Raw genomic sequence first — 72089 nt, 5'->3', positions numbered from 1 at the left:
GACGACATTGAATTTGGCGAACACTGTTCGGCGGAGGAGGGCGTGATAGCCGCTGCGAAAAGGTGCAATGTCGAAGATCAAGTCCTTGCTCTGGCAGTTATCTGGAGAGCCGAACACTACCTCAAGAGTTACGGTGCCTGTGCATCGGGCCTCCACTCCCGGAATGACCCCCTTAAAGGTAGTGTTACTGGGTTTGATCCTTGACGGGTCGATCCCCAATTTCCTCATTGTAACTTCGTATATCATACTATGGTTGCTACCTCTGTCCATGAGGACTCTAGTGAGGTGGAATCCATCGATGATAGGGTCGAGCACTAAGGCTGCACACTCTCCATGGAGTAAGCTGGTCGGATGGTCCCTGCGATCGAATGTGATTGGACAGGCTGACCATGGATTGAACTTGAGCGCTACTGGCTCGATGGAGTATATGTCCCATAGTGCTCGCTTCATCTCCTTCTTCGGTATGTGGGTTGCGTAGATCATGTTTACCGTCTTGACCTCGGAAGGGAAGTGTTTCTGGCCTCCAATTTGGCATGTGTGGCTCATCATCGTCCTTGCTTCATGGGCTTTTGCCCGAGTCTTCGGTTGTGAGTTTTCCGGCCTGTTTGATCACCCCACAGTTTCGGTTGGAGTGGTTGGTGGGCTTCTCTGACGTGTCGTGGATCTGACAAGGCGTGTCCAGAATTGTGTCCAGTCTGGACGGGCTATCGCTGTTGCCTTTAGGGGCTTTCCTTCGGGATTCATACTTTTGGTTTTGGAATCCGACATTTACTACCGTATCCTCGCCCTCGCCGCCATTGTGGCGGCGTTTATTCTTTCTGTGTCGGGGCTTTCCGTTTCCCTCTCGAACCTCGGAGGTACCGGGTTTGTCTGGGTTGGTGTTTTTTCGAGCAAGCCAACTTCGCCTGCACAAAAGCGGGTCATGAGGGAAGTAAGGGCTGCCGTAGTTCTTGGTTTGTCCTGGCCAAGCTATTGTATGAGCCATTCGTCCTTGACACTATGCTTGAAGGCGGCCAAGGTTTCGGCATCCGGACAATCGACGATCTGGTTTTTCTTGGTAAGGAATCGGTTCCAAAATTGTCGGGCAGATTCTCCGGGTTGTTGTGTGATGCGATTTAGCTCGTCAGCATCCGGATGCTGGACATAGGTGCTCTGAAAGTTTGCTTAGAAAGCGTCCTCGAGCTCTTCCCAGCAGCCTATAGAGTCTTCGGGAAGGCTGTTCAACCAGTGTCAAGCTGGACCTTTAAGCTTTAGCGGCAAATATTTGATGGCGTGGAGGTCATCTCCTCGCGCCATGTGAATATGGAGGAGGAAATCGTCTACCCATATTGTCGGATTACGGGTTCCGCAAACCCTTGAGTGGTTCGAACTCTGGGGTGCGCACGAAGAACACTCTCTCCCCACCTCGCTCACTCAACGATTCCACGTCCTAGCTAGACAAACCCAAAGAATAGGAGATGCAGGGGTTTATACTGGTTCGAGCCACCTTGCGGTGTAATACCCTACTCCAGTGTGTGGTGGATTGCCTCGAGGGGCTGAGGATGAACTAGTACAGTGGATGAACAGCCTCAGGAGGTGAGGTGTTCTTGAGCTCGACGAGCTGGTGGGTGCGAGTATGGTCTGAATGATCCGTCCTCTGCAACAGTGGTGGCTAGGTCCTATTTATAGTGGCCTTGGTCCTCTTCCCAAATGTTTAGGACGGAAGGGATCCCACAACGGCCATGTTTGAAGGGGGACAACTAGTACAAGCTATCCTGACAAAAGTAGTCTTCGCCTGCCAAAGGCTCTGGTAGTGACGCTGCTGTGGTCTCCGCGATGACCTTCGTCCTACCGTCTTGCTGGTCTTGGTCTTGTTGCACCGATATGGAAACCTTTGCCTGATGCCTCGGGACCCCGCTCCTGCGCTTGCGTCCTTAGCACCAAAGAGGAAACTGGTACACTGCGCTCACTGGCGCCCGCCTGGCCTTTGTCGTCACGGCTCACGTCTCGCAAACCTCGCGAGGTGCCCCTTGCATAGATATCTCTGCTCCTCGGGAGCCAGCCTAGTGAGACTGCCCCCAAGGAGGTCTTGGTGTCGTCCGCCCCACGTGGCTTGGCCCCTCGCAAGGGTCTTGAGTTCTTGCTGCTGAAGCTGGGCCGTACCTAGCCGTTGATGGAGCCAAGCCACGGGACGCAGGCAGGCAAGTCTGGGCACCCCCGGTCCCAGAACGCCGACAGTAGCCCCCGGGCCAAAGGCGCGCTCGAGCTTGGCTTCGAGGTGAAGCCAAAGGGCAAGTGCGGAGCGCCGCGGGTCCCAACCTCCTGCGGCCTTGATTAACGCGTGTCGATTGATGAGATGTGGGCACCTCCGCTTCCCCATGCTGCCTCGGCAACCGTTCTCGCCTCACAAAAGGCTGGCGCATGCTACAGAGCCTTCAGTGCCTCCCTTTGTCTTGCTCCAGATCCCGTTTTCTCGCCCCAAGAGATTCTAGATCCGCCAGAACTCCTCCCCAAGCTTGCAGCCAATGGCGTCCGACAAGGCAAAGGCCGCGCACTCGCCCTCCTGTTACGAGCCTGCCTTGAGCACGCCCACGGTCTCGGAGAAGAACCTTGCCGCTGCGCTCCTGGTGACGGCGGGCGACAGCAACGAGGGGGAAGAGACTGCGCTTCGGGTTGGCTCCGCCAAGCCGGAGGCCTCGGGGAATACTTTTTATCCCTTCTTCTAGCACAGCGTCTTCGCGAGGCTCGTCCCCCCTTTCTCTGATTTCTTCTATGCTGTCCTCAACCATTATAACCTCCATGCCCTCCATCTTCATCCCAACTCCCTCCTCCTCCTCTCGATCTTTGCCTTTTACTGCGAGGCATTTGTGGGGGTGATGCCGTCTGTGGTGCTGCTTTGCCATTTCTTCTACCTCCGGAACAAGGAGGGCCAGTGCTCCTGGTGCCCCAACTTCGTTGCGGCCAACGGGACCAATGCAATCTCAAGAGCCGGGAAGAAAGTTGAGGGCTTCAGGAACAAGTGGATCCTCATGGATGCCAAGAGCTCCTACCCTCAGCTGGCACTGCCGACGGGGATGCCTTCGCCTCATGAGGGATGGCTTAGCGTGAAGCTCGCTAAACCCCGGGGAAGCAGGTGCTGGAGAAGATGGCGGCCGACCTGAAGCCAGACGACCCGAAGGCAGAGAGGCTGACGGGGGCCATGATCGTCAAGGAGTTCCTGTCGCAGCGCTGGGCTCCGCTCCAGGCGCACCCGCGCCCCTTGTGGAGGCTCATGGAAGAGGGAGGGGACCTCCGCCTGCGCCCAGGCGCCTTGTCCGACGAGGAGCTGGACAAGGCCCTCCATTTCCTGGTCAGGGAGGACCAGGGGTACCCGCCAGATACCCAACTTCCGCTGTACCGCCACCCAGACGGAGCGGAGGTCGCTGCCGCCATGCCCGTCTTCAACAAGCGCGGGTGGGGGCGGGGAAGACTTCTCCTCCATGCGTGGCAGACCTCCTCCGCATCTTCCCTGACGACAACGAGGCCGGCGAGCATCCGGTGAGGGAGTCGCCGAACCCCGCCGAGGTCACGATGAGTCTCAGTGTTCTGGGACTAGGGGTGCCCAGACTTTCCTGCATGCGGCCCAATGTGTGGCTCCACCAACGGCCTGGTACGGCCCAGCTTCAGCAACGACAACCCAAGACCCTCGCGAGGGGCCAAGCCTCGTGAGGCGGATGACACCAAGGCCTCCTCGAGGGCAGTCTCACTAGGCTTGCTCCCGAGGAGCGGAGATCTCCATACAAGGGACACCTCGCGAGGTTCACATGACGTGAGCCGTGATGACCAAGGCCAGGCGGGCGCCAGCGGGCGCGGTGTATCAGTTTCCTTTTTGGTGATAAAGAGGCAAGCGCAGGAGAGGAGTCCCGAGGAATCAGGCAAAGGATTCCATATCGGTGCAACAAGACGACCACAAGCAGGACGGCAGGGTGTAGGCGATCGCGGAGCCCACAACAGCGTCACCACCTGGGCCTTTGGCAGGCGAAGACAACCTTTTGTAAGGATAGCCTGTACTAGTTGTCTTCCTTCAAACTTGGCCGTTGTGGGATCCCTTCCTGCCTAACATTTGGGAACAGGACCAGGGCCTCTATAAATAGGACTAGCCGCCACCATCGGAAAAAGGACCGATCTTGGGGGGATCCATTCCACCCTGACGAGTTCACTAGCTCATCGAGCCCTAGAACACCTCACACCCTAGGGCTGTTCATCCATTGTACTAGTTCATCCTCAGCCCCTCGAGGCAATCCACCACCACACTAGATTAGGGTATTACACCACGCGATGGTCCCAACCAGTATAAACCTCTGTGTCTTTTGTTCTTTGGGTTCATCGAGCTAGGCCGTGGGATCGTGGAGCGAGCTATCTAGGAAGAGAGTGATCTTCGTGCGCACCCTAGAGTTCAAATCTAACAAGGGTTTGCCGGAACCCGTAATCCGACATTTGGCGCACCATGTAGGGGTGCGCTAAAGCCTTTCTTCCGTCAATCGATGCACCACTGCTCCGCCGCATCCTTGGCTAACGCTCGTCGAGCCCGTGCTGAGCGCCGGGCTGCCCTTGCCGCCTCGTCGTCCCACGCTCATCGCGCACCCACGGCCGCGCAGGCCGCGCTGCTCATGGCGCGCGAGCTCCTGCATTCCCGCCCCGTCGATGACCTCTACAAAGACTAGCTGGACCGCATCGCCGAGCTCGTCAGCGCCGCTGGAGGCTCTAACGCACCATCCCTCTCGCTGTGTCAGGACCCCGATTCCAAGTCACATCGATCTAGCCGGTAACACCTCATATCACTTTGTGGCCTCACGCACGGTATTCCACGGGTGTCGCCTTACCATGGCCCGCGACTGTTTGCGCCTTTTGGTTCACGTATATGATAGTGTCGCTAGCATCCATATGACAGAGAACCCGGGCCGACATGGCTAGTCGTGAACCCAAAGCGGCACTAACTTACGGGGACAGGCATACATGAATCAACATCGAGCATATCGGTCAGCAACGTGTGAATCCGGGCTGTAGCACTAGGCTAACAGGACTCCGGGAACCCGGGCTGTAGCAGGCTAGGCAGGACTTCGGATGTCACCGCGTGACATTTCCCCGAAGGGACAGACACAGGAACGAAGTGAATCACATGCCGGCCAGTCAAGTGTTCCGGAGCAGTAGTGCTGGGCTAGCAGGACTCCAGTGAACCGGGCTGTAGCGGACTACTATGGCTCATGGAAGCACAAGACTACATTTCCCCATAAGAGAGGCTACCAAGGATAAACAACTAGGTTGTCGGATCCCACACATACCAAGCATTTCAATCATACACACAATATGCTTGATATGTGCAAATACAACATGGCATCACAACAAGACTCTACGACTCAGAGTATTTATTCATTAGGCTCCGAGGAGCGAGATATTACAAACATGGGTCTCATGACCCAACATTCAGAGCATACAAGTCAAAGCACATGCGGAAGCTTAACATGTCTGAGTACAGACATCTACAAATGGAAAAGACTGAGAAGCCTGACTATCTACAAGACCCCGCCGAGGGCACAAGATCGTAGCTGAGGTATCAAGCTAAACGTCGAAGTCCACACGGAACTACTAGCGAGACTGACGTCTCTCTGCAAAACATAAAATAAGCAAACGTGAGTACAAATGTACCCAACAAGACTTACATCAGAACTATCTACATATGCATCGGTATCAACAAAGGGGGTGGTGGAGTTTAACTGCAGCAAGCCAGCTTTGACAAGCTGGCTATGCTAACTACGACTGCAAGCAACTCTTTTGAGGTGGCGCACACGAGTCCACATATTCACCATATCAATACACCACTATGGATCCGCTCTCGTCTCCCTTCGAGAAGGCCATCCATAGTACTCACGCTTATCTTGCGAGTTTTAGAGTATCCACTTTCACTTGTCTATGAACTGTACAGGCAACCCAGAAGTCCTTTTCCGCGGACACGGCTATTTGAATAGATGATGTTAACCCTGCAGGGGTGTACTTCTTCACACACGCTCTCGCCACTTACCACCATGTACACGTCGTGTATCTCGGCAACCTTCAAGCGGAAGCCTGGCGAGGGAGTCGGCCACGACCTGACTAACCACACAAGTCTCTCGTCCAGGTTTATCGCCTATTCGGGTTCCATCCGCAAGGAGATCCGGCCGGGGTGTCGCTCACGGCCCCAAACGATGTGTAGAGGGTTCCAAGCCCACCAAACGGGCGTCGCTTGGTATACCCGGCCACGGTGCCTAGTCTGTCCCAAGCCCACCTGTACCGGGTTCCACTTGGTAGACTACTACCACTACCTACAAACACCAGAAACTAGTTGCAACTCCTGGACAGAGATCATGTTGATTAATAAGTCAAGAGGGGCACTTAAGCATTCCAATGCGTGGTAGTAGCTGTTCATGGATCACAAACACAAAACTGAGTTCCTGAGGACGGTTTCAATGAGACAACCCACCATGTACTCCTACATGGCCTCTCACCGCTACCTTTACAAGATCGTGTTCACACACTTAGCTCACACACAGTAGGACATGTTCAACACCATTCCAATTCATCCCCGATGAATCAGACCGAACACAACTCTAAGCAATAGCAGGCACGACAACAAGCATGAATGAGTAGGCACATCAGGGCTCAAACAACTCCTACTCATGCTAGTGGGTTTCATCTATTTACTGTGGCGATGACAGGTCATGCAGAGGAAAGGGGTTCAACTACCGCAGCATGTAACAGATGAATTGTTGTTGTCCTAATGCAATAAAAGAGAGCAGGAGCGAGAGAGTGGGATTGTATCAGAATGAACAAGGGGGTTTTCCTTGCCTGGCACTTCTGAAGATAGCATTGAGTCTTCATTAGTGTCAACGATCACAACGCCGGAACAACGTCTACTGAGAGGGGACAAATACCGGCAACAGAGAAGAAATTCAATGAATGCAATGCACAATATGATGCATGATCATGACATGGCAATATGAATGTGTTCTGGGCTAATGCAAGCTAGAACAGATTGAGATGAGTCCATTTGAACCAAAGATTCAAATGCAAACCCATTTTATAAATTCATATAAGTGCATTATCTTGTTTCATCTAAACAGCAAGGTTAGGTTGCTCTAGCATTCATGAAAATGATACAGATGGAAATATTGGATTTTTCTGATCATTTTTCATATATAAATTATTTCATTTGGAGTTACGGTTGAATTACTATGATTTTTTAGAAGTTTAGGCAATTTTCTGGATTTTCTAATTATTTAGAAATAAACTAATTCCAGAAAATGCATTACTGTGTCAGCACTACGTCATGCTGACCTCAGCAGGTCAACAGACCGGGTCCAGGTCAAACCTGACCAGTGGGTCCCACTGGTCAGTCTCATAGTGCTGGCTCGGGTCACAGACAGGTGGGGCCAGTCAACGGTGACGTCAGCGGGTCAACTGACCTGTGGGGTCCACGTTTGTTAGGTTAAAATTTAACAGGGGTTTACCCCGCGGTTAACTAGGGGGGTGGGGCCGGTCTGTCAGTGGCACAGGGCGGGATTAACACACTAATTAGCCTCAAGCTAATGACGCCATGTCATCTCACCGGAGTTGAATGCCGGCGAGCACATCCGACGACGGATGCTCCTCGGGATCGAGCTACAGGCAACCATTTGCCTCGCCGTTTGCTTCTACGGGTTCCTCGGGTTCGCGCGCATCCAAAGGAGCAGGCGAGAGGAAATGGGGTGAGCTGTGGCGTCGGCGGTGGCGAGCGAGGCGGCAGCCGGAGGTCGGTGTTCGTGAGTTTTGCTGCTGCGGCTCGCGGTCGAGCGAACCAGTGCGCTAGGGATGCACTATGCGAGGTTGCGAACGCGTTGCACACCGACGGATGACCAAATGGTCACCGAAGTGACGTCGGCGTCGAGCTCGTGTGGCGGGGCTTTTCGGTCAGCGCGGAATCAACGGCTACAGGTCGCGAACGGCGTCGGGGTAAGAGGGAAACGGCGTAGGAGCTCACATAGAGGCTGTAGGGATGCTTAGCGCACTCGGTGACGGCTCGGAGGTGTCAAATCGGCGGTGGCGATCTCCGGTGCCCGAGGTTGAAGACGAGGGCGAAGGCGGCGTTGTGGGGCGTCCGGCGTCGCGTGGCTCGGTGTGGAGGTCGCGGATGAAGCGGCGGAGCTCTTGGTAAGCTCGAGAGGTCGAGGAGGCGGCAGTGGCTGCGGTGGTGCTCAGCGGCGCACTGCGCTGCGCTCTAGCGCAAGGTGGAGAGGAGCCAGAGGAGAGAAGAGGCGCTGGGAGAGCCAGAGAGGGTTGAGGGGGTGGCGTGGGTTCACCAGGGAGGGCCAGTGCAAAGCGGCAAGCAGGAGGTGGCCGTGCGCGTGCCGGCGGGCGTCGGCCACGCGCGCTCCAGTCCTTCTGGCGTGAGCTGGAAGAAGACAAGGGAGAGAGATGGGCTGGACCAACACAGTGCAGGCCAGGTAAGTGGCTCATGTACTCTCCTTTCTGCCTTTTCTGTTTTGTTTTTTTATTTTGTTCTGTTTGTTTTGATTTAGTTTAGGCACTAAATCATTTTAATAAATTCTGAAAATTATTGTGGATGTTAGATGAACTATTCCAGAGCTCCACAAATAACTTCAGAATATTTGGACCACTTAAAATATATATAGCATTTAAATGGCCCCAACTCAAATACTTTTGTGTTAATTCAAGAATCCAAAAATGACTTAAAAATATATTCATCATTTTTGGCAGAGGTTTTCACCTTAACCAGAAATCATGAACTTTTCTTAGAGCATTTTGGGTTCATTGAAAACGTTTTTATTTGAACCTATTTGAATTCATTTGGTGCTAGGGTTTATCAATCCCCAATTCAACTTTAAATGAAATTTAGACATGATGCAGCAACCAAGCTAGTCCAAGTGCATAGCAAGGCTAGGGACGTGACAACTCACCCCCACTAAACAAAAATCTCGTCCCGAGATTCAAGCGTACGGTAAGATGAAAGGGGAACGCAAACTAACATAATCTTCACGATCCAATTGTTCTTCTCGAAGATGTTGATTCATTGCATCATCTTGATCTTGACATCTTTTCTTTCGAGAGCTTCAACCAACTATGATGATGGAAGAGAGGGAAACTCTACAGGATTGATCTTCTCGAAGATCGAGCTATACAAGATCAACTCGCGGAATGCGATGTTGAAACATCTCGAGTTGAGACACAAAACACATCGAGAGGGATGGAAGAACAAACGATGAGGTTTGATTTGGTGGGCAACAATCCCACGCCTAGATAATATGGTGCATGGGTTCCAAAGCAGCGAGGAGTTAATTGCCATGACTCCATAACGGGGCACCTTAGGAAAGGTGACTCATAGAATTATTCCCTTAAGTGGCAAAAAGAATTACTTTTGATACAAAGATCGTTGAAACTCTTTGTACCAGCCTAAGGCAATCACAAACGATCGTGTGAACGAATTCGAAAGAATGGCATACTCATACCAGAAGGAATGATGTGGACTACCTTGTTGAAGACAACACCATGGATGATTTTGCTTATCATCGGGGATGGATGGGACCCATAGTAGGACCACTTTTGAAGATGATCCTAAACAGTAATTACTGAGGTGCAAGCTGGGAACAAAATGCAAATGCTGGGTATGATTCTGGTAACTAGGGATACCTCAACGAGAGTGATTCACCGTTGAATGGTTCTAGCATAATCGAGGAAACCGAGAGCACAAGGACCCCTGAGGATCATCTTCTAGAATAAGTTGCACTAAATCCTCATGGAGAAGATGGTTAAATAGCTCAATCAAGATACTAGAATGATAGATCTTCCGGCTAGGTGTGTCGGCCAGAACATCAACCTTGTCGGGACCTACATCATAATCTTGGAAAAGTTCCAACCGTCATATCTGCTTGAGATTTGGATCTAGTTGGTAACAGGATATTCCAGAATCATCGAGTCTAGAATAAAATGAAGGTTTGCAACACAAATCGACGAGATGACATTGCGAGATTCTCGGGAGATGAGCTACGGTAGCAAGCTCCAAAGCATGAGCTGGTTCTGCTACATACATGTGAACACACTGTCCCAGACAAGCATGACCACGTAGTAGTCTTATAATAAAACACTACCGAGTTCAGGTGGGGAACCATCAACGAGGATATTGAAGCGTTGTGCATGAACTAGTATTCGCACAGCAACTCCTTTTCCTTGAACAAATCAATCAGTGGCTTGGTGTGCTAGGAACACATATGGAGTGGAGGAGGCCAACCTATCAAACCATAGAGCACTTCGCACGTGCATGACTAACTTGGGATGATTCCAGAGGAGGCAAAAATAAACTTTCTCGAATTCACGGCGGCAACTTGCATCGATTGCACATAAACCAAAGGAAGTCACTTCTTCCATCCAAACATATCCTTCATGAGGTAGCACGAAGAAAATGCTAACACAAGTTCCCAACACTAGCTTAATGTTCAACACGAGTCATGGAGAAGATAAGAATGTTGCCGATGGGCTCAACAACAATCCATCCAAGCTTCCATATAGATGAAATTCCACAATTAAGTGAACATGGTGATAGCATTGGTCAGACCAAAGGATGTAATGGTGTATGCTCGAGGAATCAACCACGAGTAAGACAACATTACGAATATCGTTGGTTCTAACTTGATTTGACGATGGCCCACACTCAAATCAAGGTTTGGGCAAGACGATAGGTTCAACAACTGATCACAAGGACCAATCGATGAAGAAATCATCTTTCTACAACAAACACACAAACACAAGATATCCCTTTGGAATGAACTAAGTTAGGCAAGCTTTTATCTTCCAACTCTCCAAGTTGCTGTTCAGCTTAACCAACTAGCTCAGGGGTATCCAACACAGATTCTTGGAGAAGGGGTGGTTTATAAGAAAACCAACTTGATCACGAGCTCAACATAATAGTCAGGGGATAACCTAGTAACACTTTCGAGAAGATATTCGGAAAATCATGAACCGCCGATACGTTGCTAAGCTCGAGATCAATCTTGCTTTTCAGGGCAAGACGATGTGATCAAGAGAGTAAGGGTTTGACAAAATCCTAACTCATTGATCGAAGAGTGCACCAGAAATAAGGACTAGGTAGCACGATCAATCTCAGGATGATGATTTAATAACCAGCACACTAAGAATGAGAGTGTTGTCCATTAACTACCAAACAACACGGTTGCTAGGAGAATTGATTTCACACATCATGGTTCACTTGTCGGCATTCCGGTTGTGACAACACGGGACCAAGAAATGAATGATGATGGCGAGGAGTATCACTGCATCAGGAATTCATAAGAGTTGGTGCAATTCTCACGACACTCTTGACATAAAGATGGTTACACTCCAAGGTAGAACAGAACAAAAACTGGATTGGCATTTTGATCTGTGGAATACAACTACTTTGACCCAATCCCAAAGATGGACGAGGTACTGGAGTTTGTTTCTCCTAGTCATTCCGGATTAGAATGGCTTGACAGACCACAAGAATAATAGGCATCGATAACACAAATGCACAATTACTCCTGACTATCAATTGATAGACGAGGGCCAGAAAATAACTAAAGAGGGACAACCCAAAGGAACGTATGTTTTTCTGAGTTGTGGATGCATGAATTAGTATGTCGAACAAATTCAACATATTTCTTCCGGATAACCCATGCAGAGGAGTAAGGACTGGCAGAGTCACAATATGAATGGAGTACTCCTCAAGAGCGCCCTGGTTGTGATCTTTTGGTTAAAAGAACTTCTGCCATAATGGTTCATGGTATTGGAAGAATGAGATACCACGGACCTCGAGGACTGTCGCAAGGTTACTAATATCCTAAAGGAACGAGCAAACACTATCAACAGGAGGTAAGTGGAGTGAATCTTGGGCTCAAGAACCCAGAAATAGAATGCCTACTAACTAAATGGCATCACGGGATGCTTTCGAGAATAATGGCCGGAATCATCACACTGGGGATGCAAGCATTGCTAGATTACTAAGTGGTCCTCTAAGACACCTAGGGTCATAATAATAACTCCAACATATATGTCAAGGCAACAGAGTACCTCAACTCAACGATTAGTGTGGTTAATCTAGCCCAAAGGAACATCGAGAACGAAAAGAAGGGATTTGCAAATGCATCAGATTATTTAGAAGCCTGGGATGACTCGGACAGCATAACGGCTGTAAATGCTCAAAGGATTTGAGACATCCTTCAAAAATGGTGGCATAACCACTTAGAAGTACAATATCAAGGTTCCGAGACCAACTATGAACACACGGAAGTAGTAGAAACTGAACTGAGACTTGAAACTACCAATTCTATAAGTCTATGATTAGTAACACGTGATCCTGATAGAAAGAAGTGAAATCCTAGCTCTTAATCCCCGCAGAAAAGAAGAGGGTGACTCAGATCAAAAGGGCATAAGGTATAAGGAGTAAAAAGAGCCTTACGTTCCCATCCACAATCAATTCCCTTATATAACTAAAGCATTTCTAGACTCAACTTCGACCAGTTTGGCTTGGTAATCCTACAGGCAGTCAGGCTCTGATACCAAAGCTGTCAGGACCCCGATTCCAAGTCACATCGATCTAGCCGGTAACACCTCATATCACTTTGTGGCCTCACGCATGGTATTCCCATGGGTGTCGCCTTACCATGGCCCGGGACCGTTTACGCCTTTTGGCTCACGTATATGATAGTGTCGCTAGGATCCATATGACAGAGAACCCGGGCCGACATGGCTAGTCGTGAACCCAAAGCGGCACTAACTTACGGGGACAGGCATACATGAATCAACATCGAGCATGTCGGTCAGCAACGTGTGAATCCGGGCTGTAGCACTGGGCTAACAGGACTCCGGGAACCCAGGCTGTAGCAGGCTAGGCAGGACTTCGGATGTCACCGCGTGACATTTGCCCGAAGGGACAGACACAGGAACGAAGTGAATCACATGCCGGCCAGTCAAGTGTTCTGGAGCAGTAGTGCTGGGCTAGCAGGACTCTGGTGAACCGGGCTGTAGCGGACTACTATGGCTCATGGAAGCACAAGACTACATTTCCCCATAAGAGAGGCTACCAAGGATAAACAACTAGGTTTTCGGATCCCACACATACCAAGCATTTCAATCATACACACAATATGCTCGATATGTGCAAATACAACATGGCATCACAACAAGACTCTACGACTCAGAGTATTTATTCATTAGGCTCCGAGGAGCAAGATATTACAAACATGGGTCTCATGACCCAACATTCAGAGCATACAAGTCGAACCACATGCGGAATCTTAACATGTCTGAGTACAGACATCTACAAATGGAAAAGACTGAGAAGCCTGACTATCTACAAGACCCCGCCGAGGGCACAAGATTGTACCTGAGGTATCAAGCTAAACGTCGAAGTCCACACGGAACTACTAGCGAGACTGACGTCTCTCTGCAAAACATAAAATAAGCAAACATGAGTACAAATGTACCCAACAAGACTTACATCAGAACTATCTACATATGCATCGGTATCAACAAAGGGGGTGGTGGAGTTTAACAGCAGCAAGCCAGCTTTGACTCGGTGGCTATCCTAACTACGACTGCAAGCAACTCTTTTGAGGTGGCGCACACGAGTCCACATATTCACCATATCAATACACCACTATGGATCCGCTCTCGTCTCCCTACGAGAAGGCAATCCATAGTACTCACGCTTATCTTGCGAGTTTTAGAGTATCCACTTTCACTTGTCTATGAACTGTACAGGCAACCCAGAAGTCCTTTTCCGCGGACACGGCTATTCGAATAGATGATGTTAACCCTGCAGGGGTGTACTTCTTCACACACGCTCTCGCCACTTACCACCATGTACACGTCGTGTATCTCGGCAACCTTCAAGCGGAAGCCTGGCGAGGGAGTCGGCCATGACCTGACTAACCACACAAGTCTCTCGTCCAGGTTTATCGCCTATTCGGGTTCCATCCGCAAGGAGATCCGGCCGGGGTGTCGCTCACGGCCCCAAACGATGTGTACAGGGTTCCAAGCCCACCAAACGGGCAGCGCTTGGTATACCCGGCCACGGTGCCTAGTCTGTCCCAAGCCCACCTGTACCGGGTGCCACTTGGTAGACTACTACCACTACCTACAAACACCAGAAACTAGTTGCACCTCCTGGATGGAGATCATGTTGATTAATAAGTCGAGAGGGGCACTTAAGCATTCCAATGCGTGGTAGTAGCTGTTCATGGATCACAAACACAGAACTCAGTTCCTGAGGACGGTTTCAATGAGACAACCCACCATGTACTCCTACATGGCCTCTCACCGCTACCTTTACCAGATCGTGTTCACACACTTAGCTCACACACAATAGGACATGTTCATCACCATTCCAATTCATCCCCGATGAATCAGACCGGACACAACTCTAAGCAATAGCAGGCACGACAACAAGCATGAATGAGTAGGCACATCAGGGCTCAAACAACTCCTACTCATGATAGTGGGTTTCATCTATTGACTGTGGCAATGACATGTCATGCAGAGGAAAGGGGTTCAACTACCGCAGCATGTAACAGATGAATCGTTGTTGTCCTAATGCAATAAAAGAGGGCAGGAGCGAGAGAGTGGGATTGTATCGGAATGAACAAGGGGGTTTTGCTTGCCTGGCACTTCTGAAGATAGCATTGAGTCTTCATTAGTGTCAACGATCACAACACCGGAACAACGTCTACCGAGAGGGGACAAATACCGGCAACAGAGAAGAAATTCAATCAATGCAATGCACAATATGATGCATGATCATGACATGGCAATATGAATGTGTTCTGGGCTAATGCAAGCTAGAACAGATTGAGATGAGTCCATTTGAACCAAAGATTCAAATGCAAACCCATTTTATAAAGTCATTTAAGTGCATTATCTTGTTTCATCTAAACAGCAAGGTTAGGTTGCTCTAGCATGCATGAAAATGGTACAGATGGAAAGACTGGATTTTTCTGATCATTTTCATATATAAATTATTTCATTTGGAGTTACGGTTGAATTACTATGATTTTTTAGAAGTTTAGGCAATTTTCTGGATTTTCTAATTATTTAGAAATAAACTAATTCCAGAAAATGCATTACTGCGTCAGCCCTATGTCATGCTGACCTCAGCAGGCCAACAGACCGGGTCCAGGTCAAACCTGACCAGTGGGTCCCACTGGTCAGTCTCACAGTGCTGGATCGGGTCACAGACAGGTGGGGCCAGTCAACGGTGACGTCAGCGGGTCAACTGACCTGTGGGGTCCATGTTTGTTAGGTTAAAATTTAATAGGGGTTTACCCCGTGGTTAACTAGGGGGTGGGGCCGGTCTGTCAGTGGCACAGGGCGGGATTAACGCGCTAATTAGCCTCAAGCTAATGACGCCATGTCATCTCACCGGAGTTGAACGCCGGCGAGCACATCCGACGACGGATGCTCCTCGGGATCGAGCTACGGGCAACCATTTGCCTTGCCGTTTGCTTCTACGGGTTCCTCGGGTTCGCGCGCATCCAAAGGAGAAACCGAGAGGAGATGGGGTGAGCTGTGGCGTCGGCGGTGGCGAGCGAGGCGGCGGCCGGAGTTCGGCGTTCGTGAGTTTTGCTGCTGCGGCTCGCGGTCGAGCGAACCAGTGTGCTAGGGATGCACTACGCGAGGTTGCGAATGCTTTGCACACCGACGGATGACCAAATGGTCACCGAAGTGACGCCGGCGTCGAGCTCGTGCGGCGGGGCGTTTCGGTCAGCGCGGAATCAACGGCTATAGGTTGCGAATGGCGTCGGGGTAAGAGGGAAACGGCGTAGGAGCTCACATAGAGGCTGTAGGGATGCTTAGCGCGCTCGGGGACGGCTCGGAGGTTTCAAATCGGCGGTGGCGATCTCCGTTGCCCGAGGTTGAAGACGAGGGCGAAGGCGACGTTGTGGGGTGTCCGGCGTCGCGCGGCTCGGTGTGGAGGTCGAGGATGAAGCGGCGGAGCTCTTGGTAAGCTCCAGAAGTCGAGGGGGCGGCAGTGGCTGCGGTGGTGCTCGGCGGCGCACTGCGGTGCGCTCGGGCGCGAGGTGGAGAGGAGCCAGAGGAGAGAAGAGGCGCTGGGAGAGCCAGAGAGGGTCGAGGGGGTGGCATGGCTTCACCAGGGAGGGCCAGGGCAAAGCGGCAAGCAGGAGGTGGCCGTGCGCGTGCCGGCGGGCGTCGGCCACGCGCGCTCCAGTCCTTCTGGCGTGAGTTGGAAGAAGACAAGGGACAGAGATGGGCGGGACCAACAGTGTTGGGCCAACATAGTGCAGGCCAGGTAAGTGGCTCAGGTACTCTCCTTTCTGCCTTTTCTGTTTTGTTTTTTTATTTTGTTCTGTTTGTTTTGATTTAGTTTAGGCACTAAATCATTTGAATAAATTCTGAAAATTATTGTGGATGTTAGATGAACTATTCCAGAGCTCCACAAATAACTTCAGAATATTTGGACCATTTAAAATATATATATAGCATTTAAATGGCTCCAACTCAAATACTTTTGTGTTAATTCAAGAATCCAAAAATGACCTAAAAATATATTCATCATTTTTGGCAGAGGTTTTCACCTTAACCAGAAATCATGAACTTTTCTTAGAGCATTTTGGGTTCATTGAAAACGTTTTTATTTGAACCTATTTGAATTCATTTGGTGCTAGGGTTTATCAATCCGCAATTCAACTTTAAATGAAATTTAGACATGATGCAGCAACCAAGCTAGTCCAAGTGCATAGCAAGGCTAGGGACATGACACGCTGCCTCGTCCGCCTCCCTCTACGGGCGACATAGCCCATGGAGCCCCTCCGCCACCTCCAAATCAAGACGTCGCCTCATACAACGATGCGCGGCCCCGCGGCACGACCCACCACGTAGGGCGCCCGCGCGCGAAGAAGGAAGCTGCCAGGAAATCCAACGGTCGCAAGAAGATGCTCCTGCACTCCCAGCACCACCACGTCAAGATTGCGCGCCGCCTGCGGTGGCGGCGCATGGGTACCAAGACCAGGCTCCACCTCCACGACAGGCTCCAGTGACCACGGCGAGCTGCCACGCCTTCACCCCCAAGCTGCGCCGCGTTGTCTAGCCTGGCATGTTCGAGCCCGACCTGCCTCCACGCTACGACGGCACCCCCGACCCTACTGAGTTCTTGCAGCTCTATGAGTCGAGCATCGAGGCGGCCAACGGCGACGAGAAGGTCATGGCCAACTGGTTTCCCATGGCTCTCAAAGCCGGCGCACGCTCGAGGCTCCTGAACCTGCCCGCGGGATCGATCTCCTCCTGGGGCGAGATGCGCGAGTGCTTCGTGGCCAACTTCCAAGGCACTCACAAACGCCCGCCTGCTGCTGGTGACTTGCGGCGCCTCAAGCAGCAGCCAAGGGAGGCCCTGCAGAAGTACATCCAGCGTTTCAACAGCGTTTGCCTCAAGATTCCAAAGGTGACGGACGAGGCCATCATCTTAGCATTCTCCGATGGCGTTCGCGATGTCAAGATGAAGGAGGAGCTCGCCATCGACGAGGACCTATGCACAGCTTTGGAGATGTTCAACATGGCGACCAAGTGCGCAAGAGCTGAGGAGGGACGCCTATCCCTCCTCGAGCTTCCAGCCGCCGACCCGGAAGACAAGAAGCCCAAGACCAAGGACGTGAAGCGCAAGGGGGCTGCCATGCTCGCGACGGAGCTAGAGATGAGGCGCGACTGCAACCACCCTGAGTTATCCAAGGCCAACCGCCTGTTCTGCGCCTTCCAGAACATGCACAACCACAACACCAACAACTGTCAGGAGCTCATGGCCATCCGCGACAGACGCTTCGGTCGACACCCCAAGTGCAACGACTGAGGCTACGGCCGTGGAGGAGGCCGAAGTGGAGGACGCTGGGACGACCGCGGCCCCCGCCAAGAGTGGCGCGACCACCCTCGTGAGGACCGCCCTCAGGGCAACGCTGGCCTCCCTCCGCTGCCGCCACCACCAAGGAGGAATGACGACCATCACCAGGACGAGGGGGCTGGGGGCTTCTAGGAGCCTCGCGCCATCGCTTGCATCTTGGGTGGCGCTCAGGCCCTAGCCTCTCAGCGCATCTTCAAGCAGTTTGCTCGCGAGGTGAACGCGGCCCTCCCCAGGCTCGAGGCCACGCGCCCGCTCAGGTGGTCCAAGTGCACCATTACCTTCAGCTCCTTCGACCAGCTCAAGTGCGCGGCAACTGCCGGCGCTCTCCCGATGCTCTGCTCGCCCGTCATCCGCAATGTCCAAGTCACTAAGACCCTCATCGACGGCGGTGCATGGCTCAATGTCCTCTCCGTCGAAATGTTCGACCGCCTCTAAGTGCCATATCATCACCTACAGCCTACCAAGCCCTTCTCAGGGGTAACCGATGGCTCCACCACCCCGATCGGGCAAATCCGCCTCCCTGTCACCATCAGCAAACGCGACAACTACCGCACCAAGCTCATCGACTTCGACGTCGCCCACATCCGCCTGCCGTACAATGCCATCCTTGGGTATCCAGCCCTCGTCAGGTTTATGGCAGTGACTCATCACGGCTACAACATCCTCAAGATGCTAGGGAGCTGCGGTGCCATCATGGTAGCCTGCGAGGGAAATGACGCGGTGTGCTCTCTCGAGCGCGCTTACCAGGCTGCAGCGGCCGAAGAACCAGATAACGAAGGCGTCGTCTACCCTCCTGAGGCTGTCCCCAAGAAGAAAAAGCAGCAGCTCCTACAAGGGTCTCAGGAGAGCGGTGTCTCCAGCGGCACCGCCTCAGGACCTGCGCCCGCAGATGGAGTGCCTCCCTCTCTTGCATAGGAAGGCGCGCCCAGTGCCCTCCTCAGGCTGGGCTCGGGGGCTCTCTTCTGGAGGGCATTAGACCTAGTCAACGTCACGAGGGAGGCGCTCGGGCACCACATGGAGGCATGCTTCACCGCACGCTTCCCTCAAGAGCACAAGGCGTGGAGTGCCTGGTGTTCAGGAGCTCATCACCAAGGTGACCATGGAGCTTCAAGAGGCAAGATCCATGCGCGGCGACCGCCGCCCACCACCTGGCGCAGCTCCTCGTCCTGGCGAGGATGATGAGCTGCGCGTCTGCCTCGATATCCAAGAACTCAATCGGGCGGCATCTCAGGAGCGCTTCTGGCCTTCTCGCATTGGTCGGTGCGAGGGTCCACCTCACAGCTATGTTCGCATACCATTCGGCTTGCCGAACTCGGCTGTCACCTTCCAGCGCCACTTGTAGAGCGTTCTGGCGGCTCAGGAGGCCAGGCTTCCCGCAGTCCTGGCAGAGACGGCGACAGTTCTTCATGAGCCTCCTGGGCCCCCAAAGCCTCCCAAGGCTCAGGACCCAGGCGACTCGTGAGGAGCAACTTCTTCAGCACGCATCTTCAGCCACTCCAACACCTCGTCAACAACGGTACCAGGTGACTCTTTCAAATTCATTCAGTTGGGGGTGCCCCATGGACAGCACTATCCCCAAGTCGCATGGGCCCGTCCCTGCGACGTGTATCCTTTTGCATCTCTGGATTACTCAGTTGGGGGCGCCCCACAGGCAGCATTATCCCCAAGTCGCACGGGCCTATCCCTGCGACGTCTATCCTTCTGCATCTCTAGCTTACTCTGTTGGGGGCGCCCCTCGTGCTGCATCATCCCCAGGCCGCATGGGTCCGTCCCTGCGGCATGTATCATTCTTGCATTTATCTGAACTAGCTTGCCTCCTTGCATGAGTTACTTTATGATCATCACCTGCTTGCCTGTTGCCCTTCGCGGCCACCCGCGTTGCTGACCGGCCTCCTGCTCTTCCCGCAATGGGGGCTACACATCCTGGCATGGTGCTTGTGCTCGGGTCCGTCCCTGCAATGTTGAGAAACCTGACTGGTCAAGCTCTGGCTCGTGGGACGCCCCGCGCACGTCACCTCACCAGGCCATCAGTGCCTTCATCTTCTTGAGGAAAGACCAGTGACAGGGCAGCAAGCGTGATTACAAGCTGTATTCTCTCCTCGCACTAACCCACAGGGATCTCCAGGGCCCAACTACGGGTGGTCTCGCCGGCTGCCCTCCTTTCGCGTGATTCGCTTGCGAGTTAAAGGGGGGCTCCTGAGCATCGCGCCTCAGGAGCTCCTACTGACTCTCCAGCCCTCATCCCTGGCCTTGACCACGACATCGTGACCTGGCATACCAGTGGTGGCTGAGCTTGCTCGAGGGTCAGGACCCAAGGACGTAGAGCATTTAGAAGAGCGTGAAAAGGGGGGAGTTGGTGCGAGCCTAACCTAGCCGTACCACCGCCACTGACGCGCAAATCTGGCGCTGCACAAGGAATCGCCTCAGGCTCGCTAAGATAAGTTGCGCATTCAAGTTAGCCCAGCGCTGAGACTCAGGATTTTTGACTCTTGCAGCCTTGATCCGGCAATGCCGCCTTCCTTTTCTTCCTTTAGGGAGCTGCTTGTACGCTAAGGGGGACCTCTTGAGCATCGCGCCTCAGGAGCTCTTATCGGACCTCGGGCCGCTCACCTCCTGGGCTTGACCACGACATCGCGACCTGGCATACCAGCGACCGCAGAAGCCTGCCTGGGGACTAGGACCTGTCGGCATAGAGCTCTAAGCTACCACAAGGACGAAAAGGGGGGACAATGCCGAAACAAGACAGGCAACCGCGAACATCATAATGGGAATAATATCGGCGCAAAAGCACTACAGATTCTTTACACACCCCCACGGGGTTCATCTCGGTTCCTCACAGGGAACAAAAGAAGAAGGCTTGCGGGGGTAATATCTACAGACGTTGCCACTGACGCCATCATCAACAGTGGGCCACGAGGGGCCGACGCCAACCCCATCCAGATCATCGACGATGACGAGAAGACGCCGCTGCCGCGCTCCGGGCAAGACGAGAGCTCGGTGGCACGTAGCTTTCATTGCTCGTCTTCGGAGACTCGTCAAGCTCAGGAGATTTGCTGGACTCCCAGGAGCCGTCGCTGGTACTGGAGGAACTGCCGGCAGGGCCAAGGGAGGGCTCGGCGCCTGCTGCCGCACCATCCTGGTGGCCTCCTCTAGGGCAGCACACCAGGTGGCGGCCTTCCTCGTCGAAGACCTTGAAGAACATCGTGGAGGCACCATCGTACTCGAAGTGGATGGTGAGAGCCCCCTCGGCGCGGTAAGCGCGGGCATCCTCACCCCATCTACGGGTCATGAAGATCTTGCCCAGGGAGACGACCTCGACCTCCACCCCCGTTGTCGGTGTGCTACACTCAGCAAGCTGCAACCACAGTTCGAGCCGCCCTCTCAGCGCATCTCCTCGGCGAAGAACTGCGGGAATCTGATCCATGTGCGCGGAGGCATCACCGCCCACACCACAAGCTCGCGCGAGGAGCCCTCGACATGAGTTCATGGGCCAGCGGCACGTGCCACCACGGCCGTGATGCGAGCGGCGCGGGGCGTTGCCTCCTCCACTGGAGCCTTGCACATGGGCGTACAAGGGTAGCGGGTTGCCGGGAGCAGGCTGCTCGTACCAAGGCCTCGTCACCTCCTGCCTCACGTCATCGCGGGAGCGTCCCAGCCTCTTCTTCGGCGGAAGTGGCCCCTGCTCTTCATTGGGGGGCTTTTCCTTTCTCGGCGGCGAAGAATCTCCTTATCGGCGCCATGAGTATCACGGCAGGATGGAGAGGCGAGGACGCGGAATAAGAAGCATGCAGTGTGAAGAAGAATATGAGGGATGGGGGCTCCGCCCCCTCCTCATTTATAGCGAGAAGGAGGCCAACCGCGGGCCTCCACGATCGCAGGTAATGATGGTTTTCTTCTGCATGCAGCAGGATGTTGTCAGGTCGAACGGTTTTTGAGGTAGCGTAGGGAAGCGGAGACACCCACGTCCCATCAATCGCCACAAGTCAATCAAGGCCGCAGGTGGTTGGGGCCCGCGGCGCTCCGCTCTTGCCCTTTGTCTTCGCCTCGACGCCAAGTTCAAGCGCGCCTTGGGCCCGGGGGCTACTGTCAACATTCTGTGACCGGGGGTGCCCAGACTTGCCTGTGTGCGGCCCAACGTGTGGCTCCACCAACGGCCTGGTATGGCCCAGCTTCAGCAACGACAACCCAAGACCCTCGCGAGGGGCCAAGGCTCCTGAGGCGGATGACACCAAGACCTCCTCGGGGGCAGTCTCACTAGGCTGGCTCCCGAGGCGCGAAGATCTCTATGCAAGGGGCACCTCGCGAGGATCACGTGACGTGAACCGTGACGATGAAGGCCAGGATGGCGCCAGCAGGCGCGATGTATCAGTTTCCTCTTTGGTGCTAAAGAGGCAAGCATAGGCGAGGAGTCCCGAGGAATCAGGCAAAGGTTTCCATATCGGTGCAACAAGACCAAGACCAGCAGGACGGTAGGACGGAGGTCATCGCGGAGCCCACATCAGCGTCACCACCAGAGCCTTTGGTAGGCGAAGACCACCTTTTGTCAGGATAGCCTGTACTAGTTGTCTCCCTTCACACTTGGCCTTTGTGGGATCCCTTCCCACCTAACATTTGGGAAGAGGACCAGGGCCTCTATAAATAGGACTCGCCAGCACCATCGGAAAAAAGACCGATCTTGGAGCGAGATGCGCGAGCGCTTCGTCGCCAACTTCCAAGGCACTCGCGACCGCCCGCCTGCTGCTGGTGACTTGCGCCGCATCAAGCAGCAGCTAGGGGAGACCCTGCAGAAGTACATGCAGCGTTTCAACAGCGTTTGCCTCAAGATTCTAAAGGTGACGGACGAGGCCATCATCTCAGCATTCTCCGATGGCGTCTGTGATGTCAAGATGAAGGAGGAGCTCGCCATCCACAAGGACCTGTGCACAGCTCTCGAGATGTTCAACATGGCGACCAAGTGCGCAAGAGAAGAGGAGGGACGCCTATCCCTCCTCGAGCTTCCAGCCGCCGACCCAGAAGAAAAGAAGGCCAAGACAAAGGACGTGAAGCGCAAGGGGGCTACCGTGCTCGCGGCGGAGCCAGAGATGAAGCGCGGCTGCGACCACCACCGTCGTACTCAGAGTGGATGGAGAGGGCCCGCTCCGCGCGGCAAGCGCGGGCAACCGCGCCCCATCCACGGGTCATGAAGATCTTGTCCGGGGAGACGACCTCGACCTCCGCCCCCATTACCGGTGTGCTACACTCAGCATGCTGCAACCACAGCTCAAGCGGCCCTCTCGGCGGCATCTCCTCGGTGAAGAACTGCGGGAATCTGATCATGAGCGTGGAGGCATCGCCGCCCACACCATGAGCTCGCGCGAGGAGCCCTCGGCATGAGTTTGTGGGCCACCGGCATGTGCCACCACGGCCGTGACGCGAGCGGCGCTGCCTCCTCCTCTGGAGCCTTGCACATGGGCGTACAAGGGCATCAGGTAGCCGGGAGGAGGCCGCTCGTACCAAGGCCTCGTCACCTCCCGCCTCACGTCGGCATCGCGGGAGCGGCCCAGCCTCTTCTTCGGCGGAAGTGGCCCCTGCTCTTCGCGGGGGGCTTTTCCTTTCTCGGCGGCGAAGAATCTCCTTATCGGCCATGAGTATCATGGCAAGACGGAGAGGCGAGGAGGAGGAACAAGAAGCAGGCGGCGTGAAGAAGAAGATGAGGGACGGGGCCTCCGCCCCCCTCCTCATTTATAGCCAGAAGGAGGCCAACCGCCGGCCTCAACGATTGCAGGTAATGCTGGTTTTCTTCTGCATGCAGCAGGATCTCGTCAGTTTGAACGGTTTCCGAGGCAGCGTAGGGAAGCGGAGACGCCCACGTCCCATCAATCGCCACGCATCAATCAAGGCCGCAAGAGGTTGGGGCATGCGTCGCTCCGCACTTGCCCTTTGGCTTCGCCTCGAAGCCAAGTTCGAGCGCGCCTTGGGCCCGGGGGCTACTGTCGATGTTCTGGGACCGGGGGTGCCCAGACTTGCCTGCCTGCGGCCCAACGTGTGGCTCCACCAACGGCCTTGTACGACCCAGCTTCAGCAATGACAACCCAAGACCCTCGCGAGGGGTCAAGCCTCGCGAGGCGGACGACACCAAGACCTCCTCGGGCGCAGTCTCACTAGGCTGGCTCCTGAGGAGCGGAGATCTCTATGCAAGGGGCACCTCGCGACGTTCACCTGACGTTAACTGTGATGACCAAGGCCAGGCGGGCGCCAGTGGGCGCAGTGTATCAGTTTCCTCTTTGGTGCTAAAGAGGCAAGCGTAGGCGAGGAGTCCCCTGGAATCAGGCAAAGGTTTCCATATCGGTGCAACAAGACCAAGACCAGCAGGACGGAGGTCATCGCGGAGCCCACATCAGCGTCACCACCAGAGCCTTTGGCGGGCCAAGACCACCTTTTGTCAGGATAGCCTGTACTAGTTGTCTCCCTTCAACCTTGGCCGTTGTGGGATCCCTTCCCACCTAACATTTGGGAAGAGGACCAGGGCCTCTATAAATAGGACTAGCCACCACCATCGGAAAAAAGACCGTTCTTGGGGGGATCCATTCCACCCTGACGAGTTCACCAGCTCATCGAGCCCTAGAACACCTCACCCCCTGAGGCTGTTCATCCATTGTACTAGTTCATCCTCAGCTCCTCGAGGCAATCCACCACCACACTGGAGTAGGGTATTAAACCATGCGGTGGCCCGAACCAGTATAAACCTCTATGTCTCTTGTTCTTTGGGTTCATCGAGCTAGGCTGTGGGATCGTTGAGCGAGCGAGCTTGGAAGAGAGTGTTCTTCGTGCGCACCCCAGAGTTCGAACCTCACAAGGGTTTGTCGGAAACCGTAAACCGACAACGAGGTCCAGGGGCACCTCTTCGAAGAAGCCGCAGGCCGGGGTCTCGAAGAAGACCAGGTCAGTGTTGATCTCCCGAGGAGATGTGTCGGCGTTCTAGGAACGGGGGTCCCCAGACTTGCTTGCCTGCGGCGCATGGCGTGGCTAAGCCAGCAGGCCGTATGGCCCATCTTCATCAACAAGGCATCCAAGACTCTCGCGAGGGTCCAAGCCTCGCGAGGGGGACGACGCAAGACCTCCTCTGGAGTGGCCTAGTCAGGCAGGCTCACGAGGAGCGGAGATATCAAGGCGGGGCAAACCTCACGAGGCTCTCGTGACGTGAGCCATGACGAACGACACCAGGCGGGCGCCAGCGCACGCAGCGTCCTTGTTTTCTCTTTGGTGCTAAGGAGGCCAGCGCAGGCGAGGAGTACCGAGGCATCAGGCAAATGTTGCTATATCGGTGCAACGAGACCAAGACCAGGAGGACGGCAGGGCGGAGGTCATCGTGGAGCCCAAGACGGCATCACCACCAGAGCCTTTCGCAGGCGAAGACCACTTTTGTCAGGATAGCTTGTACTAGCTGTCCCCCTTCAAATTTGCTCGCCGTTGTTGCTCCCTTCCTGCTCAATATTTGGGAAGAGGACCAGGGCCTATATAAGTAGAGATAGCCACCACAGTAGGGGGCATCGAGCAGTTCACCCAGCTCTCACCCGCTAAGACACCAAGCACAAGAACACCTCAACCTGAGGAGGCTGTTCTTCCCTTGTACTATTGTTCATCAGCCCAAGAGGCAATCCACCACCACCACACTGGAGTAGGGTATTACACCACAACGGTGGCCCGAACCAGTATAAACCTCGTGTCTCTTTGTGTCCCGAGTTTGTCGAGTTCGTCCGCGAGATCTTAGCGAGCTAGGGCGTAGATCGGTAGGAGGGAAAGACTTCGCGCGCACCCGAGTGTTTGAACCTTAAGGTTTTGCCGGAAACCCACATCCGGCATTTGGCGCGCCAGGTAGGGGTGCGCCGTAGCCTCCCTCTCATTGATTAGTTGCTCCGTCGCTCCGTCGTCTCCATGGTGGACGCTCGCCGTGCCCGAGCTGAGCGTCGGGCTGCCCTCACCGCCGGCGTCGCTCAGACGGCCCCCGTCGGCGGGCCACCTCATCGTTCTCCGTCTCCCGCCACCAACGCTGCCACCGGCCCAGCGGGGAACGAACAACAGGCGTCATCGCTGCACCCTTCGGTGCGGCAGGACGGCCACACCGCCAATCCATCGCTGACCCCGGCCGGTTCTGCGTCTCACGCGCGCCGCGCTCCCATGGAGGCGCGGGCCGCGCTCCTCACGGAGAACGAACTCCTACGCTACCGCCCAGTCGATGACCTCTATGAGGAGTGGCTCGATCGCGTCGCCGAGCTCGTCCACGCCGCAGGGAGCTCCCCGGCGCCGTCCCTCTCTCTGCCTCACCCTCAGCCAGCCGTGGGCAACAAGACCCATGACGCGCCTCCACCACCACTTCCTCAAGACGGTGCCTTGGCACCAAGGCGCGCGGCGTGATCCACCACGCCCGGTGCCCGCGCGCGAAGAGAGAAGTTGCCAAGAAATCAAGTGGCCGCGAGAAGCTGCGCCTGCGCTCCCCGCGCCGCCTCGTCAAGACCGCGCGCTGCCCGCAGCGGCGCCGCGTGGACCTCGCCAAGACCAAGCTCCACCTCTAAAGCGGGCCCCAGCAACTATGGTTGGCTGCTGCGCCTTAACCCCCGAGCTGCGTAGCGTCGCCTGGCCACGCAAGTTCAAGCCGGATCTGCCTCCTCGCTACGACGGCACCGCCGACCCCGCAGAGTTCCTGCAGCTCTACGAGCTGAGCATCGAAGCAGCCAACGGCGATGAAAAAGTCATGGCGAACTGGTTTCCCATGGCGCTCAAGGATGGAGCTCGCTCCTGGATCCTGAACCTGCAGCACGGCTCGATCTCCTCCTAGGACGAAATGCGCGACCGCTTCGTCGCCAACTTCCAGGGCACTCACGACCGCCCGCCGGCCGCGGGTGACCTGCGCCGCGTCAAGCAACAACCAGGAGAAACCCTCTAGAAGTACATCCAGCGCTTCAACAACACCCGCCTCAAGATCCCCAAGGTCACGGATGAGGCCATCATCTCTGCATTCTGCGACGGCGTCCGTGACGTCAAGATGAAGGAAGAGCTCGCTATCCATGAGGAGCTCTGCACCTCTCAAGAGCTGTTCAACCTGGCGACCAAGTGAGCAAGAGCTGAGGAGGGGCGCCTCTCTCTCCTTGAGCTGCCAGCTGCGGGTGTAGAGGAGAAGAAGGCCATGGCCAAGGACGTGAAGCGCAAGGAGGCAGTTGTGCTCACAGCGGAGCCCGACACCAAGCGGGGCAGAGATCAGCCCGAGTCTTCCAAGAACAACCGACCGTTCTGCGCGTTCCAAAACCTGAACACCCACAACACCAGCGACTGTCAAGAGCTCAGAGCCAAGCGAGAAGGACGCTTCGGTCGACGCCCCGAGCGCAACGACCGGGGCTACGGCCACGGAGGAGGACGTGGAGGCGGATGCTGGGATGACCATGGCCCGCGCCAGGAGTGGCGCGACCGGCCTCGTGAGGACTGATACGGCTCCAACGTATCTATAATTTATGAAGTATTCATGCTATTATATTATCCATCTTGGATGTTTATGGGCTTTACTATGCACTTTTATATTATTTTTGGGACTAACCTATTGACCCAGAGCCCAGTGCCAGTTCCTGGTTTTTTTCCCTTGTTTGAGTGTTTCGAAGAAAAGGAATATCAAACGGAGTCGAAATGGAATGAAACCTTCTGGAGAAGTTATTTTTGGAAGGAAAGCAACCTGATAGACTTGGAGTGCACGTCAGGAAAGAAACGCGGGAGCCACGAGGTAGGGGGCGCGCCCACCCCCCCAGGGCGCGCCCTCCACCCTCGTGGGCCCCTCGTGGCTCCCCTGACATATTTCTTCCGCCTATATATATCCGTATACCCTAAAACGACCGGGGAACAGAATAGATCGGGAGTTCCGCCGCCGCAAGCCTCTGTAGCCACCAAAAACCAATCGGGACCCTGTTCCGGCACCCTGCTGGAGGGGGAATCCCTCACCAGTGGCCATCTTCATCATCCCGGCGCTCTCCATGACGAGGAGGGAGTAGTTCACCCTTGGGGCTGAGGGTATGTACCAGTAGCTATGTGTTTGATCTCTCTCTCTCTCGTGTTCTTGAGGTGATTCGATCTTGATGTATCGCGAGCTTTGCTATTATAGTTGGATCTTATGTTGCTTCTCCCCCTCTACTCTCTTGTAATGGATTGAGTTTCCCCTTTGAAGTTATCTTATCGGATTGAGTCTTTTAATGATTTGAGAACACTTGATGTATGTCTTGCGTGGGATACCCATGGTGACAATGGGGTATTCTATTGATCCACTTGATGTATGTTTTGGTGATCAACTTGCGGGATCCGCCCATGAACCTATGCATAGGGGTTGGCACACGTTTTCGTCTTGATTCTCCGGTAGAAACTTTGGGGCACTCTTTGAGGTTCTAGGTGTTGGTTGAATAGATGAATCTGTGATTGTGTGATGCATATCGTATAATCATACCCACGGATACTTGAGGTGACATTGGAGTATCTAGGTGACATTAGGGTTTTGGTTGATGTGTGTCTTAAGGTGTTATTTTACTACGAACTCTAGGGCTGTTTGTGACACTTATAGGAATAGCCCAACAGATTGATTGGAAATAATAACTTTGAGGTGTTTTCATACCCTACCATAATCTCTTCGTTTGTTCTCTGCTATTAGTGACTTTGGAGTGACTCTTTGTTGCATGTTGAGGGATATTTATATGATCCAACTATGTTATTATTGTTGAGAGAACTTGCACTAGTGAAAGTATGAACCCTAGGCCTTGTTTCCTAGCATTGCAATACCGTTTGTGCTCACTTTTAGCACTTGTTACCTTGCTATTTTTATATTTTCAGATTACAAAAACCTATATCTACCATCCATATTCCACTTGTATCACCATCTCTTCGCCGAACTAGTGCACCTATACAATTTACCATTGTATTGGGTGTGTTGGGGACACAAGAGACTCTTTGTTATTTGGTTGCAGGGTTGCTTGAGAGAGACCATCTTCATCCTACGCCTCCCACGGATTGATAAACCTTAGGTCATCCACTTGAGGGAAGTTTGCTACTGTCCTACAAACCTCTGCACATGGAGGCCCAACAACGTCTAAAAGAAGAAGGTTGTGTAGTAGACATCAAGCAGTTTCTGGCGCCATTGCCGGTGAGGCTAGGTAAGCGGCACTCACACCCCGTCAACTAAGCTAGTTTCTGGCGCCGTTGCCGGGGAGGTGAGTGCTTGAAGGTATATCTTTAGATCTTGCAATCGAATCTTTTTGTTTCTTGTTTTATCACTAGTTTAGTTTATAAAAGAAAATTACAAAAAAATGGAATTGAGTTTGTCTCATACGCTTCATCTTTTTAATATCTTTCGTGAGTATGATGGAAAGGAAAAATTGTGCCAAAGTGTTAGAAGAAGAATGCATTAAAATGTTTGGCACTAAATCTTTGAATGATGAGCATGATTGCAATGTTGTTAGTATGAATTCCTTGAATATCCATAGTACTAATGATAATTGCACTAGTCATGATGAAAATATCTCTTATAAGCATGTCGATTTTTGTGGAGTGTATTGGGTTTGCAAGTACACACCAAATAGGGAAGATAGATATTGCAAGAGGCACAAGCATTTAGAAACTAAATTGTTGCAAGAAAGTCTTGATGTTTGTGCTGAAAAATTCAATATTTTTTGTGACCCTTGTGAACTTTGCAATGAACACGGTCATTTAAATCTCCAATGCAAATTGTTTCATGACCGACTCGTGTCCAAAAATTGTGATAATTTGATTACCCTTGAGCATCATAAAGAGCTTAGTCTTGTTTTGGGGTATGAGGAAATGAAACGTATAACTGAGAGTATTCCAAAGTTTAATCTTGATAGATTTCTTGATTTTGATCTAGAGAAGATTTATATGTATTCTGCGGTGAATTGCATTGAAAATCCTTATATTACCAATTACATAAAGAAAAGAAAACAAATAGAAGATGAAGAGAATACTAATGAAAGGGAAGAGACTTCCCAATATCCTCCTATTATTTCTTATGATGAATCAGGTAAGGAGGAGGAGCTTTCTATTCAACCAATCTCATCAATAAGGAGCTCAAAAAAGAGGGATAAACCCGCACATGATGTGAAGAAGAAAAAGAAAAAACGTGGAAACAAAGGTAAAAAGGTATCCCTCCCAAATGATGTTGCTCCTACTACTCATTGTGATGATGATAATTGCTATACTATTGGTGCTATCCATACTATTAATAATGAGAGTGATTATGCTTATCATATGAAAAGGCCCAAGCTTGGGGATGCTATATTTGATGAGGATGACACATTTGAGAATATATTTTCTGAAATTAATGTTTGTCCCAACCTCGGGGGTGCTATGTTTAATAGTGATGATATTTTTTGCCTCCCAAGTTTTGATATGCAAAGTTGTTATGATGATAGTATGCCTTCTACCTATGATGATTATATCGATGAAAGTGGGTTTGGAAGAGTGTCAAATTTAGGAAGTAATGATCCCACTATTTTGGAGGATGTTGAATCTTGTAATATTTATGAAAGTGGATTTCGAGAGGTCATGACTTTATTTAGTGATGTATCCACTATCTTGGAAGAGGTTTCAATCGATTATGATGAGAACAAAGTTGCTACTTATGATGATTATTGTGATGAAACTTATGCTATAAAAAGTAGTGATGATTATATTTATAAAACTTGTCATGATTATGATTACCCTTTTTCTTAACATTACCCTTTTAATGTGGAAACAATTTATAGTATTCAAGTCTCTTATGATACTCCCACTATCCCGAATGAGAATAATTTTGCTTATGTGGAGAATAGTAAATTTTCTATGCTTGTAGATCATGAAAAGAATGCTTTATGTGCTGGTTATATTGTTTAATTCATTCATGATGCTACTGAAAATTATTATGAGAGAGGATCATATGCTTCTACATATTGCAATAATATCAAGTTTCCTCTTTATGTGTTGAAAATCTTGAAGTTATGCTTGTTTTGCCTTCCTATGCTAGTTGATTATTGTTCTCATAAGTTGTTTGCTCACAAAATCCCTATGCATAGGAAGTGGGTTAGAATTAAATGTGCTAGTCATATTCTTCATGATGCTCTCTTTATGTTTCAATTCTTATCTTTTATGCGAGCATCATTGAAATCATCATGCCTAGCTAGGGGCATTAAACGATAGCGCTTGTTGGGAGGCAACCCTACTTTATTTTTGTTTCTTGATTTTTGGTTCTGTTTAGGAATAAATAATCCATCTAGCCTCTGGTTAGATGTGGTTTTATGTCTTAATTAGTGTTTGTGCGAAGTAGAACCTTTGGGAAGACTTGGGTGAAGTCTTTATGATCATGCTGTAAAAAAACAGGAACTTTAGCGCTCACGAAATTAGCTTCAGCTTTTTACTGGAGAGTGATATTTAGTTGATTCTTTTTGCAGATGATTACTAGACAAATTACTCAGGTCCATCAATTTGTTCTAGAATTTTTGGAGTCCCAGAAGTTTGCGTTAGTTACATATTACTACAGACTGTTCTGTTTTTGACAGATACTGTTTTTCGTGCGTTGTTTGCTTATTTTGATGACTCTATGGCTAGTAAAATAGATTATAAACCATAGAGAAGTTGGAATACAGTAGGTTTAACACCAATACAAATAAAGAATGAGTTCATTACAGTACCTTGAAGTGGTGTTTTGTTTTCTTTCGCTAACAGAGCTCACGAGATTTTCTGTTAAGTTTTGTGTTGTGAAGTTTTCAAGTTTTGGGTAAAGATTCGATGGACTATGGAATAAGGAGTGGCAAGAGCCTAAGATTTGGGATGCCCAAGGCACCCCAAGGTAATATTAAAGGATGACCAAGAGCCTAAGCTTGGGGATGCCCCGGATGGCATCCCCTCTTTCGTCTTCGTTCATCGGTAACTTTACTTGGAGCTATATTTTTATTCACCACATGATATGTGTTTTGCTTGTAGCGTCATTTTTTTCTTTTGCTTTGCTTGCTGTTTGAATAAAATACCAAGATCTGAAATTCTTAAATGAGAGAGAGTCTTCACATAGCTACATAATTATTTAACTACTCATTGATCTTCACTTATATCTTTTTAGAGTAGTTTGTCATTTACTCGTGTGCTTCACTTATATCCTATGAGTAAATGGTCGAATGATTTGAATGTCATAAATCTGAAATTATATATGTTTCATATGCCTTTCCTATGGGGAGTAATGCCTTCACATATAAGAAGTAGAGGTGGTAAATTTATTGAAGGTTAGCAAACATTGTATTGGTCACTTAAACAATTCATGAAATAATATTGAAAGAAGAGAGATTTCACATATAAATCTTGGACATCTTCTATGATTGTGAGCCCCATTAATTATTTTCAAACCTGAGAAAATTAGTTGAAGCTGGACAAGGAAGACAATATAATGAGTTATGCTTGGGTATATTTGTATAGAAGTTATATTGTTATGGATCCTCTAACATGTGGTGCTTGCTATTTAGAATCCTTTGCTAGCCAAAATATCTGTACTAAGCGGGAATACTGCTTGTGCATCCAAATTCCTTGAACCAAGTTTCTTCCATGAGTGTCCACCATATCTACTTATATGCGGTATTTACCTGCCGTTCCAAGTAAATTTGCATGTGCCAAACTCTAAACCTTCAAATAATAATTTGTTTTGTATGCCCGAATCGCTCATGTAGCGACTACGGGTTGGCAGTATCTTCCATGCTAGGTAGGTTATTCTCGCGATGAGTGGACTCCGCTCATCATTCATGAGAAAATGGCTGGTAACCGGGATGCCCAGTCCTATGATCAAAAGATCGAAATCAAATAAAAAATAATTGCAAACAAAACTCCCCCAGGTTTGATGTTAGTTGGAGGCACCCGTTGTTTCGGGAAAGCCATGGATTGATGATTGTTGGTGGAGGGGCAGTAAAAATCTTTACCTTTCTGTTTGGGAACTGCCTATAATGTATGTAGTATGGAAGATATTGGGAACTCTTGGTCGTTATGTTGACAATGAAAGCATACCTCTCAAAATTATTTTCATCTCTGTTTTTGCTTCGAGCTCTGGCACCTCTGCAAATCCCTGCTTCCCTCTGCGAAGGGCCTATCTTTTACTTTTATGCAAGAGTCAGTAGTATTCATTCTCATTCCAACCTACTCTTTAGTTGGCAAGCATCATATGATGGAAAGATCTAAGCATATATGGCCATTCAAATATATTTGATCATGAATTATTACTGTTGACATTACCCTTGAGGTAAAAAGTTGGGAGGCGAAACATTAAGCCCCTATCTTTCTCTGTGTTCGATGAATACTATTTGTTCTGAAAATATGCTTTGAGTGGTAGCAATCATGGAAGACTAAATGATAGTTGAGTATGTGAAGTTTGTTGAATCAAAGCTCTGACATAGACTCTTCCTGAAAATAAGATGAATTGTAATTGTTTGATGACTAACAACACGGTTTGTTAGTTTTCAAGAAAGTTTATGATCTATACTTTAACATGTGAATAGTTTGTTACTTGATCATGCAAAGTTCTATGAGTTGAGCTACTGTTATGACATATAATGATGCTAGAAAAGGTGATTGAAATTATCATTGATCAAACTTATGCACCAGCTAGCATTCACACTTCATAAATTATTTCTTTTATCATTTACCTACTCGAGGACGAGCAGGAATTAAGCTTGGGGATGCTGATACGTCTCCAACGTATCTATAATTTATGAAGTATTCATGCTATTATATTATCCATCTTGGATGTTTTATGGGCTTTACTATGCACTTTTATATTATTTTTGGGACTAACCTATTGACCCAGAGCCCAGTGCCAGTTCCTGTTTTTTCCCTTGTTTCAGTGTTTCGAAGAAAAGGAATATCAAACGGAGTCGAAATGGAACGAAACCTTCTGGAGAAGTTATTTTTGGAAGGAAAGCAACCTGATAGACTTGGAGTGCACGTCAGGAAAGAAACGAGGGAGCCATGAGGTAGGGGACGCGCCCACCCCCTAGGGCGCGCCCTCCACCCTCGTGGGCCCCTCGTGGCTCCCCTGATGTATTTCTTCCGCCTATATATATCCATATACCCTAAAACGATCGGGGAACAGAATAGATCGGGAGTTCCGCCGCCGCAAGCCTTTGTAGCCACCAAAAACCAATCGGGACCTTGTTCCGGCACCCTGCCGGAGGGGGAATCCATCACCGGTGGCCATCTTCATCATCCCGGCACTCTCCATGACGAGGAGGGAGTAGTTCACCCTCGGGGCTGAGGGTATGTACCAGTAGCTATGTGTTTGATCTCTCTCTCTCTCGTGTTCTTGAGGTGATTCGATCTTGATGTATCGCGAGCTTTGCTATTATAGTTGGATCTTATGTTGCTTCTCCCCCTCTACTCTCTTGTAATGGATTGAGTTTCCCCTTTGAAGTTATCCTATCGGATTGAGTCTTTTAATGATTTGAGAACACTTGATGTATGTCTTGCGTGGGATTCCCGTGGTGGCAATGGGGTATTCTATTGATCCACTTGATGTATGTCTTGGTGATCAACTTGAGGGTGCCGCCCATGAACCTATGCATAGGGGTTGGCACACGTTTTCGTCTTGATTCTCCGGTAGAAACATTGGGGCACTCTTTGAGGTTCTAGGTGTTGGTTGAATAGATGAATCTGAGATTGTGTGATGCATATCGTATAATCATACCCACGGATACTTGAGGTGACATTGGAGTATCTAGGTGACATTAGGGTTTTGGTTGATGTGTGTCTTAAGGTGTTATTTTACTACGACCTCTAGGGCTGTTTGTGACACTTATAGGAATAGCCCAACGGATTGATTGGAAAGAATAACTTTGAGGTGGTTTAATACCCTACCATAAACTCTTCGTTTGTTCTCCGCTATTAGTGACTTTTGAGTGACTCTTTGTTGCATGTTGAGGGATAGTTATATGATCCAACTATGTTATTATTGTTGAGAGAACTTGCACGAGTGAAAGTATGAACCCTAGGCCTTGTTTCCTAGCATTGCAATAATGTTTGTGCTCACTTTTACCACTTGTTACCTTGCTGTTTTTATATTTTCAGATTACAAAAACCTATATCTACCATCCATATTGCACTTGTATCACCATCTCTTCACCGAACTAGTGAACCTATACAATTTACCATTGTATTGGGTGTGTTGGGGACAGAAGAGACTCTTTGTTATTTGGTTGCAGGGTTGCTTGATAGAGACCATCTTCATCCTACGCCTCCCACGGATTGATAAACCTTAGGTCATCCACTTGAGGGAAATTTGCTACTGTCCTACAAACCTCCGCACTTGGAGGCCCAACAATGTCTACAAGAAGAAGGTTGTGTAGTAGACATCAAGGACCGCTGGTAGGACCAACCTCGCGAGGGCGCCTGGAGGGACCAGCCTCGTGAGGATCGCCCCCAAGGCAACGCCGGTCTTTCCCCGCTGCCGCCACCAAGAAGGAACGACGACCACCACCAGGACGAGGGGGCTGGGGGCTTCCAAGAGCCGCGTGCAATCGCCTGCATCTTGGGCGGCGCCCAGGCCCCAGCCTCTCAACGCATCTTCAAACAGTTCGCTCGTGAGGTGAACGCGGTGCTCCCCAAGCTCGAGGCCACGCGCCCGCTCAAGTGGTCCCAATGCACCATCACTTTCAACTCGGCAGATCAGCTCAAGTGCACGGCCACCGTCGGCGCCCTCCCGATGTTGTGTTCCCCAGTCATCAGCAATGTGCAGGTTACCAAGACCCTCATCGACGGCGGCGCAGGGCTCAACGTCCTGTCCATCGACATGTTCGACAACCTCCAAGTGCCATATGAGCAGCTCCAGCGTACCAAGCCTTTCTTAGGAGTAACCCATGGTTCCACCACGCCGATAGGGCAGGTCCGCCTGCCCGTCACCTTTGGAGAGCGCAAGAACTACCGCACCGAGCTCATCGACTTCGACATCACGCACATCCGCCTGCCGTACAACGCCATCCTCGGGTATCCAGCCCTAGCCAAGTTCATGGCAGTCACCCATCACGGCTACAACATCCTCAAGATGCCAGTAAGCAGAGGAATCATCACGGTCCCATGTGAAGAGAGGGATGCGGTGTGCTCCCTCGAGCGTGCCTTCCAAGCTGCAGCAATCGACGACCCCGACAGCAGAAGTGAGGTCCCTCCGGAGGCCATCCCCAAGAAGAAGCAGCTGTGCCGCGCAGGACCTCAGGAGGATGGTGTCACGGCAGGAGCCTCATCAGGATCAGCGTCCATCCGAGGGGCGCCTCCCTTCATCGCATAGGAAGGCGCCCGGCGCCCTCCTCGGGCAGGGCTCGGGGGCTCTCTTCTCGAGGGCCTCAGACCTTGACAACCTCACGAGGGAGGCACTTGGGCACCACTTGGAAGCGTGCTTCGCGGCACATGTTCCTCAGGAGAGCACAGGGCAAGGAGTGCCCACCACTCAGGAGTTTATCACCAAGACCACTCAGGAACTGCGAGACGCAAGGGCCATGCGTGGCGACAGCTGCCCACGAGGCGCAGCTCCCCATCCTGGCGAGGATGCTGGGCTGCGTGTCTGCATCGACGTCCCAGGGCTCAACAGGGCCGCATCTTAGGAGCGCTCCTGGCCTTCACGTGTGGGCCGCTGCGAGGGCCTGCCACACAGCTACGTTTGCATGCCCTTCGGCTTGCCAAGCGTGGCGTCAGCCCATCAGCGCAACATGCGTCGTGTCCTGGCGGCTCAGGAGGCCAGGTACCATGCCGTCCTGGAAGAGATGGAGACAGTCTTCAGGGAACCTCCCGAGCCCCCAGAGCCTCCCGAGGCTCAGTGCTCTGGTGGCTCATGAAGAGTCATTTCTTCGACGCACGCCTTCAGCTGCACCAACTCTACTTCATCTATAGAACCAGGTGACATCTTCCAAGCTTGTTTAGCTGGGAGCGCCCCTCGGGCTGCATTATTCCCAGGCCGCGTGGGTCCGTCCCTGGGGTGTCCATCCCTTTTGCTTATGTCTTTAGCTTACCTTGCTGGGGGCGCCCCTCGGGCTGCATCATCCCCAAGCCGCTCGGGCCGGACCCGGTGGCATGTATCTTTCTGCATTTATCCAAGTTAATCTGCTTTCCATGCTTAACCTGCCTACGGCTATCGCCTGCTCGATCGTCACCCGCCGCGAGTCCGTTCACCTCGTGCAGTTCGCTTGCGCGTTAAAAGGGGGGCTCCCGAGCATCGTGACTCAGGAGCTCTTACTGGCTCTCCAGCCCTCACCCCTGGCCTTGACCATGGCACCGCGACCTGGCATACCAGCGGCGGCTGAGCTCGCTCGAGGGCCAGGACCTGAGGACATAGAGTGCTTTCACCTAACCGCCTTGCAGGAACATATAGTCACCAAGACTCAAGACCAGGCGCAACCCGCCTTGAGGTAGGGCCTCGTGAGTCCCGCGCTGGCTCACGAGTGCCCAGATAAACCTCGCAGCCCTGCCGTGCAAGCCACGTGTCAGGGTGGTGCTCTACACGCCCCGGGGGCTCTTCCCGGAGGGGGGCCCCCATCCCACGCACAAGTGGAAGCACCATACTCCGTGCTGGCCATCGACACTGCCGAGGAGCGGCTATGCCCGTGCCCAAACGGAAGCACTATGCTGCGCGCTGGTGATAAAGAACTGAGGGAGGCCCCACGGTCGTACCAACCTCAGGGAGCCCAGAGCTCAGCGTCCAGCCTCACCGCAACGCCTCCCCTCGGGAGAGCCACGCGAGGGGGCTGGGCACGGGGACTGCGCTCGGGTCATGCCCAAGCGCACGCCACCCAACCAGGTCTCCTAGACCTGGGCGTCGGGCGCCCCTCTCGAGGCCTCGGCAAGGGCAGGTATGGAAATTGTTTGCACGTCAAGGGGGACTCCTGAGCATTGCGACTCAGGAGCCTAACTGGTCACGTAGCCCCTCACTCCTTGGTCCGTCCTGGTCTCCGGTCGGCCCAATGGTGGTTGAGGTATGCGCAGTGCCGGGCTCTACCGACGTAGAACATTAATCTATCCTCGCGAACTCTCCCTATAAGCTGTTTGCGCGTCAAGGGGGACTCCTGAGCATCGCGACTCAGGAGCCTAACTGGTCACGTAGCCCCTCACTCCTTGGTCCATCTTGGTCTCCGGTCAGCCAAATGGCGGTTGAGGTATGCGCGGGGCCGGGCTCTGCCGACACAGAACGCAAAGCAAATAGGAAGGAAATCGCAAAATCTCGAAGGAAATATTACAAACACATTGTCCTAACGATATCAAATGAAAAGTCTAAACGCATCCACGAGGCCTAATGCATGTTGCAGGAAGGAAATGGGAGAACAGCCGCGGGTGACTCCCGGGCACCGCCATCACCTGTGGAAGGTGCTACTTCGTGAGCAGCGTTGTCTTCACCTTCACCACCAGCTGCAGGATCGGCGACATCGCCGGACAGAGGAGCAGAGACAAAGCCTCGAAACTTCTTCAGCAAGGCCTCCACTTGACCCTGCACGGTTGTAGCGGCGGCCTCACATTGATCTTCAGCTACAGGCTCCAGCAGCTGAAGACAGGACGCGAGCTTTCGCCTCCGCCATGGGACCAACGCCATCAACGACTTCCTCGAGCGCCTTCACCAAGAGAGGAAGCAGCCGGGCGGGGCCGTCCTCATCAGTGGCCAGCGACTTCTCCAGGCCGTGCTCGTAGAGCGTCTTCATCGCCTGGTGAGATCTCTTCTCGAGATCAGCGAAGGCCACGCGGTCTTCGGCCAGGACTCGCGCCTTGGCATCAAGATCGGCCTCCCTCACCGTCGCCTTCCGCTCCAGCTCTTCCAACCGGTTGCGCTCGGCGGCCTGCGTCCTCCCCAACTCTGCCAGCTCAGCATCACGGTTCTTGATGGCGTCCTCCTGGGCCTTCATTTACTCCTCCTTCGCTTGATGGCAGCGTGCTTCTTCGGCGTGCTTGTCGCGCAGGCTCTGCAACTCGTCCTCCAGCACCTGGCAGTGGTCACGGGCGGCCTTGGCGTCTTTCAGCGCCGCCTCACGATCGGCTACGGCATTGGCGGCACTCTGCTTCTCCTTCTCAGAAGCCGCAGCGGCCTGGCCCAGCGCCGCACGAACAGCCAAGTCGGAGTGGAGCCAGCCTGAGGCCAGCTCCAGGCGCCCGGCCACAAGGCGTGGGTCCGCACTCAGGAGATGCGCCTGCAGCTAGGTCATCTCCGAAAGAGCACGTTCTAGAGCAACAGCAGCAGAAGAACCTGGGAGTGGAGGTGCAGTAGCGGGAGGAAGCGACATCATCACCAGGGCCTGGGAGATCGCGGGTTCCGGAGCAGCTGGGACCTCATCAGCTGCACCAGGCGCCGACATCTCCGGAGCCAGCGGGACCATGGGGGCTGATTCCACGCAGCGATGCTCCTCTTGGCCTCGCGAGGACGACCGGGCTGGGGAGATGCAGGTGCTGCTCCCTCCTTTCTCCGCGGAGGGAGGCACGGCCGCTACGTCTTCCTTCCTCTTCTTCGCCGAAGATGTCGGCCTAATCAACCAAGGGCGAGCATCAGGAAGTGACGAGTACAAACAGGGACAAGGCGAAGCTCGAGGCACTTACTGATCCACCGCAACATACTTCCCCTTGGGGAGCTTGAAGCCTGACAGCATCGGGACCTGAGGAGCAGGTATTCAGGCTCCGGCGGCACCAGGCGGTGCGGAGGTAGAGCCGGAGCCAGCCCTAGGAGGTGTCAGGACGGAGGCGGCATCGCGAACCACCAGCGATGACCTACCCCTCGTCGGGATGAGGGGCTGCGTAATCTCCTCCTGGCGGGCGTCGGCCTCGGCATCATCAGGAAGGGCACAGAGGATCTCGGCCTTGCTCAGAGGGGAAGTCTCCCCCACTTCTTCGAGGGTCTTCTCCGAGTCCACCTCCTCTTCCTCCTCCCCGCGGGACTCGCCAGAGGACACCTCCACCGGTTTCTGTGCCGCAGGGGCTCCCGGAAGCACCGGCGGCACCAGCCCACGCGCATCGAATGTCGGCCTGGAGGCGAAAAATTCCTCCCGGTCCCTGCGTTGGAACAAGGGAGCAAAGGCGCTTGGCGGTTACTCCTGGTTGTCCCCAACTATGAGGCACGGGACAGTGGCCAATTCATTGCCAGGCAGGTCCCCCGGCCTCAGGTGGGTCTTGTTTCCCTCTTCTTCAAGCTCCCACGGGGGGGGGGGGGGGTGGGGGGGCGCCTGGAGCGGAGCAATTCGCAGCGTCAAGAACTCCCTTAGGAGCATGACCCCCTCACCTTGGCCACCCTCGCATTGCCCGGCTTCAAGTCAGTCACCATCTGCCCCAACACTAGCGATGCTCGCTCGTTGGTAAGCTCCGCCTTGGGCCACCCCCCGTTGGAAGAGGGCGCCACCGTGGGCAACGCCAGACGCGGGTCGGCGTGCTTGGCGTCCATCATGACCCATCTGGATCGAATGTTGTCGTGTCAGGACCCCGATTCCAAGTCACATCGACCTAGCCGGTAACACCTCATATCACTTTGCGGCCTCACGCACGGTATTCCCACGGGTGTCGCCTTACCATGGCCCGGGACCGTTTGCGTCTTTTGGCTCACGTATATGATAGTGTCGCTAGCATCCATATGACAGAGAACCCGGGCCGACATGACTAGTCGTGAACCCGAAGTGGCACTAACTTACGGGGATAGGCATACATGAATCAACATCGAGCATGTCGCTCAGCAGCGTGTGAATCCGGGCTGTAGCACTGGGCTAACAGGACTCCGGGAACCCGGGCTGTAGCAGGCTAGGCAGGACTCCGGATGTCACCGCATGACATTTCCCCGAAGGGACAGACATAGGAACGAAGTGAATCACATGCCGGCCAGTCAAGTGTTCCGGAGCAGTAGTGCTGGGCTAGCAGGACTCCGGTGAACCGGGCTGTAGCGGACTACTATGGCTCATGGAAGCACAAGACTACATTTCCCCATAAGAGACGCTACCAAGGATAAACAACTAGGTTGTCGGATCCCACACATACCAAGCATTTCAATCATACACACAATACGCTCGATATGTGCAAATACAACATGGCATCACAACAAGACTCTACGACTCAGAGTATTTATTCATTAGGCTCTGAAGAGCGAGATATTACAAACATAGGTCTCATGACCCAACATTCAGAGCATACAAGTCAAAGCACATGCGGAAGCTTAACATGTTTGAGTACAGACATCTACAAAAGAAAAAGGTTGTGAAGCCTGACTATCTACAAGATCCTGCCGAGGGCACAAGATCGTAGCTGAGGTATCAAGCTAAACGTCGAAGTCCACACATCACTACTAGCGAGACTGACGTCTCTGCAAAACATAAAATAGGCAAACGTGAGTACAAATGTACCCAGCAAGACTTACATCAGAACTAGCTACATATGCATCGGTATCAACAAAGGGGGTGCTGGAGTTTGACTGCAGCAAGCCAGCTTTGACTCGGTGGCTATCCTGAACTATGACTGCAAGTAACTCTTTTGAGGTGGCGCACACGAGTCCACATATTCACCATATCAATACACCACTATGGACCCGCTCCCGTCTCCCTACGAGAACGCTATCCATAGCACTCACGCTTATCTTGCGCATTTTAGAGTATCCACTTTCACTTGTCTATGAACTGTTATAGGCAACCCAGAAGTCCTTTACCGCGGACACGGCTATTCGAATAGATCATATTAACCCTGCAGGGGTGTACTTCTTCACACACGCTCTCGCCACTTACCACCATGTACACGTCGTGTACCTCGGCAACCTTCAAGCGGAAGCCTGGCGAGGGAGTTGGCCATGACCTGACTAACCACACAAGTCTCTCGTCCAGGTTTGTCGCCTATTCGGGTTCCATCCGCAAGGAGATCCGGCCGGGGTGTCGCTCACGGCCCCCAACGATGTGTGCAGGGTTCCCAAGCCCACCTCGACGGATGGATCTACGCTTGGTACACCGTGCCACGGTGCCTAGTCTGTCCCAAGCCCACCTGTACCGGGTGCCACTTGGTAGACTACTAACACTACCTACAAACACCAGAACCTAGTTGCAACTCCTGGACAGAGATCAGGTTGATTAACAAGTCGAGAGAGCTTGGAGCGCCCGGAGCCCAATGTGTGGTAGTAACTGTTCATGGATCACAAACACAGAACTCAGTTCCTGAGGACGGTTTCAATGAGACAACCCACCATGTACTCCTACATGGCCTCTCACCGCTACCTTTACCAAATCGTGTTCACACACTTAGCTCTCATACAGTAGGACATGTTCACAACTTTCCAATTCATTCCCGATGAATCAGACCTGACACAACTCTAAGCAATAGCAGGCATGACAACAAGCATGAATGAGTAGGCACATCAGGGCTCAAACAAATCCTACTCATGCTAGTGGGTTTCATCTATTTACTGTGGCAATGACAGGTCATGCAAAGGATAAAGGGGTTCAGCTACCGCAGCAAGTAACAGATGAATCGTTGTTGTCCTAATGCAGTAAAAGAGAGCAGGAGCGAGAGAGTGGGATTGTATCGAAATGAGCAAGGGGGTTTTGCTTGCCTGACACTTCCGAAGATAGTATAGCTCTTCATCGGTGTCATCGATCGCATCATCGAAGCAACGTCTACTGGGGGGACAATTACCGGCAATAGAGAAGAAATACAATCAATGCAATGCAACAATATGATGCATGAATGTGACATGGCAATATGTTGTTGATTGGGTTAGTGCAACTAGCAGCAAGTTAGATGGAGTTGGTTTGAACACTAGGTTCAAATTCAAACTTCATATGTGGAAATTCAAATGCCATTTACATGATTTGTCCTAAACAGAAGCCATAAATTGTTCTAACATGCATGAAAATGGTAAGGATGGATAGATTGGATTTTTCTGATCATTTTTCATATATAAATCTTTTCAATCTGAGTTATAGATTATTTTCTATGATTTTTAGAAGTTTATAACAATTTCTGGAATTTCCTGGATTATTTTTAATCCAGAAAACGATTAATTGCGTCAGCAATGTGTAAGCATGACGTCAGCAGGTCAAAGGGCTGGTCCAAGTCAAACCTGACAGTGGGGCCCAGGTCAACGCTGAGGTGGCAGGGTCAAAGCATTAGCTTAATTTAAAGCAGGGAATAACCCTGTGGTTAATTATGAGGTGGGGCCCGACTGTCTGTGACTCTTGGGTTTGATTAAGAGGTGGTAAACGCCTAATTAACCTGGCCACATCAGCACGGCCGGGGTTAGTCCGCCGGCGACCATCCAGCGCGGCAGAGGCACGCCGGAAACGCGCTACGGGCGTCGGCTGCACGTGCCGAGGGCACCAGGGCGTAGCCCTTGCTCGCCCGCATCCAGGGGAGCAGGTGGGAGGTCGTGGGGTGACCGGAGCTCGCCGGAAACAACCTCGCGGCGGCGGCCGGAGTTCGGTTACGTGCGGGATCGCGTTGTGGTGCACGGGGAGGACGGGGGTGGGGTGATATGTGCTACGGGGAGCGTGATGAGCACGATGGAGTGCTCGGACATGAGCTCCAGTGCTAGCTCGACGGCGGCAACACGGCCGGGAGCGGAAAAGCTTCGGCCAAGGCGGCATGCTGGCTAGGGGACAAGCGGGAATACGGGACTAGGGGAGAACCGAAGGGGAGCTCACAGGGAGGTCGACCAGCAGATCAGTGGGCTCGGGGATGCGTCGGAGACGGCGAATCGACGCCGGCGATCATCAGATGCCGGTGAGGAAGACGAGCTTAGGGGCGTCACTGTAGACCGTCCGGGGTGGTGTTATTCGGCTTGAAGAAGCGAGGCGTCGTGGCAGAGCGATTTGGCACTGCGGCAGGGCGTGGGGAGTGCGGTGGCCGCGGTGGTGGCGAGCGGCGGCGACGGCTGCGTTCGGGTGGACGCGCGTGCGGGAGACAGAGGAGGGGATGAGCTCGAGGGAGAGGTCGAGGCATCGAGGGGGTGTCGTGGCGCCGTCTAGGTGCATCGGGGAGGAGCCAGGCAGGCTGGAGGTGGCATGCGGTGGCCGTGCACGCGTTGGGCACGCGCTATGCGTCCGACTGGCGGGAGGAAGAAGACCTCCCTGCCCCTGGTGGGCTGGGCCGGCCAGAAGGGCTGCCAGGTGAGCGCCAGGTAAGTGCGGGTAGGTTTTCTGTCCTTTTCTTTTGTTTCAGTTTTCTATTTTTGCTATTATGTTTTGATTCAGTTCAAAGACCAAACCATTTTCAAAATTCATGAAAATAATTGTGTAACTCAAATGGACTTATCCAAAGCTACACAACAATTTCCAGAATTATTGAACATATATTTATTATATAACAAATATAGATCCAATTCAAATATTTATTGGATTAATTCAAAGGCCCAAATAAATATGTTAAACCTTCCAAAAATATTGGTTTGAATTTTATTCTTGCCAATATTTTTCAAGGTTTAACAGGAACATTTTCTTAGGCTACTTTGAGAAGATTTTAATGTTGATCATTTTTAAAAGGTTTCTGAGGCTTTGAAAATTCCTCAATTCAAATTTCATTTGAATTTAAACATGATGCATGGAGGCAAGAAAAATCAAGCAAGGGCTGATCTGGGGCTGTGATAGCTCACCCCCACTAAACAAGAATCTCGTCCCGAGATTCAAGTCGTGAGGTAAGAAGACAGAGGGACACAAGCTAACACAAACTTCATGATCCAGATGTCTTTCTCGAGGATGTTGATTTGATAACTAGAGTCGAACTTGACGCCTTTGCTTTCGAGATCTTCATCCAACATGAGGACAAAGAGCGAGACATGTCTACATGGATGGATCATCCTAATGATCACAAGATCAACTCACGGAATGAGACGTAGAAACATCTCTCGAGCTGAGACACGAAACATACATCCAAAGGGATGGAGTGAAGCGGATGACGAAGGTTCACTAGGTAGACAACAATTTCACACTTAAGGAGGTGGTGATCGGTTGTCAACGTAGCGAGGAGTTGATTTGCCATGATACCATAACGAGACATCTTAGAGGGGGTGACTTGTGGAATTATCCCTTAAGTGGCAAAAAGAATTACTTTTGATACATAGATCATTGTAACTCTCTATACCAGCCTAAGGAAATTCACAAACGAGCGTTTGAAGGAGTTCAAAAGAATGACATAATCGGACTAGAATGGATGATGTGGACTACCTTGATGAAGACAACGCGATGGATGATTTTGCTTGCGCGTGCTCTCAAGAACTTGAGCATTTCCATATTCATCAAGGTTTTACCATTATCCGTGTCGAGGATCCTGGCAACACAACATACTACCATGATGAATGGTGATGGAGGATGCAGGTGCAAAGGAGGACAACACTTTCTCAGATTTCACCTTAGCGAAGCCAAGGGAGCAAAATCTGGATGATCGACTGAGAGACATTTAGCACTCCGCTTCTAATGTTCTCCTTGATGTGCTAGCATAACACGGTCAATGCTTAAAACATCAACACGGCCATCAAGTAAAGGTCGAACTTCGGAAACACAAGAATCCATAAGGAATAACTACGGAAGTAAATCCTACGGAATCCTTATGGGGAGGTGGCCAACTTTATCAATCAGGATACTACAATAATAGGTCTTCCGGCTGGGTGTGTTGGCTAGGACATCCACTTACCGGGTTACAGAGAGACCAATATTATAATTCTTGGAAAATGTTCCAACCATCATATCTGCCCGAGATTCAGATCTGGTTGGTGTCAGGATATTCCAAACTCATCAAGTCTAGAAGGAAAAATGAAAGTTTGCAACACAGATCGACGAGATGACGTTGCGAGATTCTCAGGGGATGAACTACGATAGCAAGCTCCAAAACAAGAGCTGGTTCTGCTACATACATGTGAGCACGCTGTCCCGGACAAGCATGACCACGTAGTAGTCTTAGAACAAAACACTACCGGGTTCTGATTGGGAACCATCATCGAGGATAACGGAATCTTGTACAAATCCGTCTGGTACCTTCAGGACTAGCAATTTAGAACTTATTATCCTTGAGCAAATCGATCAGTGGCTTGGTGTGCTAGGGAATACATGTGGAGTGGAGGTAATTAATCTACCAAACCATGGTATACTTTGCACATGCATGACTGACTTGGGACGATTCCAGAGGAAGCAAAACTAACTTTCTCAAATTCACTGTGGCAACTTGCACCTAATGCACGTGAACTTGGAGGAAGTCACTTCTTACACCAAACATGTATTTCATAAACGGGACATGAAGATAATGCTTACAAAAGTTTCCAACACTAGCTTGATGTTCAACACGAATCATGGAGGAGAAAAAATGCTGATGATGGGCTCAACAACAAATCATAAGGATTTCCATGAAGATGGAACTCCACAACTATGTGAACAAAGCAATAGTATTGATCAGAGCAAAAGATATAATGGTGTATGCTCGAGGATTAACCAAGAGTAAGACAACATCATGAACATCGTTGGTTCTGATTTGATTTGAGGATAGCCCACACTCAAATCAAGGTTTTGACAAGACAATAGATTCAACAACCGATCACGAGGGTCAATCAATGAAGATATCATCTTTCTTCAACACACTCACAAAAAGATATCCCTTAAAATGAACTAAGCCAGGCAAGCTTTTATCTTCCAACTCTCCAAGTTGTTGTTTAGCTTGACCAACTAGCTTAGGGGTATCCAACACGGATTCTTAGAGAAGGGGTGGTTTACAGGAAACCTACTTGATCACGAATTCAACATAGCGGTCAGGTGACAACCTGGTGATACTTCCGAGAAGATATTCGAAAAATCACGTACCACCGATATGTTACTAGGCTCGAGAACAATCTCGCCTTTCAGAGCAAGACGATATGATCAAATAAGCAAGGGATTGAATAATCCTAACTCATTGATCGAAGAGTGCACCGGAAATAAGGACTAGGTAGCACGATCAACCTTAGGATGATGATTCAATAACCGGCACGCTAAGAATGAGAGTATTGCCATTAACTACCAAGCAACGAGTTGCTCAGAGTATTGATTTCACACATCATGGTTCACTTGTCGGTATTCCGGTTGTGACAGCACGGGACCGAGGAATGAATAATGATGGCGAGAAGTATCACTGCGTCAAGAATTCATAAGAGGTGATGCAATTCTCATGACACTCTTGACATAAAGATGGTAACGCTCCAAGGTAGAGCAGAGCAAAAGCTGGATTGGCATTTTGGTCTGCGGTATACACTTGCTTTGACCCAATCCTAGATATGGACGAGGTTCTGGAGTTTGTTTCTCCTAGTCATTCTGAAATAGAACGGCTTGACGGACCACAAGGATAGTACACATCGATAACACAGATGTACAACTAGTCCTGACTATCAATTGATAGACGAGGGCCAGAAAATAACTAAAGAGGGACAACCCAAAGGAACATATGTTTTTTCTGAATTGTGGATGCATGGATTAGTATGTCGAACAAATTCAACATATTTCTTCCGGATAATCCATGCAGAAAGGTAGGACTGGCAGAGTCACAATATGAATGGAGTACTCCTCAAGAGCGCCCTGGTTGTGATCTTTTGGTTAAAAGAACTTCTGCCATAATGGTTCATGGTATTTGGAAGAAGGAAATACCACGGACCTCGAGGACTATCGCAAGGATTACTAATGTCCTAAGGAACTAGCAAACACTATCAACAGGAATGAGTAGAGTGAATCTCGGGTTCAAGAACCCAGAATAGAATGCCTACTAACTAAATGGCATCACGGCATGCTTTCGAGAATAATGGCCAGAATCATCACACTGGGGATACAAAGCATTGCTAGATTACTGAGTGGTTCTCTAAAACACCTAGGGTCATAATAATAACTCCAACATATATGTCAAGGCAACAGAGTACCTCAACTCAACGATTAGTGTGGTTGATCTGGCCCAAAGGATCATCGAGAGCGGACGGAAAGGATTTGCAAATACAACAGACTATTTAGAAACCTGGGATGACTCGGATAGCATAACGACTGTAAATGCTCAAAAATACTTGAGACATCCTGCAAAATAGTGGCATGACCAATCAACATCACAATATCAAGGTTCTGAGGCCAGCTATGAACATACGGAAGTAGTAGAAACTGAACTGAGACTTGAAACTATCAATTCTATAAGTCTATGGATTAGTAACACGTCATCCTGATAGATAGATGAGAAGGCCTAGTTCTTAATCCCCGTAGGAAAGAAAAGGTTGACTCAGATCAGAAGGGCATAAGGTAAAGGAGTAAAAAGAGCCTTACGTTCCCTTCCACAATCAATTCCCTTATATAACTAAAGCATTTCTAGACTCAACTTCGACCAGTTTGGCTTGGTAATCCTACACGCAGTCAGGCTCTGATACCAAAGCTGTCAGGACCCCGATTCCAAGTCACATCGATCTAGCCGGTAACACCTCATATCACTTTGCGGCCTCACGCACAGTATTCCCACGGGTGTCACCTTACCATGGCCCGGGACCGTTTGCATCTTTTGGCTCATGTATATGATAGTGTCGCTAGCATCCATATGACAGAGAACCCGGGCCGATATGACTAGTCGTGAACCCGAAGTGGCACTAACTTACGGGGACAGGCATACATGAATCAACATCGAGCATGTCGGTCAGCAGCGTGTGAATCCGGGCTGTAGCACTGGGCTAACAGGACTCCGGGAACCCGGGCTATAGCAGGCTAGGCAGGACTCCAGATGTCACCGCATGACATTTCCCCGAAGGGACAGACATAGGAACGAAGTGAATCACATGCCGGCCAGTCAAGTGTTCCGGAGCAGTAGTGCTGGGCTAGCAAGACTTCGGTGAACCGGGTTGTAGCGGACTACTATGGCTCAAGGAAGCACAAGACTACATTTCCCCATAAGAGAGGCTACCAAGGATAAACAACTAGGTTGTCGGATCCCACACATACCAAGCATTTCAATCATACACACAATATGCTCGATATGTGCAAATACAACATGGCATCACAACAAGACTCTACGACTCAGAGTATTTATTCATTAGGCTCTGAAGAGCGAGATATTACAAACATAGGTCTCATGACCCAACATTCAGAGCATACAAGTCAAAGCACATGCGGAAGCTTAACATGTCTGAGTACAGACATCTACAAAAGAAAAAGGCTGCGAAGCCTGACTATCTACAAGATCCTGCCGAGGGCACAAGATCGTAGCTGAGGTATCAAGCTAAACGTCGAAGTCCACACAGCACTACTAGCGAGACTGACGTCTCTCTGCAAAACATAAAATAGGCAAACGTGAGTACAAATGTACCCAGCAAGACTTACATCAGAACTAGCTACATATGCATCGGTATCAACAAAGGGGGTGGTGGAGTTTGACTGCAGCAAGCCAGCTTTGACTCGGTGGCTATCCTAAACTATGACTGCAAGTAACTCTTTTGAGGTGGCGTACACGAGTCCACATATTCACCATATCAATACACCACTATGGAGCCGGTCCCGTCTCCCTACGAGCATGCTATCCATAGCACTCATGCTTATCTTGCGCATTTTAGAGTATCCACTTTCACTTGTCTATGAACTGTTATAGGCAACCCAGAAGTCCTTTACCGCGGACATGGCTATTCGAATAGATCATATTAACCCTGCAGGGGTGTACTTCTTCACACACGCTCTCGCCACTTACCACCATGTACACGTCGTGTACCTCGGGAACCTTCAAGCGGAAGCCTGGCAAGGGAGTCGGCCATGACCTGACTAACCACACAAGTCTCTCGTCCAGGTTTATCGCCTATTCGGGTTCCATCCGCAAGGAGATCCGGCCGGGGTGTCGCTCACGGCCCCAAACGATTTGTGCAGGGTTCCCAAGCCCACCTCGACGGATGGATCTACGCTTGGTACACCGTGCCACGGTGCCTAGTCTGTCCCAAGCCCACCTGTACCGGGTGCCACTTGGTAGACTACTAACACTACCTACAAACACCAGAAACTAGTTGCAACTCCTGGACAGAGATCAGGTTGATTAATAAGTCGAGAGAGCTTGCAGCGCCCCGGAGCCCAATGTGTGGTAGTAACTGTTCATGGATCACAAACACAGAACTCAGTTCCTGAGGACGGTTTCAATGAGACAACCCACCATGTACTCCTACATGGCCTCTCACCGCTACCTTTACCAAATCGTGTTCACACACTTAGCTTTCACACAGTAGGACATGTTCACAACTTTCCAATTCATTCCCGATGAATCAGACCTGACACAACTCTAAGCAATAGCAGGCATGACAACAAGCATGAATGAGTAGGCACATCAGGGCTCAAACAACTCCTACTCATGCTAGTGGGTTTCATCTATTTACTGTGGCAATGACAGGTCATGCAGAGGATAAAGGGGTTCAGCTACCGCAGCAAGTAACAGATGAATCGTTGTTGTCCTAATGCAGTAAAAGAGAGCAGGAGCGAGAGAGTGGGATTGTATCGGAATGAGCAAGGGGGTTTTGCTTGCCTGACACTTCCGAAGATAGTATGGCTCTTCATCGGTGTCATCGATCGCATCATCGAAGCAACGTCTACTGGGGGGACAATTACCGGCAACAGAGAAGAAATACAATCAATGCAATGCACAATATGATGCATGAATGTGACATGGCAATATGCTGTTGATTGGGTTAATGCAACTAACAGCAAGTTAGATGGAGTTGGTCTGAACACTAGGTTCAAATTCAAACTTCATATGTGGAAATTCAAATGCCATTTACATGATTTGTCCTAAACAGCAGCCATAAATTGTTCTAACATGCATGAAAATGGTACGGATGGATAGGTTGGATTTTTCTGATCATTTTTCATATATAAAACTTTTCAATCTGAGTTATAGATTATTTTCTATGATTTTTAGAAGTTTATAACAATTTCTGGAATTTCCTGGATTATTTTTAATCCAGGAAACGATTAACTGCGTCAGCAATGTGTAAGCATGACGTCAGCAGGTCAAAGGGCTGGTCCAAGTCAAACCTGACAGTGGGGCCCAGGTCAACGCTGAGGTGGCGGGGTCAAAGCATTAGCTTAATTTAAAGCAGGGAATAACCCTGTGGTTAATTATGAGGTGGGGCCCGGCTGTCTGTGACTCTTGGGTTTGATTAAGAGGTGGTTAACGCCTAATTAACCTGGCCACATCAGCACGGCCGGGGTTAGTCCGCCGGCGACCATCCAGCGCAGCGGAGGCACGCCGGAAACGCGCTACGGGCGTCGGCTGCACGTGCCGAGGGCACCAGGGCGTAGACCTTGCTCGCCCGCATCCAGGGGAGCAGGTGGGAGGTCGTGGGGTGACCGGAGCTCGCCGGAAACAACCTCGCGGCGGCGGCCGGAGTTCGGTTGCGCGCGGGATCGCGTTGTGGTGCACGGGGAGGACGGCGGTGGGGTGATATGTGCTACGGGGAGCGTGATGAGCACGATGGAGTGCTCGGACATGAGCTCCAGTGACTAGCTCGACGGCGGCAACACGGCCGGCGGCGGAAAAGCTTCGGCCAAGGCGGCATGCTGGCTAGGGGATGAGCGGGAATACGGGACTAGGGGAGAACCGAAGGGGAGCTCACAGGGAGGTCGACCAGCAGATCAGTGGGCTCGGGAATGCGTCGGAGACGGCAAATCGACGCCGGCGATCTTCAGATGCCGTTGAGGAAGACGAGCTCGGGGGCGTCACTGTAGACGGTCCGGGGTGGTGTTATTCGGCTTGAAGAAGCGAGGCATCGTGGCAGAGCGATTTGGCACTGCGGCAGGGCGTGGGGAGTGCGGTGGCCGCGGTGGTGGCAAGCGGCGGCGACGGCTGCGTTCGGGTGGACGCGCGTGAGGGAGACAGAGGAGGGGATGAGCTCGAGGGAGAGGTCGAGGTGTCGAGGGGGTGTCGTGGCGCCATCTAGGTGCATCGGGGAGGAGCCAGGCAGGCTGGAGGTGGCATGCGGTGGCCGTGCGCGCGTCGGGCACGCGCTATGCGTCCGACTGGCGGGAGGAAGAAGACCTCCCTGCCCCTGGTGGGCTGGGCCGGCCAGATGGGCTGCTAGGTGAGCGCCGGGTAAGTGCGGGTAGGTTTTCTGTCCTTTTCTTTTGTTTCAGTTTTCTATTTTTGCTATTATGTTTTGATTCAGTTCAAAGACCAAACCATTTTCAAATTTCCTGAAAATAATTGTGTAACCCAGATGGACTTATCCAAAGCTACACAACAATTTCCAGAATTGTTGAACATATATTTATTATATAACAAATATAGATCCAATTCAAATATTTATTGGATTAATTCAAAGGCCCAAAATAAATATGTTAAACCTTCCAAAAATATTGGTTTGAATTTTATTCTTGCCAATATTTTTCATGGTTTAACAGGAACATTTTCTTAGGCTACTTTGAGAAGATTTTAATGTTGATCATTTTTAAAAGGTTTCTGAGGCTTTGAAAATTCCTCAATTCAAATTTCATTTGAATTTAAACATGATGCATGGAGGCAAGAAAAATCAAGCAAGGGCTGATCTGGGGCTGTGACATGTCGGCCCTTTTCCCGGTGCATGAGATCGAGTTGGCCTTGCCGCAGGCGACGAAATTAGCGCATCCGGAGATGTGCGTCTTGCTGACACGGAGGAAGAAGAAATGGCACAGAAGCGCCACGGACGGCATCACGCCCAGGTACGCCTCACAGTAGTAGGCGAAGATGGACAGGAGGAGGACAGAGTTGGGATGGAGATGCAACACCTGCAGACCGTAGTGGTCGAGGACTTCATAAAAGAAATCGGAGAAGGGAGGAACCAACCCGACGGCAACGCTGCTCGAGAAGAAGGGGAAGAAGGTGCTTCCCTCAGGTTCTGGCACGTCGGAGGCGAGCCGGAGCTTGGTTTCCCCCCACTCATTGCTCTCACCCGCCGTCAGCAGGCGCACGGAGGCGAGGCTCTTCTCCATGACGGTGGGCGCCTGTAACGCCCACGATGCGGCTATATCTCCCACGTGTCGAGGCACGACTTGGAGGCATAACCGCATGGTGGTTTTGTCACAAGAAGGGTCATCTTCACACAATCCCATGTAATGAACAAGAATGGGATAAAGAGTTGGCTTACAATCGCCACTTCACACAATATATAAATTAAACATACATCATTCAGAGTACAATCAAGGTCCGACTACGGAACCAAAATAAAAGAAGACAACCCCAAATGCTAGATTCCCGATCGTCCCAACTGGGCTCTACTACTGATCATCAGGAAACGAAACATAGTAACGACCAAGGTCCTCATCGAACTCCCACTTGAGCTCGGTTGCGTCACCTGCAACTGTTTTGGTAGAATGTGTGAGTCACGAGGACTCAGCAATCTCACACCCGCGAGACCAAGACTATTTAAGCTTATGGGTAGGAAAGGGGGAAAAGTGGTGGAGCTGCAACAAGCACTAAGCATATATGGTGGCTAACATACGCAAGTGAGAGCGAGGAGAGAAGCAACGGACGGTCGAGAAGCTAGAAATGATCAAGAAGTGATCCTGAAGCTACTTACGTTCAAGCAAAACACAAGGCCGTGTTCACTTCCCGGACTCCACCGAAAAGAGACCATCACTGCTACACACGCGGTTGATGCATTTTAATTAAGTCAAGTGTCAAGTTCTCTACAACCGGACATTAAAAATTCCCATCTGCCACATAACCGCGGGCACGGCTCTCGAAAGTTTATACCCTGCAGGGGTGTCCCAACTTAGCCCATCACAAGCTCTCACGGTCAACGAAGGATATTCCTTCTCCCGGGAAGACCCGATCAGTCTAGGAATCCCAGTTACAAGACATTTCGACAATGGTAAAACAAGACCAGCAAAGCCGCCCGAATGTGCCGACAAATCCCGATAGGAGTTGCACATATCTCGTTCTCAGGGCACACCGGATGAGCAGTCCGTACAACTAAAACCAACCCTCAAGTTTCCCCAAGGCGGCGCTGCAAGGGGCTCTAGTTTGGACCAACACTCAAAGGAGCACTGGCCCGGGGGTTTAAAATAAAGATGAGTCCGCGGAACCCAAGGGAAAAAGGCTTAGGTAGGCAAATGGTAAAACCAAGGTTGGGCCTTGCTGGAGGATTTTATTCAAGGCGAACTGTCAAGGGGTTCCCATAACACCCAACCGCGTAAGGAACGCAAAATCAAGGAACATAACACCGGTATGATGGAAACTAGGGTGGCAAGAGTGGAACAAAACACCAGGCATAAGGCCGAGCCTTCCACCCTTTACCAAGTATATAGGTGCATTAGTTAAATAAGAGATATTGTGATATCCCAACATAAACATGTTCCAACATGGAGCAATCTTCAGCTTCACCTGCAACTAACAACGCTATAAGATGGCTGAGCAAAAGTGATAACTTAGACAAAGAACGGTTTGCTAGGAAGGTGGGTTAGAGGCTTGACATGGCAATATGGGAGGCATGATATAACAAGTGGTAGGTAGCGCGACATAGCGGTAGGGCGAACAACTAGCAAGCAAAGATAGAAGTGATATCGAGGGTATGGTCATCTTGCCTGAGGTCCCGCAAGGAAGAAGAACGAGTCCATGAAGAAGACAAACAGACATAGTCGAACGAATCCTCACAATCGCAACGTAACCGAAACTATCAAGGAAAAGCGCAACCGGAAAGAAGCAAACATCATGGTAAACAACCAACACATAAGCATGGCATGATGCACAATCAAGTATGATGCATGTCCAGTTTAATCAGGCATGGCATGGCAAGGTGCACAAACAATACTACAAATTAAGTGGAGCTCAATATGCAACGACTTGCATATTGACGAAACACCACATTCAAGTTATTTAGTTTGCTCTCGTTTAGGAACAAGACAAGATTAAATGTTGGTTAACATGGCAAGAGGTGAAGCATAATTAAACAACCTATCTAGGCAAGTTTAAATTAGGCCGGAAATAACAAACGACAATTTCGGAAAATCCCCATATGCATCAATAGAAATTTAATGGAAACAACAAATATAAACATTTTAAATGTTGTTATCATGATGCGGATGACATATGCAAGTTTTAAGCAATTTTATGAAAATGTTGACATGAGCAAGACACGAGGCATTTGTCACCATGGTGGAAGAAAGGGGTGCCACGGCAACGAATCCGAAAATGATGCCACGGCATCATATTGGTTTCGGTAGCTCATGGAGATACCGGTGCAAAAGGAAGCGTGCGGATGCAAGTTTTAAAACAATGATGGCAACAGAGTGCCAAATGCAATGCGAATGATGCGATGATGAATGCAACAAACAAATAAATACACGCGACCATAACGGAAAACTTGGAAGGCGTCTGGAGCGTCAGTCTCGGGGCGTCACAACAGTCCTCCACTTACAAGAGATCTCGTCCCGAGATCTAGGGATGGCACCGCAGAGAAAGGGAAGAGGAAGAGGTAAAACAAAGTTGCTTCTTTGACAAACGAGTGAAACCACGAACCTTGAGAGGTTAAATAATTTAAAGAAGAATACAATGGAGATGAACGCAATTGCAAACACTCCGTTAGATAAGAGGAACCTGGGATATGACGAGAACCAAGAGGTTAAGTGACAAGATAGATATTTAAACCACTCCGGTTAAAACAAGATAGGGAAGGAATAAGAATGATATAATTTAGGTAGAACTCCGACTGTAAATGGAAGGAATTGAACATGATCTTGACAAGATGAGAGGATACTCGATGAAATTAACAACACACTGCCTCCGGAACTAATGAAAGAATGGCACAAGGGGTAAGAAAGATTTCAGACCGCACTCTGGTTGAGGAAGGAGGCAAAACTTGATAAGATGAGAGAGCTCGAATGAAAACACAACACTCCGGTTAAATGGATAAGCAAGGAAAAGAACACGATCTCCAAAATGAGATGATGGGCGAATATAACAACATCCCAAAGCCTCTGGAATGAAAGGATAGAAGCTAGATTGTTGTAAAGAAAGAAGGGAGAAACAACTGACAGTTTCTATCACACTTGAATTTGAAAAGCATCCTTACAAAGAAGAGTTGAACGGAGTTGTTGGAAAACCAACAACGAAAAGAATAATCTTGTAGTGGGCTTATGGAAACATCTCGACATTATGAGGTGACAAACGACCACTAAAGGAAGCCATTGGTTTGAGTGAGAGCACCAAGGCGATGAAAAACTTCTTTCACCAAGAGGATAGGAGAAAACTTGGATCATTGATAAGCACCATAATAGTAACATTCCTTAGGGAAGGCTTTAGGTGAAACATGACACAAGATAAATCCAACAAAGAGATTGGTGGATTTAAAATATCTCATTCTTGACAACATGTGAATCATGAAACGCGAACTCAAATTGTCAAGAAAATGACATAACACCACCTCAAGTGATAAGGTAGAACGACTTGCACTTTAGAATGCAAGATGAAGAATGCTTGGACTCCACAAAACAAAACATGTGTTGAACACCATGTTTATTTTAGAGCATAGCTTGGCGGATCTTAACTCCGAGAAAAATCTTGAAGAACAGTTGAAGAATGAAAAGAATCCTTGACGAACCACCATGTAGAGCCTCCATGAAGAACTCCGGTAATGAAAGGATGATAAAAAGAAAGAGAAGTTGAAAACACAAGGTGAAGCCTTGCGATGATTTAGATGGAGCTTCGCGACGAGATAATGCGGAAAACTTGGAACTCCGGAAAAGAAAAGATGAAACACATGAAACCGAGAAAAATTACATGACGAACCACTCTGGAAAGAAGAAACTAGATCACTTGGATGAAACAAGAATAAGAATTATGTTATGCGTATCCTTCACCAATTTAGATTGATGACAAGCAACGGATTTGGCATACTACTTATTCTCGTTGAAAGAGGATTGAAGAGAGATATAGCACAAACTTGAGAAGGTCTTCCACGAACCACCGGTAGGATTAGAAAAAACGAATGAAATGATACGATAATAAAGGAATAGGCATGTTGAATGAACCACCGTAAGAATTGAAAATGAACGACGAAAATATAAAGAAACACCGGGAAGAATTAGCAAACGAACGAAGATACTTGAGAGATTTTAGATACAAGAGAATGAAGAGATGACAAGTAGACTAGAGAATACTTGAAAGATGCACCAGAACAATCAGGGAATGGGAACTGAACGTTGAGAACGAATAAACCCGAAATGATGGCCTTCGTTGGAATAAAATGGAAAGAACTCATGAAATGCTCCGGGTGGGTATGAAACGGATTCTCGCAGTCGAAAATAATTATGAGGATGGCAACAAGTTAGAACCATGAATCTTTGGAAGAACGGGTAAGGATATAAGAGGAACTCTTCTTCGGTCATCAAAATCCGAGAATGACAACGAGAAACACGACCATGATTTGTTGAGGCATTCTGGAATGACAATTAGAAAGATTGAACGAACGATGAAAAGAATTTGAAAGGTCTTGGAGAAAGACATTTGACTGATGATAATTCATTCTTACGTCAAAATTTGAAAAGAATTTTAGAAGCTCCGGGAAATTAGAACAGTCAGGTAAGATCCTGCGAAAAGACGTGTGGGTTAGGGCCCACTCAGAAGAACCACCGTTGAACGATAGCTTAGGAAGAGATAATGCACTGGTTGATTTGAACGTCTTGAATGAGGTAACAACCTAGAAAGAGCTTGAACGGGTCTTGAATGAAAAGACGAGCCTTCTGAGATATCTTCAGCACTCCGGAACAATTAAATAGCGAGAAGTGGATGATTAAGAGGTGCACTGGTACGAGAGAAACATTTGAAACGAGGAAAAGATATGATCGAAAAAGCTTGAATTTAATCCACTTGAGAAGAAAGAGAACGAATAATGATGAAGTTAAGGCTCCGTTAGTATCTTCCTGAGAATCACCGGATAAGAACATTGACGGAAAAGAATGGAGAGACTTCCCATCTATAGGATGGACACTTGATTAAAAAATCTGAGTCCTAGAAGAAAAAGGGTGGGAGGGCGGGGAAAACAAAGACAACTTGGGACGGATGAAGACAACACCGTTGCAAAGAACTGAGAATTGATATCGCGAATGTTGAAATGATCGGATCCACTTGAAAAAGAGCACGTCGGTTGGAAAAGAATTTGCATGACAATCTCGATGATCAAGAAGGATTGGTATTCACATAGAAGCATGAGAACACCGCTTAGGAAAGGTAAGGAATTAACACTTGACTTCGAAGCAACTCGAATACCACAAACCAAAAGAAAACAAAGGATTGGCTTAGGAAATAAGCCGGAAACAAACATATGATAGATCCCATATCGTATCATGTGTCTGTTGGAAAGATAATCTAGGAGCTACTTGAATTCCCACTTATAAACACCCTAAACTTTCTGGTTATGCAATCTGGTGTTCGGGATACAGGGGATGCAATATATCTCACCCAAACTAACAATACCTAGATCCAGTTGTATCCATCCGTCAACACATAACCAAGAAAACTTCAGAAATCGTGTACCTAAACCTTCGAAAAGCATCCGTTATACGAATTATGCCAATACTCCCGAACTCCTGCCCCAGTACTGGGTGGCGTCGAGGTGAGCTCACCAGCAACTGCATAAAAGAGATTTTCGATGTCGGCGAAACTCAGGTATTCCAGAACTGCAACGATAAAATTGTGACGACAACACCTTGGAGCTCAACTCCCCGGGACACTGCCACAACCCCTAAATGTCAGGAGGCACCAAGAACAATGTTCTCGTCACAAAACCATCGAAACGATTTCAAGATACCCGCGTGATCCTAAAAAAATTTCGTGAAATTTGAGGAGAGGAGAGTCAAAACTTCTACGTCAGGGGGCCTCACCAGAGCGACGAAGGGACTGAGGAGTAAAAAGAATCCTACTCTCCGATATATATAATCCTAAGACTCAAAACATTTTGTTCCAGACTCAACAACGTCAGCGATTCGATCAAGCAGGGGGCTCCTAAGTCGGGGATGGCTCTCATTACGAACTTGTAACGCCCACGATGCGGCTATATCTCCCACGTGTCGAGGCACGACTTAGAGGCATAGCCGCATGGTGCTTTTGTTGCAAGAAGGGTCATCTTCACACAATCCCATGTAATGAACAAGAATGGGATAAAGAGTTGGCTTACAATCGCCACTTCACACAATACAAAAATTAAACATACATCAGTCAGAGTACAATCAAGGTCCGACTACGGAACCAAAATCAAAGAAGACAACCCCAAATGCTGGATCCCCGATAGTCCCAACTGGGCTCCACTACTGATCATCAGGAAACGAAACATAGTAATGACCAAGGTCCTCATCGAACTCCCACTTGAGCTCGGTTGCATCACCTGCACTGGTATCCTCGGCACCTGCAACTGTTTTGGTAGAATCTGTGAGTCACGAGGACTCAGCAATCTCACACCCGCGAGATCAAGACTATTTAAGCTTATGGGTAGGAAAGGGGGAAAAGTGGTGGAGCTGCAGCAAGCACTAAGCATATATGGTGGCTAACATACGCAAGTGAGAGCGAGGAGAGAAGCAACGCACGGTCGAGAAGCTAGAAATGATCATGAAGTGATCCTGAAGCTACTTACGTTCAAGCATAACACAAGGCCGTGTTCACTTCCCGGACTCCGCCAAAAAGAGACCATCACGGCTACACACGCGGTTGATGCATTTTAATTAAGTCGTTCTCTACAACCGGGCATTAACAAATTCCCATCTGCCACATAACCGCGGGCACGGCTCTCGAAAGTTTATACCCTGCAGGGGTGTCCCAACTTAGCCCATCACAAGCTCTCACGGTCAATGAAGGATATTCCTTCTCCCGGGAAGACCCGATCAGTCTCGGAATCCCGGTTACAAGACATTTCGACAATGGTAAAACAAGACCAGCAAAGCCGCCCGAATGTGCCAACAAATCCCGATAGGAGCTGCACATATCTCGTTCTCAGGGCACACCGGATGAGCAGTCCGTACAACTAAAACCAACCCTCAAGTTTCCCCGAGGCGGCGCTGCAAGGGGCTCTAGTTTGGACCAACACTCAGAGGAGCATTGGCCCGAGGGTTTAAAATAAAGATGAGTCCGCGGAACCCAAGGGAAAAAGGCTTAGGTAGGCAAATGGTAAAACCAAGGTTGGGCCTTGCTGGAGGAGTTTTATTCAAGGCGAACTGTCAAGGGGTTCCCATAACACCCAACCGCGTATGGAACGCAAAATCAAGGAACATAACACCGGTATGACGGAAACTAGGGCGGCAAGAGTGGAACAAAACACCAGGCATAAGGCCGAGCCTTCCACCCTTTACCAAGTATATAGGTGCATTAGTTAAATAAGAGATATTGTGATATCCCAACATAAACATGTTCCAACATGGAGCAATCTTTAGCTTCACCTGCAACTAACAACGCTATAAGATGGGCTGAGCAAAAGTGATAACTTAGACAAAGAACGGTTTGCTAGGAAGGTGGGTTAGAGGCTTGACATGGCAATATGGGAGGCATGATATAACAAGTGGTAGGTAGCGCGACATAGCGGTAGGGCGAACAACTAGCAAGCAAAGATAGAAGTGATATCGAGGGTATGGTCATCTTGCCTGAGGTCCCGCAAGGAAGAAGAACGAGTCCATGAAGAAGACAAACAGACGTAGTCGAACGAATCCTCACAATCGCAACGTAACCGAAACTATCAAGGAAAAGCGCAACCGGAAAGAAGCAAACATCATGGTAAACAACCAACACATAAGCATGGCATGATGCACAATCAAGTATGATGCATGTCCAGTTTAATCAGGCATGGCATGGCAAGGTGCACAAACAATACTACAAATTAAGTGGAGCTCAATATGCAACGACTTGCATATTGACGAAACACCACATTCAAGTTATTTAGTTTGCTCTCGTTTAGGAACAAGACAAGATTAAATGTTGGTTAACATGGCAAGACGTGAAGTATAATTAAACAACCTATCTAGGCAAGTTTAAATGAGGCCGGAAATAACAAACGACAATTCCGGAAAATCCTCATATGCATAAATAGCAATTTAATGGAAACAACAAATATAAGCATTTTAAATGTTGTTATCATGATGCGGATGACATATGCAAGTTTTAAGCAATTTTATGAAAATGTTGACATGAGCAAGACACGAGGCATTTTTCACCATGCTGGAAGAAAGGGGTGCCACGGCAACGAATCCGAAAATGATGCCACGGCAACATATCGGTTCCGGTAGCTCATGGAGATACGGGTGCAAAAGGAAGCGTGCGGATGCAAGTTTTAAAACAATGACGACAACGGAGTGCCAAATGCAATGCGAATGATGCGATGATGAATGCAACAAACAAATAAATACACGCGACCATAACGGAAAACATGGAAGGCGTCTGGAGCGTCGGTCTCGGGGCGTCACAACGCCTCAAGGGCCAGCTCGTACCAGGCCGGTGCTGAGGAAGTCTTGACCTTGCGTGCCGCCATGGATTGCGGATGCAGAATGAGATTGGAGCGGATCTGAAGGTGGCGGTGGTGAGGAGCAAGAAAGGGGATCTGGAGCGAGGCGATGAAGAAGCAATGAAGGCAAGAACTGCCCGCGCCAGCCTTTTCTGAGGTCATGCAGTTGTCGAGGCAGCGTGGGGAAGAGGAGATGCCCACGTCCAATCAACTGCCACGCGTCAACCGAGGCCGCAGGCTTTTGGGGCCCGCGGTGCTACGAACTTGACCCTTGGATTCGCCGTGAAGCCAAGCCCGAGCGCACCTTGGGCCTGGGGGCTACTGTCGGTGTTATGGGAATGGGGGTCCCCGGACTTGCCTGCCTACGGCCCATGGCGTGGCTAAGCCAGCAGGCCGTGCGGCCCATCTTCATCAACAAGGCATCCAAGACCCTCGCGAGGGTCCAAGCCTCGCGAGGGGGACGACGCAAGACCTCCTCTGGAGTGGCCTAGTCAGGCAGGCTCACGGGGAGCGGAGATATGAAGGCGGGGCAAACCTCACGAGGCTCTCGTGACGTGAGCCATGATGAACGACACCAGGCGGGCGCCAGCGCGCAGCGTCCTTGTTTCCTCTTTCGTGGTAAGGAGGCCAGCGTAGGCGAGGAGTACCAAGGCATCAGGCAAAGGTTGCTATATCGGTGAAACGAGACCAAGACCAGGAGGAAGGCAAGGCGGAGGTCATCGGGAGCCCAAGATGGCGTCACCACGAGAGCCTTTCGCAGGCGAAGACCACTTTTGTCAGGATAGCTTGTACTAGCTGTCCCCCTTCAAATTTGCCTGCCGTTGTTGGCTCCCTTCCCGCTCAATATTTGGGAAGAGGACCAGGGCCTATAAAAGTAGAGCTAGCCACCACAGTAGGGGGCATCGAGTAGTTCACCCAGCTCTCACCCGCTAAGACACCAAGCACAAGAACACCTCAACCTCAGGAGGCTGTTCTTCCCTTGTACCGTTCTTCATCAGCCCAAGAGGCAATCCACCACCACCACACTGGAGTAGGGTATTACACCACAACGGTGGCCCGAACCAGTATAAACCTCGTGACTCCTTGTGTCCCGAGTTTGTCCGCGAGATCTTAGCGAGCTAGGGCGTAGATCGGTAGGAGGGAAAGACTTCGCGCGCCCCCCAGTGTTCGAACCTTAAGGGTTTGTCGGAACCCCACATCCGATAAGATGCCACCTCTTTGTCGCCAGCCAGCGTTGCTGCGGTCCCAGCCGTCGTCCCCTCGTTGACCCCTGGGGCTCGCGGGCCGGTGCCACAACCAACAAAGGATTCGGGCTTGGTGCTCCAAAACAGGGCGAGCGAGTACACCGCTATGGACCAGTAAGTGCTCCGTCTTGATCTTTCGTCCCTGTTCTTGCCGTAGTTTCTTGATGCATCCCCCTTTTACCGTTAGGCCAAATCCGGCAGGGAAGAACAATAAGGAGATGGCCACAACCCCCGGGACCCAGCAGCCTGCCCCGGTCGCGCCACCTCTGGCGCGGAAGAGCGGTGACGGTTCCTGCGCCTCAGCGGCTGGGTCGTCCTCGCGAGAGTCAGGGGCCCGACCTCAGGAGGAGGCGATCTCTATGGCCAAGCCGGCTCCGGAGGCGCCTGCCCCTAGCCTGCCTGCCGAGGCAGCGAAGGCTCAGGAGCCCCCGGCCTCTTCTGATGCCGCTAACCTGCATGCCTTAGTGTCGATGCTGCCTCCTCCTCTTCCCATCATGCTGCCAGGCCGTGATCCTTCTGCCTCGCCTGGCGCTCTGGGGGAAGCTCTTTCCACGCTGACCCAGCTTCGGGACGACCTTCAAGGCGCCAACTGGCGCCTGGCGGCAGGGCGCCTAGAGTTGGTCTCGGGGTGGCTGCACTCCGACGCGTCTGTCAGGGCGGCATTGAGCCAGGCCATAGCGGTCTCCGAGGAAGGCGAGCGGGCCACTGGCCTGGCCGCTGCTGCCCCTGACGTGGCGCTAAAGGGTGCTGAGGCTGCCCAAGAGCGCTGCCAGTTGGCGGAGGCCGAGCTGGAGACCATATGCAACGAGCGCACCATCGAGGATCATCAGCGCGAGGCATGGGAGGAGAAGATGAAGGCTCGAGAGGACGCGGTCGCCAGTCGTGACACCGAGCTGCAGCAGTCGGCGCGGGCGCAAGCCACGTAGCACAGCCACCTGGAGGAATTGGAGAAGACGGTGGAGGCGGAGAAGGCCTAGCTAGAAGCCAAGGCGAAGGTTCTTGTTGAAGATCGTGCGGCCTCAAATCCCTTGAGCTAAAGTCCCGCAAGGTGCTGCGGGAGCTCTACGGGAAGGGCTTGAAGAAGCCATTGGTGACTGACGAGGAGGCCCCGCCGAGCTACTCCCTCAACTTGTCACGGCGCTCCAGGGTGTCATTGATGGGATCGGCCCCATGGTGGAGGGGGAAGCCCGCGCGCTCTCTGCTTCAGCTCTGACGTTTGTCTTAAGTCATCTTCATCTTCACGACCCCAGCGTCGACCTCGACGCCCTGCTTGAGCCCGTGGACGAGGAGCACTGCGAGGCTACTGCCGAAGCCATGAAGGACAGGGTGGAGGCCCTGCTGGAGAAATTCCTCGCCATCGACCCCGCGCCCCCGGCTGACGGTGCCACCGACCCTATGGCCCCGGCAGACAGCACGGGCAACAACAACATTGTCGACGAAGGGGCACTCCTCGCTGGCGATGGCAGCGCTCAAGGCTGAAGAGAAGGCTTGCTGGCAGTGCTTCCCTCCACTTTTATTTCCTGCAACATGCACCGTGCCTCGTGGAGGCGTTAAAACTTGTGTTTGGTATTTGGATGAATAATATGTCTCGTAATAATTTGCTAGGATTCCACGATTTCCTTCCTGTTACTTTAGTGTTCTGCGTCGACAGAACCCGGCCCCCGCATACCACAGCTGCCATTGGGTCGTCCGGATCACCAGGACGATACCAAGGGGTGAGGGGCTACGTAACTAGTTTGGCTCCTGAGGCACGATGCTCAGGAGTTCCCCTTGATGTACAAACAACCCTCGGGAAGGGAATGTGAGAGTAGGCCTTAGTGTTCTGCGTCGACAGGGCCCAGTCCCATGCATGCCTCAGCCGCCGTTGGGTCGTCCGGATCACCAGGACGAGACAAAGGGGTAAGGGGCTACGTGACCAGTTAGGCTCCTGAGTCGCGATGCTCAGGAGTCCCCCTTGACGTACGAACGGACCTTCATACCTGTCCTCGCAGAGCTCCCGCTCGGGGGGGGGGGGGGGCGCGACTACCAGGTCCGAGGGACCTGGCAGGGTGGCGTACGCCTGGCATAACCTGAGCATAGCCCCCCGTGCCTAGCCCCCTCGTGCGACTCTCCCAAGGGGAAAGTGTTGCGGTGAGGCTGGACACTGAGCGTGGTGGCTCCCTGAGGTTGGTTTGGCCATGGGGCCACCCTCAGTTTTTTATCACCAGTGCGGAGCATAGCGCTTCCGCACTTGCACGGGCATAGCCACTCCTCAACCATGTCGACTGCCAGTGCGGAGCATGGTGCTTCCACTGGTGCGTGGGTGGGGGCCCCCTCTGAGTGGAACCCCCGGGGCGTGTACAGCCCCGCCCTGACACGTGGCTTGCACGACAGGGCTAGACGAGGTGTGTCGTGAGCCAGCACGAGACTCACAAGGCCCTACCTCAAGGCGGGTTGCGCCTGATTTTTATTCTTGACAGCTGAGGTGGCCGTGCGAGATGGTTAGACAACCTGCACCAAATGAATCTCCTGAGGTGGTCACATGAGAAGGCCAAACACCAGCGACCCCAGGAGGTGACGTGAACGGGGCCGGCGTGCCAGACAGACCTCAGCCGTTGGGTTTATCGACGCTGCAGGGATGGACCCGAGCACAGATACCGTGCCCAGTCTTCTCATGCGAAAAATCCTAAAGAAAGACAACAGGCGCGCGGCTCTCGTGGTGGCGAGGCACCGGGTCGCGCACCCTAGCTCATCCGTTCGCGATTAGCTCATGCAAGAACCAAGCACCAAGAACTGTGGGAGGTGACGTACATGGGAGGTTGCCCCGTGAGTCAGAGCTCAGCCTCTTGGATTTAGCGACGCTGCAGGGACATACCCGAGCACAGACGCTGTGCCGGCCCTTAATCATGATGCGGTCGTGGGTGGGTTCGCAAGGGCACACGACGTTCATGGCATCGAAGTGCTGGACTAGGAGGTGATAACAATCATAAAGTAATTCATGGAAGGAGGCAAGCTAGCTTGGATAAATGCAAGAACGATACATGCTGCAGGGACGGACCCATGCGGTCTGGGGATGATGCAACCCGAGGGGCGCCCCCAACAGAGTGAGTTAAAGACGCAAAAGGATACACGTTGCAGGGACAGGCCCGTGCGACCTGGGGATAATGTTGCCCGAGGGGTGCCCCCAACTGAATGAATCGGAAAGAGTCACCTGGCACCGTTGCTGGAGGGGTGTTGAAGCAGCTGAAGACGCATGTTGAAGAAGTTGCTCCTCACGAGCCGCCTGGGTCCAGAGCCTTGGGAGGCTTTGGGGGCCCGGGAGGCTGATGAAGAACCGTTGCCATCTCCGCCAAGACTGTGTGATGCCTGGCCTCCTGAGCCAGCAGAACGCTCCACAGGTGGCGCTGGAAGGTGACAGCCGCGTACGGCAGGCTGAATGGCATGCGAACATAGCTGTGAGGTGGACCCTCACACCGACCAACGCACGAAGGCCATAAATGCTCCTGGGATGTGGCCCTGTTGAGCCCTGGGATGTCGACGCAGACGCGCAACTCGTCGTCCTTGCCGGGAGAAGGAGCTGCGCCAGGTGGTGGGCGGCGGTCGCAGCGTATGGTTCTCGCCTCTTGAAGCTCCTCGGTCACCTTGGTGATGAACTCCTGAGCACCAGGCACTCCATGCCTTGTGCTCTCATGAGGGAAGCGTGTGGTGGAGCATGCCTCCATGTGGTGCCCGAGCGCGTCCCTCGTGACGTTGTCTAAGCCAGAGGCCCTCCAAAAGAGAGCCCCAGAGCCCAGCCTGATGAGGGCGCCGGACGCACCTTCCTATGCGATAGAGGGAGGCGCCCCAGCCGTGGGCGCAGGTCCTGAGGTGGTGCCGCTGGAGACACCGCTCTCCCAAGGCTCTTGGCAACCCAGATGCTTCTTCTTCTTGGGGACAACCTTAGGAGGGTAGGTGGCACCTTCGTTGTCCGGGTCTTCGGCCGCCGCAGCCTGGTAAGCGCGCTCGAGAGAGCACACTGGATCCTTCTCCTCACAAGCGACCGTGATGACGCCGTAGCTCCCTGGCATCTTGAGGACATTGTAACCATGATGGTCACCGCCATGAACTTGGCTAGGGCCGGATACCCGAGGAGGGCGTTGTCCGGAAGGCATATGTGGGCGACGTCGAAGTCGATAAGCTCAGTGTGGTAATTGTCACGCTTGCCGAATTTGACAGGGAGGTGGATTTGCCCTATCGGGGTGGCGGAGCCGTCGGTCACTCCTGAGAAGGGCTTGGTTGGCTGTGGCTGATCATATGGCACTTGGAGGCGATTGAACGTCTCGACGGAGAGAACATTGAGCTCTACGCCACCGTCGATGAGGGTCTTGGTGACAAGGACGCTGATGATGGGCGAGCAGAGCATCGGGAGGGCGCCGGTTGTTGCCGCACACTTGAGCTGGTCGGACGAGCTGAAGGTGATGGTGTACTTGGACCACCTGAGCGGGCGCCTGGCTTCGAGCCTGGGGAGGGCCGCGTTCACCTCATGAGCGAACTACTTGAAGTTGCGTTGGGACGCTGGGGCCTGAGCACCACCCAAGATGCAGGTGACGGCGCAAGGCTCCTGGAAGCCCCCAGCCCCCTCTTCCTGGCGGTGGTCGTCGTTCCTCCTTGTCGGTGGCGGCAGTGGAGGGAGGCCAGCATTGCCCTGAGGGCGGTCCTCACGAGGCCGGTCCCGCCAGGCACCCTTGCGAGGTTGGTCCTGCCAGCGATCCTCATGAGGTCGATCGCGCCAGTCCTGGCGGGGGCCGCAGTCGTCCCAGCGTCCTCCACTTCTGCCTCCTCCGCAGCCGTAGCCTCAGTCGTTTCGCTCGGAGCATCGACCGAAGCGCCCGTCGTGGATGGCCCTGAGCTCCTGACATTCGTTGGTGTTGTGGCTATGCACATTGTGGAAGGCGCAGAACGGGCAGTTGGCCTTGGATGACTCTGGGTGGTCGCAGCCGCGCTTCATCTTGGGTTCCGCCGCGAGCATGACAGCCTCCTTGCGCTTCACATCCTTGGTCTTGGCCTTCTTGTCTTCTGGGTCGGCAGCTGGAAGCTCGAGGAGAGAGAGGCATCCCTCCTCAGCTCTCGCGCACTTGGTCGCTATGTTGAACATCTCCAGAGCCGTGCATAGGTCCTTGTGTATGGCGAGCTCCTCCTTCATCTTTAAATCACGGACGCCGTCAAAGAATGCTGAGATAATGGCCTCGTACATCACCTTGGGAATCTTGAGGCGAACACTGTTGAAACGCTGGATGTATTTCTGCAGGGTTTCCCCCGGCTGCTGCTTGATGCACCACAGGTCACCAGCGGCAGGCGGGCGGTCGCGAGTGCCTTGGAAGTTGGCGAAGAAGCGCTCACGCATCTCGCCCTAGGAGGAGATCGATCCCGCAGGCAGGTTCAGGAGCCATGAGTGCACTCGTCTTTGAGAGCCATGGGAAACCAGTTCGCCATGACCTTCTCATCACTGTTGGCCGCCTCGATGCTCAGCTCGTAGAGCTGCGAGAACTCAGCAAGGTCGGGGTGCTGTCGTAGCGCGGATGCAGGTCCGGCTTGAACTTTCCACGCCAAACAATGTTGGGCAGCTCGAGGGTGAAGGCGCGACAGCCCGCGGTGGTCACTGGAGCCCGTCATGGAGGTGGATCCTGGTCTCGGTACCCTCGCACCATTGCCACAGGCGGCGCGCGATCTTGATGCGGTGGTGCTGGGAGTGCATGACAATCTTCTTGCGGCTGCGGGATCTCCTGGCAACTTCCTTCTTCATGCGCGGGCGCCCTGCACGGTGGGTCGCGAGTCTTGGTGCGAGGGCGACGTCTTGATGTGGAGGCTGCGGAGGTGCTCCATGGGCTACGTCGCCCGCTGCAGGGGGCGGACGAGGCAGCCAAAGGGATGGTGCGGGAGAGCCCCAGCGGTGCTAACGAGCTCGGCGATGTGGTCTCGCCAGTCTTCGTAGAGGTCGTCGACGGGGCGGTAACGCAGGAGCTCGCGCGCCATGAGCAGCACAGCCTGCCCGTCCGCGTTTGTGCGAGGAGCGTGAGACGATGAGCCGGCCGAAGTCAATGATGAGGTAGCAGTGCGTCCGTCCTGCCGCACAGATGGGTGCAGCGACGTGGCTTGCTGCTTATTCCCTGCCGGGCCGGCGACAACGTTGGCAGTGGGTGATGGAGAGCGACAGGGAGGCCTGCCGACGGGCGCCGTCTAAGCGATGCGAGCGTTGAGAGCGGCTCGGCGCTCAGCACGGGCTCGACGAGCGTCAACCATGGAAGCGGTGGAGCAGTGGAACGTCGATCGGCAAAAGAGAGGTTTCAGCGCACCCCCACCTGGCGCGCCAGATGTCGGATTATGTGTTCCGCAAACCCTTGAGAGGTTCGAACTCTCGGGTGCGCATGAAGAACACTCTCTCCCAAGCTCGCCCGCCAACGATTCCACGGCCTAGCTAGACAAACCGAAAGAACATGAGACGCACGGGTTTATACTGGTTAGGGCCAACTTGCAGTGTAATACCCTACTCCAGTGTGTGGTCGCTTGCCTCGAGGGGCTGAGGATGAACTAGTACAGTGGATGAACAGCCTCAGGAGGTGAGGTTTTCTTGAGCTCGACGAGCTGGTGGCTGCGAGGATGGTCTGAATGATCCGTCCTCTCCTACGGTGGTGGCTAGGTCCTATTTATAGTTGCCTTGGTCCTCTTCCTAAATTTTTAGGCTGGAAGGGATCCCACAATGACCAAGTTTGAAGGGGGACAACTAGTACAAGATATCCTGACAAACGTAGTCTTCGCCTGCCAAAGGCTCTGGTAGTGACGCTGTTGTTGGCTCCGCGATGACCTCCGTCCTGCCGTCCTGCTGGTCTTGGTCTTGTTGCACCAATATGGAAACCTTTGCCTGATGCCTCGAGACCCCTCGCATGCGCTTGCCTCCTTAGCACCAAAGAGGAAACTGGTACACTACGCCTGCTGGCGCCCGCCTGGCCTTGGTCATCACGGCTCACATCACGCGAACCTTGCGAGGCCCCCCTTGCATAGATATCTCCGCTCCTCGGGAGCCAGCCTAGTGAGACTGCCCCCAAGGAGGCCTTGGTGTCGCCCACCCCGCGAGGCTTGGCCCCTCGCGAGGGTCTTGAGTTCTTGCTGCTAAAGCGGGCTGTACCGGGCCGTTGATGGAGCCATGCCATGGGCCGCAGGAAGGCAAGTCCGGGCACCACCGATCCCAGAACACCGACACATACGGCTGGATCTTTGGTGCCATCATATGATTCGACATTCACGGGCTTGAAGCCTTCCGGGAATTGGTGTTGTATTACCCTCTCTGTGAAGCACAGGGGGTGTGCGGTACCCCGAACTCGGGCTACATCGCGTCGGAGGTCTTCGGCCCTTCGAATCTGCTGCTGCTCCTCGATTCTATCGTTTCGGTTTAGACGATCGTAGTATCCTTCTCGGTAAGCGGGCGGGTCTTCTGTGGGTCCGTAAATGGACTTGGTGCGGCCTCCTAGGGCGTCTAGTGCATGGCGGAGGTCGTACTCGTAAGTGGGCTGCACTTGATCCTTGCCATGACGGCGAGGTGGGGTGGCTGGGTGTTCGGCCTCGTCAGCTTCCCTATCCCACCCTCTAGGGGAGCGGTCCAGCTGTTCGGCATTTGTGTATATCAGGCATGTGGGCTCTATGGCCTCGTCGTCAAACTGCGGCAGGAGTCTTCGCTTTTGGTAACTTTTGGTTGGATGTTCGCGGACATACCCTTCTTTAGCAGCTAGGACTTTAGTCCACCCATCGTCGAGGGTGTCATGTTCGGCCTTGATTTTGCGTTTTTGTTTCTTCAAGCTTCGGGCGGTGGCCAAAAGCATCCGCTTGAATCGTTCCTGCTCCAGAGGGTCTTCAGGACGATGAAATCGTCATCCCCAAGACTGGCCTCCTCTTTGGAGAGTGGGAGGTAGTTGCTATCCTTGGAGTCATCGTGGTTTTCTGTATTGGGCGAGTCCTCCTGCCCCGCGGGGTCATCCTGATGATGTTCGTTGGCTGCGTCCCCTGCGAGGTCGTCTGTGTTATTTACGGTGCCATTCTCTGCGGAGTCCACATTGCTGGTGTCGGCGTTCTGGGAATCGGGGTACCTAGACCTGCCTACCTGCGCCCACGGCGTCGCTCCATCGGAGGCCTGGTACGGCCCATCTTTGGCACCAACAGGACAAGACCTCGCGAGGGGCCAAACCTCACGAGGCAGATGACGCCAAGACCTCCAGAGGGAGCGGCCTCCTCGGGCTAGCTCCCGAGGAGCGGAGATTCCTATGCAAGCACCCACCTCCTGACGCTTGGGTAACGCAAGCCATGACGACGAAGGCCAGGCAGGTGCTAGCAAGCGCAGTATAGCAGGTTTCCTCTTTGGTGCTAAGGAGGCAAGCGCCCACGGGGCCCTGGGGAATCACCCAAAGGTTTCCCTTCCCGTGCTACAAGAACAATACCACCAGGACGATAAGTCGGATGTCACCGCCGAGCCCACCACAGCATCACGACCAGGAGCTTTGCACGCAAAGACCACCTTTCGTCAGGATAAGATGTACTTCTTCTCCCCCTTCAAACTTGGCCAATGTGGGATCCCTTCCTACCTTCGATTGGGAGGAAGAAGATCGAGGCCACTATAAATATAGGCTAGCCACAACCATGGAGGGGGATCGGATCCTAAGATCACACCCGCGCAAGAATAGACCTCCTGAGGTTCTTCTTTCCATGTACTAGTTCACCTTCAGCCCCCCGCGTGGCTAATCCACCCCAAAGCAGGAGTAGAATCTTACACCGCAAGGTGGCCCGAACCTGGGTAAACTGTTGAGTCTCTTTTCTTCCTGTTCATCGAGCTAGGCCGTGAGAGCGACGAGTGGATAGGCTGGAGAGATTGAGTTCTTCACACACGCCCCAGAGTTCGAATCTTTCTTGGGTCTGCGGAGCCCTGAATCTGACATTTGGCACGGAAGGTAGGGGCGTGTCGAAGCCTCTTCTCCACCATTCGCTCCATCAACACCATGGCGGATGACCCAAGAGCTCACGCTGAGTATTGGGCCGCTCAACCTGCCTGGGCGGCACCCCGCAGCTACGAAGCTCTCTACTCGACGCTCCTCGTAGCCCGCACGGCCGCTGGCGTTGACGACCATCCGCGGCACGGGCCATCCACACCCTCTCCCGCGCGGCACTGTAACCGTGCCATAGTGCGGTCTTCAGGCTACGCCATGGCGTCGACGCTACGCGCTCACCAGGAGCAGGTGAACACACGAGCCGCACTCATCGTGGCATGAGAGCTGCTGTGATGCAGGCTGGCAGAAGGTGGCCACGACGCCTTGCTTGGACGGGTCACCGAGCTACTCGCCGCCGCCAGCAAGGGCGCAACACCCTTCTGCACCCTGCCTACGCCATGGACGCTGCCAGGGGCACGCGCTCACCCCCGCTACGTCTGCATGCCCTTCCTTGGAGGTCCGAGGTATCTCGCGGCGGCAACCTGACCCACGACACTGCTTGCCCAACTCAAGGTGCGTTCCCCCAG

The 72089-nt window shown here is 51.7% G+C and overlaps 1 protein-coding gene across 1 annotated transcript in view; it reads right to left on the bottom strand.

Moving 5' to 3' along the window:
• The window catches only part of LOC141025956 (uncharacterized), a 387-nt gene extending 159 nt beyond the window's left edge, over positions 1–228 (bottom strand). The window contains exon 1 of the mRNA XM_073501888.1: positions 1–228. This exon is cut by the window's left edge and continues 159 nt beyond it. Coding sequence (XP_073357989.1) covers positions 1–228 — 228 coding nt within the window.
• Between the last annotated feature and the right edge of the window lie 71861 nt (positions 229–72089).

Source organism: Aegilops tauschii, chromosome 6 (genome assembly GCF_002575655.3).
Source record: "Aegilops tauschii subsp. strangulata cultivar AL8/78 chromosome 6, Aet v6.0, whole genome shotgun sequence".
Classification (NCBI taxonomy): domain Eukaryota; kingdom Viridiplantae; phylum Streptophyta; class Magnoliopsida; order Poales; family Poaceae; genus Aegilops; species Aegilops tauschii.
Note: the sequence above shows the minus strand (reverse complement) of the source record. Positions and strands in the feature narration are given on the sequence as shown.